Source organism: Myiozetetes cayanensis, unplaced genomic scaffold (genome assembly GCF_022539395.1).
Source record: "Myiozetetes cayanensis isolate MyiCay16 unplaced genomic scaffold, myiCay2020 scf22, whole genome shotgun sequence".
Lineage (NCBI taxonomy): Eukaryota > Metazoa > Chordata > Aves > Passeriformes > Tyrannidae > Myiozetetes > Myiozetetes cayanensis.
This window is the reverse complement of record NW_026087434.1, coordinates 9907703-9976434: the sequence shown is the minus strand read 5'-3', so window position 1 is coordinate 9976434 and position 68732 is coordinate 9907703. Positions and strand designations below refer to the sequence as shown.

The 68732-nt window shown below is 53.6% G+C and overlaps 2 protein-coding genes across 4 annotated transcripts in view; both read left to right on the top strand.

Annotated features, from left to right (window-relative positions):
* The window catches only part of PIK3R5 (phosphoinositide-3-kinase regulatory subunit 5), a 43133-nt gene extending 19423 nt beyond the window's left edge, over positions 1-23710 (top strand). Inside the window, exons 3-19 of the mRNA XM_050319510.1 lie at positions 5226-5326; positions 6715-6783; positions 7538-7676; positions 10030-10099; positions 11251-11425; positions 11950-12103; positions 12556-12639; positions 13773-14532; positions 14629-14776; positions 14866-14991; positions 15245-15370; positions 16139-16232; positions 17443-17519; positions 18707-18800; positions 20065-20147; positions 20323-20432; positions 21420-23710. Of these exons, the coding sequence (XP_050175467.1) occupies positions 5226-5326; positions 6715-6783; positions 7538-7676; positions 10030-10099; positions 11251-11425; positions 11950-12103; positions 12556-12639; positions 13773-14532; positions 14629-14776; positions 14866-14991; positions 15245-15370; positions 16139-16232; positions 17443-17519; positions 18707-18800; positions 20065-20147; positions 20323-20432; positions 21420-21561 (2552 nt within the window). The 3' untranslated portion in view covers positions 21562-23710. The remainder of the gene's footprint in view (positions 1-5225; positions 5327-6714; positions 6784-7537; positions 7677-10029; positions 10100-11250; positions 11426-11949; positions 12104-12555; positions 12640-13772; positions 14533-14628; positions 14777-14865; positions 14992-15244; positions 15371-16138; positions 16233-17442; positions 17520-18706; positions 18801-20064; positions 20148-20322; positions 20433-21419) is intronic.
* A 7835-nt stretch (positions 23711-31545) lies between these two features.
* On the top strand, positions 31546-67056 carry PIK3R6 (phosphoinositide-3-kinase regulatory subunit 6). Of its 3 annotated transcripts, none has more exons than XM_050319439.1 (20): positions 31546-31642; positions 44841-44970; positions 47394-47477; positions 48652-48743; positions 50744-50812; positions 51276-51408; positions 53199-53268; positions 54005-54188; positions 54937-55084; positions 56317-56403; positions 57010-57466; positions 58113-58212; positions 58663-58785; positions 59242-59352; positions 60757-60847; positions 61540-61610; positions 61845-61935; positions 62383-62453; positions 63448-63560; positions 64235-67056. In XM_050319439.1, the coding sequence occupies exons 2-20, from the start codon at positions 44958-44960 to the stop codon at positions 64389-64391; spliced, it is 2265 nt and encodes a 754-aa protein (XP_050175396.1). In that variant the 5' UTR covers positions 31546-31642; positions 44841-44957; the 3' UTR covers positions 64392-67056. The 3 variants fall into 3 exon arrangements, with proteins under 3 accessions (XP_050175396.1, XP_050175397.1, XP_050175395.1); XM_050319440.1 differs by lacking the exon at positions 31546-31642 and adding an exon at positions 37210-37280; XM_050319438.1 differs by lacking the exon at positions 31546-31642 and adding an exon at positions 39902-40193.
* Positions 67057-68732: the final 1676 nt, after the last annotated feature.

Sequence of the window (68732 nt, the reverse complement as noted above, 5' to 3'; positions counted from 1 at the left end):
GCGGCGGAGGGGAAATGCCACCCCCTGCACGAGGCCAGGAAGGAGCTACTCTGGGAGGAGGAGGAGGAAGAGGGCATCTCGGTGCAATTCTCAGAAAAGAAGTGGCAAAGCCTCATCCTTCCGAGGCCGCCCACGGGGCCGCTGCTGCCACTGGCACCGATAGCGATCAGAGCGCGAGCGGGTGCTGTGCCCAGGCTCCCTCCCGGCACAGGGGGCTCGTGCAGCCCCTGCCCAGCACCCCATCCCTGCTTGGAGGCTTTGCTGTGGTCTTTGCCCTCCCAAAGGGAGGTTTTTCTTTGGGTCTGTGTCCTGCTGGGCTCAGTGGAATCGCGCTGTGTTGGATGCTGGGATAAGCACGGCTTAGTCCTGCTTTTGCTGCAGCTCTGCCTGCTGCATCTCCCAGCTGGGGATGTGATGTGTTCTGGGCTGCCTGTGTCACTGGCAGATAAATCTGACTCATTTTCCATGTATTAAGTAAAAATAAATAGTGCTGGGTCACTGGTTCAGTGAAGCAAAACCAGATGCATGAGCATGAGGGCAGGGTGGATGTCAGCAGCTTTTAGCTGTGAGGCTTCTCACTGCCCTGCTGGGAGGTCTCCTGTGCCTCTTGAGACAAATTCTTTGGATTTAGGGGCTGGAAGGTGGAGTTCTGGTTTGTGCTGCCTATACAAAGGGCATCTATAATGCTGATCTGGACACCTCTGGAGCCATGGACTGCTCTCCTCTGAGGGGTTTGTGAGGGTGATTTTACTTCCCACTTCCTTCAGCCAAGAGGCTCCTTTCTGAGCTCTGCAAACCCTGCCTTGCCATGGGCTTGGGTGGGTGAGGTGAAGTGTTTCCCTCCAACATAGAACTTCCCAGACCTGGCACAGCTGGATAGCCTGGGGGTGATGGGGAACTCAGCTCCTGCTTGCAGCGATGGCCAGGAGCATCCTTGCACTCGCCCTGGGGACTCCCCAACCTTGCATCCTCCACACAGACTTGGGGCCTCCCTAGTGAGAAATGTTTTTTGGTAATTAAAAAGCAAGCGCAGAGTTCAGGGGAAAGCCTGGTTCAAGCTCCCCAGATGCCCTCTGTGCACATCTACCCTTGTCCACCCCGGGACAGGGAGGGTGCCCAGCATGGTCTGGTGCTGCTGGGTTTGAGCACACCTGGCACAGTGGGATGGACTGAGCTTGTCTTTGTGCTAGCACTGCTCTGGCCTGGTGTAAAACATCACTGCTGAGTTGTCCCTGTGGTGGTTGTGCCTGGCCCTTTGTGGTGAGACAATTCAGTGTTGCAGCAGAGCAGCAGTGTAACATCTGCTGGGGCGTGTTGAGGTGAGGGGTGGCTGCAAATAAACCTGTCTGGAAACCTTCTCACCTGGCTGCAGCCTCTCCCTGGCCTGGGAATAAACCAAGTGCTGCTCTGCAGTTCATGAAGTCCTTGAGTGCCACCACAGCCCCAGCTGTGTCCCACAGGGACACAGGACATCTGCAGAGGGACAGAGAGAGCTTCTTTCTGATGTTAAAGTTACCTTAGGCTTTTGTCCCTGTGCACATTAAGAACATCTCCCTCCCTGCCCAATAACCTTTCTGGTCTGGGTGCAGGGGATGTGGTTGCAGGGACTAACTCTGTTCTCAGAAAAGTGGGGAAGTGGATGATTGTGATCTCCACTATGAGAGAAGGGAAGGGAATTCCCACCAGGTCTGGATCCCTGTCCTGATGGTGCCGGACACTTCACTTTGCTGTGTGGTCTTTGTTTATTGTGTGCAGGATTTCCGAGCTGCATTTTGTGCTTGAGACTATTTTGGCAAGGGTACAGCTGTTATGGTGTGTCTCTGGTTAATGCAGCTGTGCCAGATTTAGGAGCTTGGGTTGTGGCAGCCTGCTGCTACCCCAGGGTAATCCCAGAGCCTTGCTATGTCCATGAGTTAAACAGAAATTTGATTATAGCAGTATCATTCAAATATACCTGATTGTATCATGGAGCTTCAGCTCATAGCTCCTGTGGAAGACCCAAAAATGGGAGAGAAGACCTCAGGTTCTGAATCACAGGATATGCTGTGTTGGAAAGGCACCACAAGGATTGAGTCCAACTCCTGGCCCTGCACAGGACACTCCAATAACCCCCCCCCATTCAAACCTTCCTGGAGCTCTGGCAGCCTTGGGGCTGTGCCCACTGCCCTGGGGAGCCTGTTCAGTGCCCAACCAGCCTCTGGGGAAAGAACCTTTTCCTAATACCCAGCCTGATCCTACCCAGACACAGCTCCAGCTGTCTCCTCTTATGTTAGTTCCTTTATGCTGTGTTTGTAAGATACCTCCATTGAGCCTTGCCCCTGCTCCCTGCCCATCCTCCCATCCTCCCCACAGTGGGTTTGCCCCAGTTTCCCCAGGGGAAGTAGCCCAGTGCCTCTCCCTCTGCCCCATTCAGCACAAATGACGCCGTGAGCCGCTGCCACCGCAGTTTCCTCCTCCCTCGCTGCAAGTGAGAGGAAGGAAAGAGCCCACGCCGTGCTGGGCTGTTGGTGTTTGTGGTTATGGTCGTGCAGGATGCGGTGTTCTCCTCACTGGGAGATGCTCCCCAACGAGATCAGCCCCACCACTGTCATGGGTCCTGCTCCCCATGCCCAGGCTTTGCCCTTGGCCGTGTAGCAGGACCAGGCTCTCACAGGTGAAAGAACCATGGAATGGTTTGGGTTGGGAGGGACCTTAAAGCTCTTCTCATTCCACCCCCTGCCACGGGCAGGGACACCTTCCACTAGCACAGGTTGCTCCAAGCCCCATCCAACCTGGCCTTGGACACTCCCAGGGATGGGGCAGCCACAGCTTCTCTGGGCAACCTGTGCCAGGGCCTCATCACCCTCACAGGGAAGAATTTCTTCCCAATATCCCACCTAACCCTGCCCTCTGGCAGTGGGAAGCCATTCCCTCTTGTCCTGTCACTCCAGGCCCTTGTCCAAAGTCCCTCTCCAGCTCTCTTGGAGCCCCTTTAGGCACTGGAAGGGGCTCTAAGATAAATTATCCTCCCAGCTGGAGCAGAATGGGTTTTTTCGAGGCACCACGTGAGCCCAGTGACTTCTTGTCGAGGTCAGCAAAGCTCCCGGCGGCTCTGACCACTTCTGCTGGACCAGTTGCTTACTTAGCTATCTCCCAGGTGCAGGAGCTCTCCCTGGAGGATGCCACACTCTGGGACACTACTGATTTATTTGGGCAACCTGCCAGAGTCATCCCAGGTGGATCCATGGCTTTGTGGCATCCGCTGGTTTATGGAAGTGACTCAAAGGAAAACTGGAGCATTGCTGAATTCCTGGGTCACTGTGACTGTTCCCTCACTGACAACATATCACAGGATCTTGGTGGGTGTCAGCAAACCCAGTAAGATACTGGGAGTAGCAGAGGCAAATTAGAAAGTGCATCTGAGCTGCTTGGAAACTTTCCAGGGGGATCTTTCTCCGCTGGAAAATGTTGATTCATTGAAAGTAAAAAGTTGTGTGGCAGCCCAGGGGCTTTCCCTGGGGGAAGTCTCCTGCCCTGTTAATTAATCTACAAGCCTGGCAGAAAGCCATAGAAATAGAGCATGTCCTGGTGAGCAAACACTTGTTCACAAGTCTGGTTTTGCAACCTCAGCACCAGTTTTGCTTGTCTTGACATTGGTCTTCTCCCACTGGGCCATGTCACCCTCTCCCCTGGTTTAAATTCCTCTTGCTTAGCACCTAGAAGGTGTGTAAAGGTATTTTTATGACGTGTCTGTGTTTCATGAATCTGTAGCCTCTGCAGTTGGGAATAATGTTTGAGGGCCAGACAGTGTGATCTGTAGGTTTGTGCTGAACTGCTGTCCCCTGCCAGCTCATGGCGTTCTCTTCCCCACTCTGGCTTGGGTTGGTGTTTACGTCCTGTGCTACTTCATAGACCGTGTGAGTGAAATCCATCTGATTTATATTTATTTTTCCTCTCTGATCTTTAGCACCTCTTCTCTGCAGTGAGAGATGCTCTGTTAATTTTGGTTTCTCTTTTGGGCTGAGACTGGGAGAGCCCCAGTTCCAGCCCCCCCTGAACTGTGCCGTGGGCTGCAGGTGAGCTGTGTAATGTCCACCTGCATCCCCTTCTGCCAAAAAAATCCATAGCAATGCAGGATGGGGGAGATGCTAAGATGGACCTTTCCCAGGTATTTATTGTGCAGTTTGCTTGAAGTTTCCCCGTAACTTTTCTCCCTGGGGCTGTGTGGGGTTCCCGGGTCCCTGGGAAGGAGGAGGAGGAGGAGGGGAGGAGGGGGTGCTGCTCCCTCCTTGCCCTGCAGCTCCTGGACTGCCCGCGGCCAGCAAGCACCGCCTCCTCCCCTGGGAAGTGGGGCCGGGATGAATGGGGACGCCTGGCAGCCTTCACACCGATCATTTCCTCTAAGGCCATCTGGGAGGTGGCCCTGACCGCTGAGGAGAACCTCGGGAAACACCTTGGGCCATTGTCACCACTCAGATCCCAGCAGATGTCTGGGGGGGGAAGGGGCTCGGGGGGTTTCAATTGGCTGGGGTGAAGGACCCACCATCCCTTTGCATGGCAATTCTCTTCTTTCACTCTGGCTAATCCTCTGGTGGGGTTTTAACAGATTTAATGAAAATTTGAAGGTGCCAAGAGATGGCTTAAATGCTGGACAGGCTTGACAGCAACCCAGATATGAGCTCTGCTGTGGTGCTGCTGTGTTGGTGCATCTCCAGGGCGTGGGGAAGCTGGGTGGCTGTGCTGCAGCTGGAGGGGATTGAATATCTGCTGACAGGAGGCTGAATTTGGCAGGATTTGAGTGAGTTTATAGTTGGGATTGTGCATCTGGTGTGTTTGATCCATGGGGCCGCAGGGCAAGGGGTCACACTGGTGGGTTGTCCGTGCCTGGGCAGAAGGAAGGTGGGTTCCACCCATGCCAGGCACATCCCTCTGGCCTCTGCACATGCATGGGGAAGGTCTGGCATGTCAACTACCCAGCTGGCACCTGGGCAGAGGCATCCAGCCAGCTGGATGTGTTGGGCTGTGAGGACACCAAGGTGCTCAGGTAGAAGCGGTGCTGCTTAGACAAGCTTCTTTTCTGTCTGAGGTTATGTCTGTCTGGAACAAGGGGGCGTGAGGTTTTCTCTTCTGCTGTAATCTGATGCCTGTGGTCAACACCTTCCTCCCTGACCCCTTCCCATTGTACATCCCTCCTGTGACCTTCTTGAATGGGGCTGTGAGTGACAGTGGCTCTGTGTCCCCCACAGCAGGGCTGTGCCTGAACTGCTGGAGCCTGCAGGAGCTGGTGAGCCGAGACGCCGGCAACTACCTCATCCTTGTGGAGAAGATCCTTGGCAAGACCAAAGAGGTGAGCTGGGAGGCCGTCAGGGAGGGCTGTGGGCTTTGAGACATTGTCAGCTCTGTGGCTTGCCCTAAGTGGAGCTTTGCTGAGCTTGCTGGGTGATTTTGGGTTGTGGTAAAGTATTGCCGGAGCACCAGGACTTGGGGTCAGGCGGTGCTGGGTCAGCAGGTACAGAACTCTGCTGGGAGTAATGCTGTGTGTCCCACATGAGAACTACAAGGAAAAAGCCCAGCTGTGGTATCTGTTCTTTGGGTAGCACTGCAGATCCACAGGGATGGGTTTTGACTTCCCCAAGTGCTGCTTGGGACACCATAGGGCTGCATGGATGGAGCCAGCCTTCCCCAGGCCTTCCCCAGCCATCAGCTGGGAGCTGCTAGTCCAGAGCAGAGCAAATTGAAAGTTTCCCATTGTTTTTGATGGAAACTTCTCTGTGTTCCTACCGGGCTTCCTGTGGAGCTGCGACACTGAGGGCCAGGGATGGGGTTTGCAGCCCAGCAGGTGACAGTGGGGTCAGGCACAGCAGGGAGGTGAAATGGCAGTGGGGCCAATCTGTTGACCTGCTGTGGTCCCATCATGTGCCAGAGAACCTCAAGGCATCGTTGGTTGAGCAGGGTCACCCCATGGCTGGGAAGGCCTTGGAGGAATCCCTTGATGTGGCAGGAAACAGTGACGTGTTTCCTAAATCCTCAGTACTGGGATTCATGTGATGGGGTAAATGCTGCCTTTCATTTTTTGGGGAAGAAAGGCTGCAGAGCTGATAGCAGTTAAGTTTAGCACAATTTGGTTAAATTAATTTACGTATTTTTGTAATGGTTGGAATTGATCTTGTTGCAGACAGTGGTTTATTAGGGTTTATTGTAAGGGTTTATTGCACTTTGTAATGTGCTCATGAACAAGGGGAGACTGTCTGCAAGGGTATCCTTGAGCTATCACTGTGTCCCTCGGTGAAATAGTTCTGTTGGGTGTTCCCTGGCAAAGCCTGGGATGGAAATACATGGATTTCACTGTGCTGCCCAGCTTTGCAAGCTGCTTGCAGGGGCTGGGCTGCCTCCTTGCCTCTCCTGGCTGCCTGCTTTGAGGCGCTTCCCTGGAATTTCATGGAACTGTGCAAGGACTGGGAACATCAAAGGGCTGGGAGCTTGGCCAGATCTGAGCAAAGGCAGAGCAGGAGGTTGTGCTTATCTGTCTGTCCCATTGGTGTGGATTAGTGGGGCTTTGGGGGTTGTTTTCCCGTCGGGATGAGGGAATTCGCTGGGCACTGTGATGTGGTGGTGCAGGTTGGGTGCTTGGCTTGCACCGCTGGGGAGTCCCCTGGTACCTCCAGGGATATTTTTGGGTGGTGCTCACACCAAACAGCCCAGCTCACCCTGCTGCCCTCGGGCTGTTCCCCACAGGTGCAGGAGAAGTGCGACTACGACCTGGTGATACCCCTGGCCCTGCTCTTCTACTCTGCTGTTCTCTACGTAAGTGCTGAGGCTGCTGCTTGGAGCCGGATCCCACCCTTGGGAAGGCCATGGAGCCACATGGAGGCAGTCACTGAAATAAGAGTGGTTTTGTCTGGAACACCACAGCCTGCTTTGATCAGTTCATCTCACAAAAAGATTCTGTACAAACCTGTAGGGATCAAGACCGTTGCACAAGCTGAGTGAAAAAAAAAAAAAAAAAATAAAAAGAGTTTCAGGATGTTTAAGCTATTTTTTAAAGGGTGGGCTAATCAGAAAGGGAGATGGACAATATCTCTATGCAGAGAAGGGAAACTTTTTCATTACCCTTTATACTTGTGCAAAATACATTGGCAGTGTGAATGAAAAGAAGGAGCGGGGCCTTCACAGGAAGTACTTTTTTTATGATTATTATTACTAGCACAATGCATTGTTATCCCAAGGAAATCATTGCTGCCAGATCCTGCAAAAGCACAGGCTGTAATGCAATTCATCTGTGTGTGTCTGGGGTGGTTAAAAAGGAATTTATATATAGGCTTTGGCACGTGAGCCACAGCCAGGAGGTTGGGAAGGTGCAGAGCAGAAGGAGCTTTCTTGGAGCTGTGCCCAGTGGGGATCCTTTGACCCTTCCTCGGGAGAAGATGGGGTGTCACAGGGTGAACCTCTGCTTTGCCTCTCCTCCTCCCACTTCCCGCCTAACCCCTGGAGGTTTTACACAGCACTTGTAGTTTGTGTCCTTGCTCCCTTTCTAACCGTGTCTCCCTGTTCCCTGTAGGCTCCTCACTTCCCGCCAGGCTCTGATCTGCTCCTGAAAGCTGCCAGTGTGTACCACAGCTTCCTGACCTGGCCTGTGCCCTACTGTGACATCTTCCGTGAGCTGCTCACCTTCATCAGCAATGAGCTGAGGGCCCCTGGTGAGCGTTCCTGCCCTGCTTCCCCAAAAAACACCCCCTGCCTGCACTGCCCATGTTTGCTCCCCGGGTGTTGCTGTCTCATTCCCCACTTGCTTCATGAATCCTGTGAGCATGGTACCCGCAGTTACCCTGGGCATCCCAAACCTCAGTTTTCCCAGGAGAGGTGAGGGCTCTGCCCTCCATCCTTGGCATGATATCACCTGGTGGTCCAGCACAGGGTGAGGCCAGACTCCCCTGGAGGAGCAGGGCAGGGTGATGGTTTTTGGTGGCTGCCAAGGTGGTGGGAACACCCTGGGGACTCCCAGCTCTGGCAATTAGCAAAATGGGTAACTATTTCCTGGCTGCCTTTCAGTCTGGTGGGTCTTTTCCATGGCAGAGCACGTGCTGGCTGCTCCCTCCCAGCCCTGGCCTTTTGTTTGAGATGCTCAGTGGTGCAACTGGGGTGATAACAGTGAGTCCATTCATCGGCATCAAGGTGGCTGGAGCCTCCGAGCCTGCCCTTGCGTGGAGATTTCCATAGGGCTGAGGGACTCCCTGGCTCGTTCTTTACAGCCCAGGCACTACCTTGTGATACAGCTCTGGCCACATCCAGCAGCAGCAGCAGTGCTCCCCTTAATTAAGGACTCCTCCTAGATGTCCTGTTGTTCCCAACGGAGCAGCTCTTCCAATTATTTCTAAAAGGCCCTTTTCCCTAATCTCCCGGGCTTTTGGTGGCTTTTGAAGAGCTGTTATCACACAGAGCAGATTCCAGCCCGTGTTTAATCCTGTGCAGGGCCATGGCAGCAAGACTGACTCTGAGGAGAGTTTGAGAGGCCTTGGAGGGGGGTGTGGGCTGGCGTTGGGGGTGTTCCCCACCCCCTCAGACTGGGAAGCTGCTTCAAAGAGCCCTGGTGAGGATGTGAAATGCAGGGTCTCTGTCATGGCAGCATCATCCTGTGAGATGGGAGCTTGTAGATGTAGGTGGGATGAAATGTGCTTTCAGTGGAACAAAAGCATGAAAAAACCCACCCAAATCCCTGAGCACTGTGAGCTCTGGAATGGCTGCCTTACCCCCAGCATAAATGGCCATGGCCACCAGCACAGATGTGAGGACACTCATCCCATGCTGCTGCAGCCGTGGGCTTCCCCAGCTCCTTCCTGGCCATTTATTGCTGTGATCCTGGTCAGGGCTGTTTCACACACTGCTGGAAAGCTCCAGAGCTGGGGAGGGGGCTGCTACACCCTGCTCTTGTGCCATCACCACCGTCACAGGTGCCCAGTGCTGTGTGAGCTGGGGACTTTGGTCCAAAACCTTTCCCCTCCTGTGAGCATGATGGATCCCCCACTCCTGCCAAGGATGCCATGTGGGAGGCAGTGGCTGCAGTGGCTGAGGAACCCAGTGCTGCTCCTCATTGTGGCCTCTCCCCTCAGCTGGAGCCAGAGCCAGCACCAGCAAGAGCGTGCCCTGTCCTGGTCAGCTGGCCAGGGCCTTGCAGGTTCTTACAGGCTTGTTGCACGGCCTCTGTGACCTGCTGCGAGGCTGAAGCAAAAGCTTTTTATTGAGATGAGGGTAAATATTAACTGAGAACAAGCTGTTGTCAATATTTGCCAAGAATGCAATAGCTTTGATCTGCTCACCGGGGCTGGTGCCCCTGCAAGAAGGGTGAACGCTGCTGTCATGGGGGGCCCTGTGTGATCAGCCTGAGCCCCCCCTGGGTGCTGCTCCCAGGCTGCTGAGCTGGGTTGGGATGTGGCTGCCTGCACTGATAAGGGGGCAGGATCTTGTTGATGCCATAAGATCTTTCCCAAGATGTGCCCCAATCCTACTGTTTGGGGGAGATGCTGGCTTTGCTGTTCCCACCCAGTGCAGATCCATCTGATGTCACCTGGTTTGGGTTCCCAATGGCATCCTGGGGATAATCCCAGGGAGGCATCCAGGGTTGTGGCTGCCCACACCAGCCTCTGCTGCTGGGGCCAGTCTGGGCTCCATCTCTGTGGGAGGGAAGGTGGCAGTGACCTCCTGTCCATAAGTGACATCAAGTGGTAAAAGCTGCTAAATATCCATGGAATTCCTATCCCACATTAGAAGTGGAGCAAAAGGGACTGAAGGTGGAGCAGTTCTCTGTCCCATCCTTACTTATTTTCCCATCACTCTGGGCTTTTACCCTTTACATCCCAAGCTTCCTTGCTCCTGGGCTGGTCCCTTTACACTGTGGCTGTGCCTTGTCTCTGTGAGGACTTTTGGTGGGGCCATTCCCATTCCAAGCAGCAACTCAGCCATGTCTGCACTACACTGGGAGGCAAAGTCAATGTGCTGCTGAGGCAGAACAGTCTGCAGTGGTTTCATTGCTCATGTCCTGTGCTCTCTCCCCAGGGATCACTTTCCAGAGGCTGGTGAGGACAGAGCAGGGGCTGCCTGTGAAGAACCACCAGAGTTCCACTGTGTGAGTGTGGCCATGGGCACTGCTGCTCCCCTCTGTGGCATCCCCACGGCCTGGCACTGAGCAGCATCTCAAAGGGGTCGTGGTGGGTGCTGGGGAGAAGGGCTGGATAGTTGGGCTGAGCTGTGGGAAGGGACAAGGAGAGTGGCTGTAGCATTTCCACAGCCATCGGACTGGGCCTGTGGGCTCCCCAGGCCAGTTATCCTGCAGGATTGCTTGACTCTAGGGCTGCAGATCTGGGTGACAACAACTGGGGAAGGCAAAGTTTCCTCCCCAGGGAGCTGCTAATCTCAGCACACATTGGAGAACAGCTGGGAAATGCTGTGATCTGTAGGTTTGGGAGCCACCACCCCAGCAGGGGTCAGAAGCAAGTCCATCCCAGTCCCAGTGCAGTGCTGAGTGAAAGCCTTGCAGCTCTGAGCACAAGTCAGACTTTGCTCCTTATTTGAGGGCTGAGCCTTTTTACCTACCACCTCATTTGTAAATAGGGAAAGGAGCCTGAGTGGTGTCTGCCATCCTGGCTCAGCCCCAGGGACAGTCCTTCAGGTACAGCCTCTCTGTGCAGGAGGAGTGTCCTCTTTTGGCTTGTCTGCTCATGCCATGCAGCCCTGGATCTGCACCCTTATCTCACCCAGCAGCACTGGGGTATTGGCTCTGTTTTCCTAAAGAGCCCTGAAAACCTGGCACAGGTCATAGAATCCTAAAATATCCTGTGTTGGAAAGGACCCACAAGGATCATCAAGTCCAGTCCTGAACTGTGGGCTTATTGTGCCCGTTGCCTGAGCTTTCTAGATCCAAGCACAGCCCAGCACGTCCTTAATTCAGAGCCCATTTTGCTCAGTGGACACTGAATGCTGTTGCCCGTGAACAGAAGTACATGCTGTCTGGGCTGCAGGTTTGGGAATTCAAAGCCTGTGGATGTTCATGTTGTGGTCTGGAGCAAAAATGCAGCTGAAGGATGTGGCTCTTCTCCTTAAAGCTTCTTCTCTGAGCTGCATCTTGCAGGAGGAAGGTGGTTCAGGGGCCTCTCTCATGTCCCACTTCATCCCATGTCCAGTTAGGGCAACTGGCTGCTGGGCTGGAGCCCTGTCTGGGCCTCACCAGCAGTCTCCAAGCCTGGCTGCCTGGCCTGACTGGTGTGCCCTTGTCCCCAGGACGGTGCTGCTGCTCAACCGCTCCGAGGTGCAGAGCGAGTTCCTCTCCATCGCCAAGAAGCTCAGTGCCAGTGAGCACCCCCAGCACGCCACACTCGTCCTGCTCCTCGGGCACCTCTACCAGGCCAACTTTGGCACCTGCTGTGACCTGGACAGCCTGCACCACCTCCTGAAGGTAGGCTGGGACAGCCCCGACTTTGGGGATGCCACTGAGAGTGGTTTCATGCAGTTGGCTGCTGGATTCCCTGAACAAAACAGCACATAATTGGCAAGAGAAAAGAAGTTTTGGTGACACTTCTTATAGGAAAAATACATGACTTTCACTTCTCAGGTCAGACCTGAGGTCTGCACTTGGGTTTTTTGAAGTGTGTGTGTGTGTGTGGGGTCACTTGCCTTTTACCCTGTTCCTCCCTTCTTCATCCCCAAGTGTAGAGAGGAAGGGTCCCTTGATTTGAAGTGCAGCAAAAGTGTTGGTTGACCAGAGAAAGACTTGGAGGAGAGGCAAAAAGCTGTGAAGAAAACCCCTTGGGTGTTTTCAAACAAGTTTTTATTTTCTTCGCTGAAGTTTTGGGGAACTCAAAAGGGAGTAGAGGGTGGTGGAGGGAGAGAATTACCCAGTCAGTGATCCTGCCCAAGGACCTGTGTGTTGCCTGAGTGGAGGAAACCCCTCAGTCTCTCACCTTGGCTCTGCTCCCCCAGTCCAAGACGCTGGAAGAGCTGTTGGAGATCTACTCCAGTGCCGCCGACGCGCAGGAGATCGCGGCCACCAGCAGCGACCCCGGGCTGGCCCGGGAGCGGCTCCAGGCTGTGCTCAGGGACATCGCTGGGGCTGCCTCCTTTCCTGCCATCACTGGTGAGAACCCGCCCCTGCCCCTCTTTTCTCCAGGGTTTGCTGCAGGCTCAGCCAGCCCCTGCAGCAGCACCAATGAGAATCTTGCACGAAGTTTCGACCGAGCAAAACAACTGCAACGAAAAAGCACCAACCCAGGTCCTGTTTGGTAACCACGCAATGAGCCAGAAAGGGTTTCATTAAAACAGCAACAAAACAAATTGTCCAGCCTGTAAGGCTGAGATGAAAACATTAAATCAGAAACTGCTGGTAGCTGTGATGTCTGACGGCTCTTAGGGGTGTGAAATGTCCCCTCGTCCCCTTTGCGTGTGACTGACATCACTGGTGTTCAGCATGACCTGGGCTGCCCAAAATGTGTGTGGGGGGTGGGTGGCATCTCCCACTGGCCAGGAGAGCTGGCAGAGGTGGTGTTGGGGGTCCTTGCAAATTAAGTCCTTTCCCTCCTCTCTTCCCAGGGGAGGCTCAGCCCCACAAGCTCCACACCATCCCCATCCCCACAGCTCGCTGCTACACGTACAGCTGGGACCAGGATAACTTTGGTAAGTGCAGGGGGTCCCCCCAGTCATCCCAGTGAGACCACAGCCCTCTGTTCCCCACTCCAGGGGTGGCTGAGCAGCGTTTCAGCTTGGCTGGGACTGCCACATCCAGCTGGGTGCATGATGGAGCTGATAACATATTGTTGGTGCCAGAGGGAGAAATGACCCCGTGGGTGCCAGTGTCCCCTGGATGGGACAGGATGTGGGTGACAGCTTGGGTGTGGTACCTGCTGTGATCCCAAGCAAAGCCCTTGTCCAAGCAGAGGGCACAGTACACTGGTGGCCCCAAATCAAGTTTTTCCAGAGACAAATCATGCAGGGCCTAATCTCCTGGGCAGGATTGTGCCTTGCATTAAGCTGGAATAGATTCATCACTCCCAAGTCCATGGGAACATTGGCAGGACAAGACCTTGTTTGGTAGGAAGCTCCTCTGCAAGGAGGAAACCTTACTTGTGCCCTGGAAATAATTATTGCTGGAAAAAACCGACTACACTGGGATACTGAGACTTTATGGGGTTGAGCCAGGTCAGACATGACAACTCTTCCCCCCTCAGCAGGATGGCCAAGGATTGGGTGCCTTTGCTTTGCTCTCAGCCCGGCCACAGCAGTTTTGGAGGGGAAGCAGTGGGTTCCCCTTCTGCCAAGCTGGTCTCTCCAGCTTCCCTATTCCTGGAAGACCTTGTGTGTTCCTGTGAATGTTCAGTGTTCATTGCCTGCTGGCCCCAGCAGGCTGGAGCAGAGCTCTGGCTCAGGCTTTGCAGTAAGTCCAGCCTTGCCAGGAAGCCACAGTGGGTCAGTTTGGGGTTTGATCAGCCGAGTACCTGGCTTTCCTCCTGCCCTTTGGTTAAACCTGGATCAGATTTGAGAGCATTGTGGAAGCTGTATAGGAAGGAAGCAGAACCCAAACAGGGTTCTCTCTTGGGGAGAGAAATATGTTTTGTTTTGCATTGCAACTGAGCACTTCATGAAAATCTGAAAACATTCAGGTGGAGGTTTCCAGCTCCTTGTTTGAAGCCATTCAGGATAGAGGAGAATACTGGCCGTGATGTAGTGGTGGTGTTGTCTGGGCCCATCACATCTGCAGTGGTTCTGCTGGAGCCCAGGGTGGACGTGATCTCCCTCTGGTTGCCTTTCAGATATCCTCAATGACATCCTCAGCAAGGAGTGCAGCGTTGTTGAGCCCATGGCCTCGGAGAACGAGGAGGAGGATGAAGAGGAGGAGGAGGAGGATGTGGAAACCGATGGCTGCTCCCCCGAGCGGGACTCGCTGCTTTCCCCCCTCTGTGCCATTTCCAGTGACTCCGTGTACTCTGTGCTGTCAGAGGAGGGATCTAAGCCCTCGCGAATGTCCCTCTTCACCTCCTCCAAGGACTCCATCTCGGAGCTGACGGTGGTCTCCAGGAAGTCCCTGAAGTCGTTCGTCTCCAGCCTGAAGGACTGCATGGACAGCGGGTACGCAGAGGACAGCGACGAGAGCTCCCTGGACGTGGTGGGGAGGACGGAGCTGAAGGCGGAGAAGGCCCACCACAAGTACAGGCAAACGCTGACCAACAAGATCTACAAACTGTTCAAGAGCAAAAGCCAGCTGGTGCTGCGGAGGGAGCTGAAGGAGTGCGGGGACACGGGGTCGCTGTCACTGCCGCTGCGCCGTGCCGAGAGCCTGTGCGCCTCGCGGGCCCGGCTGCGCATCCCGGCGCGCTCCCGGCGCGCTCATTCACTGCCCCAGCATGTGCTGAGCCAGCGCCTGCCCGCCCCGCTGGCCCCACAGCACCTCAGCCTGCCCCGGCGCCCCTTCCTCAGCTACGACGAGGACAACAAGGTGTCCACCCTGCGCGTCGTGGTGTTCGGCTCCGACCGCATCTCGGGGAAGGTGGCCCGAGCCTACAGCAACCTCAGGTGAGCCGGGAGGAGCGGGGTCTGACCGCAGGGACCTGGCCCTGCCGGGACATCCCGCGCTGCTCTGCTCACCCGGCCCTCTCCGCCTTCTCCCAGGCTCAAGGAGAGCACCTGCCCCTCACTGACAAGGTACTTCAAGCTGCAGTTTTTCTACGTCCCCGTGAAGAGGAGCTGCTTGGCTCCCTCGACCCCCCTGCTGCACCATCCCTCCCCATGCCTGGGGGACCCACAGCTCCGGGCACAGGTAGGTGTCCCTGCGGTACCAGGGCTGGCAGGGCAGGCTGAGGGGAGCCTGGGGGACCCTCAGAGTGACCCCAGTGTGTGTGGTTTCAGGATCCCACCTCTGCTGGGATGGAGAGCAGCACCAACGACATCTCCCACTACATCGGCATGTTGGACCCATGGTACGAGCGCAACGTCCTTGGGCTGATGAACCTGCCCATGGACGTCCTGTGTCAGGTGCGTGTGTGCCAGCTGGTAGGGCTCATCTTCCTTCCCCGAGGAACTGGGGACCTGATCAGAGAAACTTCTGCTTAGCACTGGGCCACCACGATCCTCTGCAAGAGCCTGTGCTACATGGACACAGGATGGAGTTGGGGGGTTCCTGGTGGTCAGAAGGAGGGTTTCTGTCCCCGGGGGGGTGGGATGGACAGTTCTGGTTGTAGGTACCTCATATACCCCATCATGTTGCTGACTTATTCTCCCACCACAGTCTACCAAGCCGGAGGCTGAGCCCCAGGAGGACTCCCAGGAGCAGCTGCCCATCCTGGCAGACATGATCCTCTACTATTGCCGCTTCGCCACACGCCCCGTCCTGCTGCAGCTCTACCAGACAGAGGTAGGCAAAGGGCCTTCAGCCCCATCTTCTGAGAGGAAAGTGAGGGTCTTCTGCCTGTGCCACCAGGTTGGGACCTGCCTGTGAAGCGATGTGTGTCACAGCCACCACGTTCTGGCGAGGCAGGGCTCGGACCCCGACTGTCCCTGTTGCTTTGCTGATGCTCCTGGAGCAGGGATTGAGGGCATGCAGGTCCTGCCCAGACAATCCTGTAGTCATACAAGCAGTTTTCCATCAAAATTCCTTTCCTCGTGACACAAATCGATGCCTGTCAGTGCTGGCAGGTTATTCACATTGCTGGAAGTCTCTCCAGCGCTCTGCTTCCCAAACCAAGCCCCTCCATGAACCTGTTTTCCAAACCCACTGTGGGGAAGGTTGAATATGGGGCTACAACAACTGTTTTGGTGCTGTGGCTCGGGACCAGATGCAGTGGGGATGTGATGAGCGGAGCTGCTGCTTTTCATGGGATTTGTGTTCCCAAAGGAATACCCAGATTCATCATGGAGTTTCTTTCCAATAGGCTGTGGAGTTTTCTTTAAGTGAAGATTAGGGGTTTGTGTTGTTTGACTTGCTGGTGGTCTGTTAGAGCAGCCTGAAGAACAGCTAAAGACAAGTGTCACCCAGAGCAGCTGTTGAAAGGTGTGTTTTGAGAACAGGAAAGGATTTTCCCAAACTGACCTGTTTTCCGTGGAAAGGAGTTAGAAGGATGAACGCTGCCTGGCACAGGCTGGGTGGTCTCACCACCACATCTTCACTCTTCTGCCCTGGCAGCTCACCTTCATCGGGGGAGAAAAGATGACCGAAGTCTTCATCCACTCCCTCGAGCTGGGCCACTCAGCAGCCACACGGGCCATCAAGGCATCAGGTCTGTCGCTGCTGCACCCACCCACCCACCCACTGTGGGGGGCTGCAAACCACGGGGCTGGGAGGTGAAGGGAAAGAGGGGCTGGAGGGAGTGTGGGCTGCGAGACATGTCTGACACAGCCTGAGCAAAGGTTCAGACAGCTCTCTGCTAGTTTGGAAGAGAAATATCCTAATTCTTGCATTCCTCTTCAGGTGTGGCAATGCCTTCTTGTTTTTGCTGCTGTTAACTCTAAAATGGATTTACAATGAAACAGCTTCAAGCCCATTTCCTTCCCTTCATCAGCACCTGGTCATACGCAGCTTTACATCTTTTCTTTTTGCTGCTGTTTGTGCTTTCTCCAGGAATGCCATTTATAAACCCCTATTTCTGTTTCCATAGTTTACTGGGCAAAGCAAGGTTTGTGGGTGTGTGCTTGGAGCCTTCCTGAATGTACATTTATGTTAGGAATTTGTAAAATTAACAGTGTTAGAGAGAAGGAGCAATGGCAGGAGCATCTGCCTGCAGCGTGGTCTCCAGCTCTGGTGCAGTGCAGCTCACACAGACCTCCCGTGGCCAACCCGCAAAACTGCACCTAAACACACTGCTTCAGCCTTTAACCAGCTGCTTTTCTGCAATCTCGCCTTGTCCTTCTCACCAGAGCTCATAAAATATCCCCCACGTGAAGTGTCACCACTCCACTCCCCCAAAATACAGGCTTGGCCAAGACCTCTTCCCACTAACTCGTGAAACCACCAATCCCGACTCTGATGGTTTTTCCCTTGGGTTGTGTGACAAAACACCACATCTGCAAAAAATTATCTGGAAGGGGCGGGAGGGTGAAGTTAGGAAGTGTTGGGCACAGTATTTCAAGGCTAATTTAATGTGGGCAGAAATATGCCTGGAAAAACAGGAGCCGGGTTAGCAATGTGGCCTTTTATTGCTTTGTGTTTTCCCTGGAGCGCTGACCCCTCTGCACCAGCTTAGCCAGCGCCTCTTTCAGTTCTGCAGAGCAGCTTGTGGTGCTTTGTGTTGGAATTCCTGCACTGGATTAATTGCTTTCTGGCAGCTTTGAAGCCACCTTTTCTCTTTTTTTGTCTTTTTGCTCCACAGCCAGGTTCAGCAAACCATTTCCCCCCCTTTCTGTAGGTACTGATTATGCTGCTGTATCAGTAGCCAGTGAAGGATGTGGATAAAAAGCCACTGTGTGACATTTGCTCCTTGTTTTGTGCAGGTCCAGGCAGCAAAAGGCTGGGCATAGATGGAGACAGGGAAGCAATCCCATTAACACTACAGATTGCCTACAGCAAGGTGAGTGTGTGGGACTCACACAAATGGGGCAGAAACCACCTCTGTGCTGGGCAGGCAAGTCTCATCTGGGGGCTGAGAGAGGCAGGGCTGACAGTCTGCTGGAGGAGCTCGAATCCAAGCCAAATTCAAGCTAATTGTCTATTTAGTGGCTAATTGGAGGTGGCTTTCCACTCCTGTTCAGCCCAGTAAAATGGAATGTGTAGCCATCTTCCACAGGCTCTCTGTTCTCAGTGCCACTTCACACAGGTAGCAATCTTGTGGTGGGCACAGCAGTATTCCTGTTTTATTGGTTCCTCTGCAGTCATTCAGTGGTTTTGCCTGGGCAATTTTTTTTGTGAATCCAAGGTTAAATGAATTTTAATGCCTACACAAACCCTGTGCAGCTCTAAGTGAATCCAGATGTGAGCCAGCCCACACAGATGGTGTGGGGTGGGAGGTGGGGTGACGTCAGCCTGGAGTGTGGCATTTGTGGTGGCATCACAACAACCCCACATAACGCTCTGGGCTGGGGGCAGAGTGGTTGGAAAGCTGCCAATGGGAAAGGACCTGGTACTGGTGACAGGGGCTGAACATGAGCCCAGGTGGCCAAAAAGGCCAATGGCACCTGGCTTGTACCAGCCATGGGGTGTCCCAGGCCCAGGGCAGGGACTGTCCCTGTGCTGGCCCTGCTGAGGCACCTCCAGTGCTGGGGCAGCTCTGGCCCCTCAGACAGGAGAGACACTGAGGGGCTGGAGCGTGGGCAGGGAAGGGAACGGAGCTGGGAAGGGGCTGGAGCAGCAGGAGGGGCTGAGGGAGCTGGGGGGGCTCAGCCTGGAGAAAAGGAGGCTCAGGGGGGACCTTCTGGCTCTGCAATCCCTGACAGGAGGGGGGAGCCAGGGTGGGGTCGGGCTCTGCTCCCAGGGAACAGGGACAGGACAAAAGGAAATGCACCATGGGAAGTTCAGATTGGATCTTAGGAAATATTTCTCCACCAAAAGGGTTGTCAAGCCCTGGCACAGGCTGCTTAAGGCAGTGTTTGAATCACCATCCCCTGGGGTACTTAAGAGACGTGTAGACGTGGTGCTTAAGGACATGGTTTAGTGGTGGAATCGGCACTGTCATATTTAGGGACTTACTGATCTTAAAGGCCTTTTTCATGCTAAATGACTCTGTGATTCTCTCTCCTGGGTTCTGCTCGGTCCCTGCAGACAGCTGTCAGTGGAAGAAGTCACTGGAATGATGTTGAGAAGGTCTGCACATCTGTCAACCTCAGCAAAGCCTGCAAGAAGTATGAAGAACTTGGTGAGTAGAGCTGGCTGTGCCTAGGGACTGGTGGAGTGAGAGGACAGTGTGGATCTTCTGGCTGGGGCAAATGGGGGCTGTGTGAACGCAGGAGATAATGGGAGGTGCCTGGTGTTCCCTAGTCCTTGGCTGTCCTTAGCACCACATCAGGGACAAAGGGAATTTTGTGTCAGGTTTCCAGTTAATAAAGCTTTGAGCCCTTTAAAAGCACCGAGACTTTTAGTCCCTGTGTGTATTCAGAAGCAATAGAATCACAGAATGTCTCACACCATGTGCCTGAGAACATTGTCCAAATGCTTCTTGAACTCAGACAGGCTTGGTGCTGTGACCACTGCCCTAGGGAACCTGTTCCAGTGCTCAACCACCCTTTGGGTGAAAAACCTTCTCCTGAGATCCAACCTGAATCTCCTCTGCCTCAGCTCCAGCTGTTTCCTCGAGTCCCCTCACTGGTCACGACAGTGATCTGTTTGTTCTTGCTCAAGAACTGCTGGTTTGGCATTCAGACATCCAATTCTGAATGAACTGAGGGATTTTAGTTCCTTTTTCCTTGTGTGCTTTGTTCCTGGCAGCTGTGTGGTTTGTGAACAGAACAGTCAGGGCAAACGGGTGATCTACCAAATAGGAGACATCCCCTACATCCTCCATGGAGCTCCACCTAAACCTCTGTCCCTCCTGTCCTCCTCTTGCTGCCCCATCCATGAAGCCATGCAGACAACTCTGGGAGAAAAACCAGCAGGAATTAGTTTCTCACCTCCTCTGTACTTCGAGTTGGTTGTCTCTGCCCTAGTTCAGGAGCTTCACCTGTGCTGCCAGGGCTGTGGGTTTGCATCAGGGGGTGTCCTCAGCTCCACTCTGAGGAGAAATTTCACAGATCTCCCTCCTTCCAAGAGAAATCTGGTCCCCTGGATGATCTCCATTGGTTTTCACATTCAGCAGTTTGACCACAGGATGTCACTGTGATTCCAGGCATGAAGAAGCATCTCCAAGTGGACATGCTGGGAGAGTTAAAATTTCCTCATGATGATGGGGCAATGTTTTTTCTCCTCTTTGGGTCCCAAGATAGTTAAATATTCTCTTCCCCCCTGTGTCCCTGTTGCTTGCTTTCCCTGTGGATTAGCCTGAGGGAAGGAAAGCTGGAACTGTTCTGCATTTCCCCCAGCAATGGGGGGACTGACCCTGGGGTGCTTTGAGGGGGGGAGGGACCACTTGGGTTCTCACCAGTGGTCCAGAAGCCCCAACTGATTGCAGTTCTGTTTTGTTACAGCCTCGAAGACAGAGTGCCTCAACTTAACCATGACAGAGGTGGTCAAAAGGCAAAACTCCAAGTCCAGAAAAAGTTTCAATCAGGTAACTCTAATCATGGTGCTTTTACATGTGGTAAGGTGAGGTTGGCCTGACCCAGCTGGGAGGGAAGCAGGGCTGGAGAGAGCAGCTCCTTGGGGGATCTGTTTGCCTTAGGGGTGCCCAGGGGAATGCACTGAGCCCAGCAGCTCCCTCACTCCAGCTCTCCTTCTCTCAGCAGATCAGTGTGTCCCAGATAAAAGTAGACAAGGTCCAGGTTATTGGTGTCCAGTCCTCCTTTGCTGTGTGCCTGGACCAGGATGAGCAGAAGATCCTGCAGAGTGTAACCAGGTAGGAACTGAAATGGGGCCAACTGGGATGGTGCATCCTGTGTCCAGGGCTTGCCTGTGAGGTGTGGGGGGATGAGGTCCTGAGCACCCTGGTGGGTCTGTGCCAGGTGCCCAAGCTGGGTGATGCAGCCCCAAGCTCTGCAGGGCAGCTGAGCTCAGCTGGGATGGGTGGTGCTGCTCAGATCTCAGCAGGAGTTTACCTTCCTGAAGGCCCCAGTCAACTCTTCAATCCCAAAGACAGCTCTTTCAGCAAGATCCATCATGAGCCAGAGGCCATGTGAGATAAATGAGGTGTTTTAAGAGCACTGGGCACATGAGCAGAGCCTTCAACTTCTGAACCTCATTTGGGTCCTTCCCTGCCTTTGGCATCCTTGCTGCAGAAGGAATCCATGATCTTCATGGGAGAGTCTGGGATAGAGCAGGAATTGTCCACTGGACTGTTCATCTCTGTCGTCCCATCAGGGCACCCAAGTGGCTCCCCAGGTGGTGAAATTTGAAATCTCAGTGTAGACAACATGCTTCCATGAACACAAGAGGTCAGACCAGTTGATGGACAGACATTGTAATTTCTCTCTCAGACTGAGCAGAACTCTGCAAGGTTATGCTGCCTCTAACAGAAAAATATTGGGAATCTCATGTCTTAAATAACCCCAAAGAGAAGTGTTTCTCTCTAAAGTGTTTATTGTGAAACTCAGGGGATAGTGGAGTTCAGTGCATGAAATGGTAAAGGAGCTCCTTCCATCTCCCCAAAACTTCTGGGGTGCAAAAGCTGTTTTTCCAATGAGTTTCAGAAAATACTCTTTATGAATGGTTCTGCTCTTGGTCCCAGTCTGAGCCAGCTGAAAGGCTGATTCCTGTTTGGTTTTAGATATTCCTACTGCACCTGAGGAACACCAGGGTATACTTAGAATATCCTATATTAGCAGAATATCCTATTCTATAATATTAGAGTATACTTAGAGGTTGGTTTCTCTTTGTTCCCCTGCAGGTGTGAGATCTCTGTGTGCTACAAACCCAGGGACAGTGATCCCTTTGCACTCAGAGGGTCCCCTCTGCCTGCCCAGGACCCCTCTGAGTTCCACTCTCTCCTGTGTTTACCCATTGCCACCTTCAGTGGAGCACTGCCTTGAAGACCCCTGTGTCCTTCCAGACCAGACTCCCATCCCACAGCAATCCAGGCTCAGGAAGAGGAAGCTGATTGTCCTGCTTTGGACACCCAGCCATGCTCGTCCAAGACATCCTGGAGCTGAAGGCTGGTGGCTGAGCTGCTCCTGGCCTGAGCTTAGCCCTCCCTTGGGAAATGGGAATGCTGGTGGTGTGCTCTGGTATCTCTCAGGGTTCCTCAGCAAGGGGAGGAAAGTGGTTTCCTTGAGATCTCCACCTGGCAACACCTGGGTGAAGAGGGCAAGGCAAGGACGGGGATTTTCCTGCCAGCAAGTGGTGCTGTGGCTGTGTTTGACAGTGACTGCAAGGCCAGTGGGATATGGGGTGGGGGAAGTGAACTCATGGGGGGATATTTTGGCAAGTGAATGTCCTTGGCTGAGTGGAGGTAGGTGTCCTCAATGTGTGTGGAGCTACAGATCACCCAGCCAATGTCATTTCACCTGTGACAGGTCAAGGATGCTCAGGGCAGTTCTTTGGGGATGGGATGGGCTTTCTCAAGGTTTCCTTTAAATTCTGGAGGTTGGGTGTCTTGCAGACAAGCAGAGCAACCCAGCAAGCCCCCAGCATGGGCTGTAAACTGCTGTGTGTCCCAGTGAATCGAGTGCCATAGGCCATTCCAGGGCAGGACAGCACGTTGTGTATCCATGTATTTAATGGACATCCAGGACCTGCAGGAGAGAGTTTCCAGTTTCTGCAGAATTTCAGCATTCACCCATGAGTATTCCCTGTTCAGCCCCTGGTCTTGCTTCCTGCTCCCCAGCACTGTTTGCTGGAGACACTCCAGAGGCTGAATCCTCAAGAGCTGCTTGAAATACATCAGGAACTGTGCTGAACTCAGGGAGGGAGGGAAGTGCTGGGGAAACCACTAGGATTGCCTTGAGCTCACCTGAAGAGGCACCTTTGATAGAGAAAGACCCAGCACCAGAACCTTTATGACACTTGCAAGGGACAATAGGATTTGAGATCCCTCTCCCTGGCAAGACTCATTCCTCCCTCTTCCTTCTCTCTGCAAGGCTGTAGGTACAGAAAGGTGCAATATTTGGGGGTATTTAGAGGTATTCTGACCCAATGAGCAAAAAAAATAAGACTGGGAAAGCTTTTCCAGGTTTCTTAGCCCTCCAGCTGTTTCTTGGTAGTTTTTGGGGATTGTGGTCCTTGCTGGCTCTGGTGTCCTCAGCAGTTGAGTGTAACTTCTGCCAGTGGCCAGAGAGGAGCAAATACGAGACATGAACACAATCCTGAGGCCTCTGTGCTCCATCCTTCCACCTGAATCAACCACCCCAAGGATGGTGTTGCCTTGGGAACTCTAAGAAAAGACCCTCATGTGGGCTGAAGGATCCATTGAACATGAACACTGAACAGCTCTGGCTCCACCAGGATGCAGAGCCAGCTTAGACTCCTAGCAAGGACCCACCTTCCCCTGCCATGCACCAACCCCAGGAGCACCCATCTCTTCCTGCATGGAGCAGTGTCCATCCCTCGCTCTCAGCACAGGCTTGGCAGGTCATGCTGGGCTGTCTCCTCCCCCACAGGCTGCCTGCAGGGTGATGCAGGACCACTGAGGTCACTGCTGTGCACTTCTCTACGTCACTATTTGAAGTTCATAAGGCTCAAGGGATCAGAAACAGATTGGAATGGCTCTTGGAATAAGTTTTCTTCACCGACTTTTCATTTCCCAGACAGGTTTGTGTGTGTTTTCTCCAATGGGGCTGAAATTTGACAGCTGGTTATTGTTGTCCAATATTTTAAAATAGCACCTTATCCTGTCAAAACATTGCTGTTTGTGATCCTGATATCTGGCTAAATATATCCCTGCCACTGGTATGATATCAACCACTCTGCTTTCAGCTGGCCCTCCAGGAATACTGGAGAAGAGAATTTCCATCCCATAGAGGAAAAACAAGCACAGACTCTAAGGACTCGTAATCCTGGCCAAGGTTTTGACCTCTGATGCTTTCTGGAAAGGAAAGAATTACAGGGTTCTTTCAGGTCACCCTTGTACATATGTGCAGCCTCACCAAATCTGTGTAAAGTCTGTGCTGATCTGTAAAATACTGTTCAAAGAACTTTTAAAGTGATTGTAAAATATTAAATGTTGATTTATTTCGAGTACAAGTTTGGGTCAAGTAATTCCTGAGCAGGGGGGAGGCAGGGGAGGAACCTCCACGAGGAGAACACACGGGTCCTGCACTGAGGAGCTGCTCTAGGAGCAGGAAAAAGCTTAGAAAAGCCATTCTAGTCATGAGCTCGGTCCCAGAGGAGACCCCTGGAGGTTAATTGAGCTGCTTCTGTTCTGTGAGTGACAATGCAGGGTTTGGGTGTTGTAAATCCCAAATTGGCTTCATGCTGGATTAAGGAGAAAAGAAACGAGCAGAGCTCGTGGGTGCAAGGTGAGATCTGTGTGTGCCCTTCCCTTCCTGGAACCTCTGTGACCTTTGCTGCCCTGATTTGCTCCTGGGGCCAGGGACAAGGTCCAGCCTGGGGAGACAGCAGAGCTCTGGGATGAAGGGTCCCTGCTTGGGGTCAGCAGGGGTTTGCCCAGCAGCTGGATATTACAGAATGTGCTGAGAGTGGGGCAATTCTGACTTGGAAATCCCTTCTGCTTCTTTGGGGGTGCAGGTTGGCAGCTGGAGCTGCTGCTAGTGAAAGTGCTCTGAAATATGAAGTGACACTTGGAAAATTGAACTCTCTCCAGTGTCACCTTCTCCTGTGGATATTCAAGGAAAGAGGCTTAGTTGGTAGGTGTGAGGGCCAGTGTGTCATGACCAAATAAACAACATGGGAAAAGTCATTTGAGCTCAGACAAGCCAAAAACCAGGTGAGAATAATTTCTGTTAATCACTTTTTTATGGCTTAGCTATCTTTTTTTTTTTTTTTTCCCACTCTGATTAAACAATAACAAAAAGTGTATTTTAACTGAAAAGAAAAGGTCTTTTGAAAAGGCAAAGAAGGCAAATTTTCCAAGCTGGAATAATTATCTGCTATTGTTTGTTCTCAACAGCAAAAACACCCCTAAAGCACAAATTTCCCCCCGTCTCTGTTCTGTTCTTTTATAGAGGTAAGTGGAAAGAGGAACATGAATGATTAAATCCAAAGCAGTAATAAAGTACTTTGTTCTAAAAATGTAGATATCAAGAAGTTTGGGATCAGGGTCCAAGTCTGATCCCTGAAGTCCTGCATAGCTGAGGGGAAGTGGCAGTTTCAGGTGCCCTGCTCTGTCAGGGCTTGTCATCCCACAGCCACCTCAGCTGGACTGGGCAGAGCTGGAATGTTCTAGTGCACGAGGTGAAGAAGAACATGAGGCAGTGCTCATCCAGAGAAGGGGTTCTTAAGTGGCCACCCATGATCTGGTGGTTAATTAGAAATACAGAATTAATTACCATCAAAAGACAGGAATGAGATTGCATGTCCGTGGGCTTGTGCAGCTCAGCACTGCTGACCCCCTCCATGTGTTGGTTGGAATTGTGGGGCAAACCTTCCTCTTGTACTTCTGTTTCCTGGCAGACACACGTGCAGTTCCACGGGTGTCATTTCTGGGTGTCCCACAGCGAGAGACCAGCAGATGGGGGGATGACACCAGGTGTGGAAGCCCAGAAAGACCTGGGGTTTTGTGGACCCGAATTAGGTTGAATTAAGACCTGAATTATTTCCATGTCAGAGGTGCTCATCTGCTCTCTCAGCTGTAGCAAGAGGTAGCAGAGAGCACAGTCAGCTTCCCAGCAGTGCTCAGTCCCTGCAATCCATTACAGGACTGGGATTAATGTGCCTGGGATGTCTCCTGGGTCACGAGAGCCCCATAGCATCATCCTTTCTGTCTCTGTGCTGCCTGTCTGCTCCCACCCCTGCAGCTCAAATTTCTTTCAGGGAGGGGCACCTGGGGCCAGCTCAGGTCCTGCTGGCAGCGAGCCCCGAGCTGGGCTCCTTGCCTGAGTCACTGATGGGCCAGCCTGGCCACGGTGCCCAAATTCACCTTTGCTCAGGACTAAACAGGAGTGAAGCTGGACTAGTGGAACTTTCCTGGGCTCCAGGCATCTCTTCACCTCTCCTGGCGGTGCCTCTGCTCCACTGCCCTTGTCTTAATGGTGCTAATCAATGATCGATTAAAAGATAATAAGGCTCCCTGTGCCTGCATGAGGAACAGAGTTTTCCTGGCAGAGAAAAGTCATGGGAGAGCAGTAATGGTGTGCTAATGATGCAAAGTTGCATAATTACCAGTCTGTTCCGATGCCTGTCTGGCTGTGAGTCGGTGCAGAAAGATGACTGCATGAGGAATGGGGGGCTCTTCTGTGCCAATCCCCAACTCACCTCCTTCCAGTATTCTCTATGCCCTCAGAATCCCCTCTCCCCTCCACAGGCACCTTCACTGCAGCACTCACAGAAAGACATGCAAAGGTTAAGGGGTTGCAGAGTACGTCCTAAAACTGAAATCCGAGTCAAAGCAAGCATGGAAAATATTCTGTGGTATTTACCCATCTCTGGGATAACCTGGACTTGGGTCTGGCTGCATAAAACTCTCTGGGCAGCAATGGGCCAGTGCAATGCTGTGTGTTTAGCTGGTGTTTCCAGCCACAGGGAGGGCCTGGAGCAGGGTGGCTCAGTCAGATGAACACTCTTTGTCCTCCCAAGGGTAAGTCCTGCTTCTGGCTGTGGCTCCTCTTGCATCAGGGCTCCTGTGTGACCGCTCTGAGGCCAAAGCCACGGCGTGGCTGTGACCGGGGAGAGTGCAAACATGATGTCCAGCGGTGATGAGGTGTGGATGGGCTTGGGCTGCCTTTGTGTGCTGCTGATTGCAGTGTCTTTCCTGTGAAATGCAGGTTGAGATGTTGCCCCTGTAACTAGAAATGTGGGGAGGGTCTGTCAGGTTGCCCAGGACCTGTGTCCTCCAGGGAGGGTCTGCTGGGAGATCCCTGCTTTGGAACTCAGCGAGGGGCTCCCTCCTGCAGTCACTTTTGGGAATAGGTGGAGAAGACTGGAGAAGGCTGATGACAAAGGATGTTGCAGGACACATTCGGGGTAGGCAGGGTGAGCAGGCAGGGCAGCACGAGCAGCTCGATGGTCCCCTCCTGGGCATGCACTGGGGACTGGTTTCTGAGTCCAGCCCTGTCCCGGGCTTCTCCAAAGAAGCAAACCTTGAGATTCAGAAACAACCTTCCCCTTTCTCTGCCTTGGAAGCTTAATCAGCATTTCAAAAGCACTGCTGTGTTCATCCTGAACAACAACTGTAGAAACAGCTTCTCCACTCAGCTTATCAGCTCAGCGCGTGCTGCAGCGACTGTGATTAAACTGAGCTGTTTCCTGTTGCACTTTATCTCTGGCAGAACCGATAAGCTCGAGAAATTGATCCCTTTCCAAAACTGTCACCTCGGTACCCACGGGAGAGCCGTAAATTCTGGCAAGAAGATCCTGGGGGTGTGAGCAGCAGGCACATAACCCTTGGTGTACATGCATGCAGCACTTCAGATTCTGGGTAAAAAGCAATCTGTCCCCATCTCAAGTGGCTGATTTCTTCCTCAGCACTGGCCAGTCACTGACAACCCCTGTGAGCACAGACGTGCCCAGCTCATCAGCACGAGGCAGTTCCAGCACCCACCACGGCACTGGATCCCTTTCCTCCAGGTGCCTCAAAGTTTCCTGCTCACAAGTGGGTAACCTGTGATTCATTAACCTGTAGGTAAGAACCTGCACCTCTTTGTGCTGGTACCTGTACCAAAATATCAGTTAAATGATATTTTCCACCTTTGCAGGACAAAACAAGACTTGAACAGTCTGTGGTTTATTATTATTATTATTATCTTTTGCTGCTACTCTCTCCTTATTACGATTTTTTCCAAGAGAAATAAAAAGAGTTGGAGATGACTCAGTTTAGAGAAATGAAAAAGGCAATTTAAATACCATCAAACTGGCTGTTTGCTTGGCTTTCCCTCTACCCAAATCGTCTATATTTGCTGCAGCCTGAATAAAAATAGAACTGGGCTGAATGCCAGGGTGGAAAATAGAGATGCAGCATCAAAATATTGCTTGGATTGTGACCTGTTCCCTTATAAATCGTAAGGAAATCATCCGTAGACCCACGTGCTGGGGGTTTGGACATGTGACAGGAGGAGGTTTCCCTGCAGGATGGGAGTGGAGCTCAAACAGCTCCGCTTTCTTTGCCCGAATACCTTTGCTTCCCTCAGCACTCAGATGACCCGGGAGGTATGTTATTAAAGCAGCCACGTAATGACGGAAAATCGAAGCAGGGACAAGTAAAGCATCCATGAATAGAAACCAGGGCAGGAGGAGAGTTGTCCAGAGCTCCCCTTTCACGGGGAGGGTGTGGAGCAGTGGCCAAAATAGGAACGGAACGTCAGTGCTGCGATGGGGAGGAGAAACAGCCCCGTCTCCGCCGGGCCCGCTCGATGCCAGGGCTGGCACTGCCACCGTCGCTCTGCCAGCCCTGTCGGTGCCAGAGCCAAGAGAGGGGCTGTGAGGGGCCGGGCTGTGACCACCGGGAGGGACCCAGCCCTGGTGAGTCGGCTGCTGGCCTGGGTGGGGAGCTGCTGCTGCCGGCACGAGGTCAGGACACGGCGGGATCTCAGGAGCACAGAGAGCTGCGCGCTGCTCCCGCGGCAGGAAAACCCCTTTCTGGGGCAGCAAGTTCCTCTCCAGGCTGGAAACCTCATCTCCTGAACTGGTGCTTCAGGTGAGTCTTTTCTGTTTCACAGAATCACGGAATGGTTTGGGTTGGGAGGGACCTAAAAAGTTGTCTCATCCCACCCCCTGCCATGGGCAGGGACACCTTCCACCAGCCCAGGTTGCTCCAAGCTCTGTCCAACCTGGCCTTGGACACTTCCAGGGATGGGGCAGCCACAGCTGCTCTGGGCAACCTGTGCCAGTGTCTCACCACACTCACAGTCAAAAATTCTTTCCTAATATCTCATCTAAATCTGCCCTCCTTCAGCTTAAAACCATTCTCCCTTGTCCTCTCCCTCCCTTGTCTCCAGTCCCTCTTCAGCTCTCCTGGAGCCCTTTCAGGCACTGGAAGAGGCTCTCAGGTCTCCCCAGAGCCTTCTCTTCTCCAGGCTGAACATCCCCAGCTCTCTCAGCCTGGCTCCAGAGCGGAGGGGCTCCAGCCCTCGGAGTATCAGGAGATCGTTTCAGGGGACAGACTTTTTCCACTTGAGAGATATTCAGACAGCTTTAAAACTCTTGTGTACCCCTCTCATGCACAGAAACGAAGAAGAAAGGCTCCCACAATAACTTTAAATCACAGAGGACAGCGTTTGCAGGGAGAAAGAGATATTTTGCCACACAAGTGATTCTTTCTGTACTTAATTTTGATTCTTTTCTACGTTTTTTAGTCTCCTGAATGACGCCTTTGTTTGAGCAGGGTTATACCTGGCTCTTCCTCTCTCAGTGGTCAGAAGTGTGATGTTACCTGGGGTGATTTGGCAGTTCCCTGTCCTGTTCTCAGGCTGCCTCTCAGCTGTGTTTCAGTTTTTTAATGACATCAGCTGCAGAAAACATGGAGAACCAACCCCTTCCTCCCCCTTCCATGTGTTGCTACAAGAGAATGTGGCCCTGCCCCAGGAGGGCTGATGCTGCTGCTCTGACTGGAGATGTGTGTATGGAAAAGGCAGAGGGGGAAGGTCTCCAGAAGGACCCTTTAGCTAAATGAATGTTTGGGTTGGGATCCCAAAGCCGCTGGCAGTGAGGGAGGTGCTGGATGTGTGCTGTGGGGATGGTCCAAGCAAGGTCTGTGGCCTCCTCCTTCCATAGCTGTGCACCAGGAGAGAGTCCAATTCTAGTGAAAATAAGGGGAATGGTGAAGGCTTGGGGCCTGCAGTGACTGGCTGAGAGGGGAGGAGTGAAAATATCCAGCAGCATGTGGGAGATCCCGGCCTTGAAAAATGCCTGTGAAGCCTCAGCAAAGCAAGAGCACATCTGGTAAGGGGGAGCCGTGTACCAGAGCCACTCTTTCCCCCTCCTTTGCAACACTGTGGGGCTCTTACCCCCATTCCTGTGAGTGCATTGGCTTTCCTCTGGCATTTGCATTTGCATGGGGAACGGGAGAGCAAGGCAACTTCTGCAGGTGGCCAGAGCTCCTGCACGCTGGGTAACTCCTGCAGAGGAAGGACAGACAAACACGGTGTGAGGATGGATGGATAGGCACGGGACAATTGAGGAGTGATGCCCAAAATCAGCCAGGGCATGTTGAAGGCGCTAATTCTGAGTCTAGCAGGGACAAAGCTTTGCAAACAGGACTCCATGTGTACATCCCACAGCCACAGTGGCCGGGCTCTGCCGGCTCTGCAGCGGTTCTGTCCCGGCGCCAGGACACGTGTGTGTGTGTGTGTCCTTCATGAATGGGAGCGACTGTGAATGAAAACAAGACAGGGGAAACGAGGATGTTATCGTGTGCTGGTGTGTGCTGCTGTTGTTGTTTCCCTGGAGCCTTCCTGCCCGCGGGGCGGCTGCTGGGGTGGGCGGGGGAAGGGGATGGGAATGGGGATGGGAATGGGGATGCTGCTCCGAGCGGTAACTTGGCACCGGTGCAGGCAGTGGGAATTGAATGCGAGTAACGCTGACAGTCAGTTTAACTGCCTCCTCCTGCCTTTCTCTCCAATCAGGAAGGAAGCAGATTATTTTTAAATCTGGGGCCCAGGTATGTAACTATACCTAATGCTTTTTCTCATGTAGAAGAAGATGGGAAGTGATGCAGCATCAGCTGCAGTTCCCACGCTCCCTCCATAAGTGCTTTCTTCCCCCAAATCACCTACCCCAGCAAAACTCAGCACTTCAAACCCTGCTCTGGGTAAGAGCTGGGGCGAGGAGCTGACCTAGCAGGTCCCTGGCCACAAAGGGGGATGGTCCTGGTGGTGGCAGTCACTGGCCAGAGGGGTTGGCCCATGCATTGGTCTGTCCTAGAGCACTTTGTGCAGCAGAACATGGGGCACACACACACTTGTGTTCCAACAGCTCTCTGGGATGACAGGGCTGGCAGGCTCACCCCAGCCCTGCACCCACATCCCATAGGGATCAACATTTACCTCCTGCTTTGGGCTGTCTGCTGTATCCATGCATTCCTCCCGTATGCCAGCCTGGGCTCATGCCAGCACATTCCAGTCTTAACTGATCACCAGGACACCGACAGACCTCAGCAGCCCTGAGCAGCCTCACCCAGGGCCCTGTTTGGACTCATCCCGGGAGCTGCACTCCTGTCCCTGAGTCACAAGTGGTGACAACGTTACACCCTGCTGAGCACAGCCAGACCTGCTCCAGCCAACACCTCTGTCACTGCAAAGCCAGACTTCTCCAAGAACACGCTCCAGAAGGGGCTGGGCATCTTCAGCCCAGGCTACATCCCGGAGCTGGCAGCAGGCAGGGGCTGCTGGGGCAGCCGCAGGGGCTGGCACTGAGCAAAGGCCGATGTGCCCGAGATGCTCCGGGCGGGAGGCGCTGGCACAGGCACAGAACTCTGTGCCTGGAACGGGGAGCTGGAAAAGCGTCCTCTCGGACCGACTCCTCCTCGTCTCTCGCGGCAACGCTGTTTATTCCAAGGTCCTGGGCGTGCAGCTGGGAGGCGGCAGCGCCGGATTTGCCCCGGCATGGGGTGGTCGGCGGCACTGAGGGGGCTGTGCGGGCGCCAGGGCTCACCACGGCTGTCCCGGGACAGGTTGGTCCCAGAGCAGCCCGACCTGCACGGCTGGTTTGTGGGGATTAGAGGCAGGGCAGGACTGAGCCCTCTGTCGCCCGCTCCTGCACGTCCGGAGAGCGCCGGGCGAGCGCGACCTGCGCGGGGACAGATTTCTCCTTGGGGGACTTCTGTGTGAAAGAGGAAGTTGTCTTGAAATAACTCGTCGCTTCCCTTTCTGCTGTGCAGACTTTGAAGTGGCTGCAGAGCTCAGCAGCCGCCCCGGCGCTCTGCCGGCCCCCGCCGCCCTCCCCACCGGGCAGAGCAGCCCCTGCCATGACCCCCCCAGGACCCTCCCGTGCCCCCCGCGCTGGACGGGACCTCTGGAGTGTGTGTGACTCGCTGGGGTCCCGGTGCCTGCCCTGAAGAAGCAGGTAAGAGTTCCGGGGGGACACACGGGTCTGTGCACGGGGATTGTGTTGCTCATCCTCTGCCTTTTCCCCCTGTTCCCTTGAGCAGCACTTGCCGCTCTGCTGGTCCCCTGTAACTGGGGAATGCTTTATGCCTTAGAGGTTGGTGGTGTGTGCATGAGTGCTGCATCCCGGTGGATCAAAGAACCTGGAAAGGCACGGACAGGGGCAGATTGATTCCTGTTCTCAGGAAGAATTAGGGGAGGGGGCACCGATAGTACTGGAGATGAGGAATGTGCTGCTTCTCTGTAGGAAAGGGATATCTGTGCAAGCTTCCCCCGCTGCACCCTGTCAGAGAGCAGGATCCCGGGGGGAAATGGGATTTGCTCTGGAGCCTGCCCCAGGGAAGAGTGTGGGGATTTTGCTGCCTGAGCCCCGGAGAAGATAAGGGTAGTTTTGATGTTGTTACTGCTCTGGCCATCGTTCCAGGCCCCCGGGCACTCACTGCTCACTCATTCCCTGCACAGACAGCCCAGATGGGTGAGTGAGTTACATCACTGACTTGGGGCTGGTTCAGCACTAGCTCATGCTTGTTCATTTTGCTGTGTGTGAAACAACTCCCAGCTGCAGAGAACGGAGTCACATGCCCAGCGCCTCTCCCGGCCGTCACTCGGGGGCTCCTCCATCCCAGCTCCTTGTCCCGTAGCGCGGGCAGTGCTCGTGTACCCAGCTGGGGGGAGCCTGTGCTCGGGATTTTGGCGTGGTGCACACTCCAGAGCAGGCTGTTTGTGCAGTGGTGTGGCTGCCCAACTTCCCCTCCCCTTGGCCTGGTGCCTCAGCTGTCCCCTGGGGCCCCGAGCGCCGCAGCAGTGACGGAGCAATAAAGAGCGATGGCAGCGGCGATAACGGGGAGAGAGCAGAGCCCCGTCCAGAAAGGAAGCAAAAAGCTGCAAAAAAATGTAGATGAGCCAACTCTGTGCAACAGGCACGATTTAGTCCTCCTCCCCTGAGTGCTTTCCTCTGTGCCCTCTGTCTGTACCAGAGGCACTGAGCCATTGCACGCTGCCTGCTCCCCGGGATATTCTTGACTCCTACAGGAGCTCTCCCAGTGTCTGTGCACCTCAGCAGAACTTTTTCTTTCTGTTTCATGACCAAGGCTGAACACAGAAACAAATTCATCTGGGCTTCAAGGGCTGATTTGTCACCTCTGAGTATTACACAAACTTTTAGGTGTGTACTTGTTTGGTACTGGGGATTTACAGTCAGTATGTGGCTCCCAAGGCTTTCCCAAAGTTTCCAGCAGAGTTCCTCTGTTGGCAGCCCAAATTCACAAGACATTGATTCAGCCTTTATAGCTAAAGGTACATCCTATATCTGTAGTGGAAGGAAATATAGATCAATCTGGTGAAATCCATGAGCAGCCTGTGCTCTGTCACATGAAGCTGTTCAAGCCCACAGCTTTCTCCCAAATGTTAATTTGACCTGAGGAAATAGTCTGAGCCCTCAAAACCTCCAGCTGTTCTGACAAGACCTGGGCCTTTGCAGGGCTCTGTCCTGGAGCCTCTCCCTGCTGGCCCTGAGATGGGACTCCAGTGCACAGGGCTGGCTTGACAGCAGGTATTGGGGGGCTGCTGCAATATAAGCTCTGATGGTGTTTCTACCTTAAAATAATTTGCTGTATATCTGGGGGTTTAGCCCTGCTTCCTAAAGAAACAGAACTGTGAGGCATCACTATCTGTTGCCTGTCCATATTCCTGGCTGGCCTCAAACCAGATGGGGAGCAGACTTCTTGGCCCTGAGTGAGATGGCTCAGGGCAACTACCACTGTTTTTACAGGAGTGTCCTGGACCAAGTGTTCAGGTTGTTCTGTGACAGGAACACTGCTTTCCTTTTTGCCTCAAAAATAAGATAATCTCTGCTCGTGGAGGAGCTGTGGGGAAGGAGACTGGCCACTGTTCCCCATTGCTAGACACCACCTGCACATCCCCACTGGAGCAGCTTCCATGTTCTCTTTTTGGGTTCTGACGTTTTCCCCCTGGGATCCTGTGAGCTGTCTCAGAGCTGTCCTGCTTGGACATGGTCTCACTCCACAGGATCTCGCTGTACAACCTGTGTGTGGCCCCTTTGGCAGGGGTTGCCCTGTGCACCATCTCACTGGTGCCTTCAGAACTGCCCCCTCCCCATCACCTTGTGATATGTGGGGTGGGCACAGCTGCACTTATGACAGGCCATAATCACCCTTTATCAGTGGCAGCTGCCTGTTGGGGTGTAGGCTGGAGCAGCACCACTCCCCAGCACCCAAACTCTCATTTTCACTTGGAGCTCCTCTGCTCTGAGTGCCTGGGAGAGCTCTGACCCAAGAGAACTCTCACTGTAGTTGTGCCCAGCCTTCCTAATGCTGACACATCTCCTACTCAGCCGTGGGGGCTCTCAGGAGTTGCTTTCCCAGTTTCTTTCTTGCTTGGTGAGCTTTGCTGGTGTTAATGGCTGTTCTGAAGGCAGATGCTGTGTTGGCTGAGTCACGCCTTTCTGTTTTGAGGTGTGACATGCTTTGAAGACAGCACCGTTCATCAGACGTGATTTGGGCAGGAGCTCTCCGAGGGAGCTGCTGTCATGAGTGATCTGTGCTGGGATGGGTTTTGCTTGGGAGTGAATCTCTGCTGTGCTTCTCGGGGCCAGACTGGAGTTACAGGGGTGCTCATGGTCCTACTGAAAGCTGAGGTTTCTGTTGTTGTCTGTACCATGCAATCAAATCTCATTATTGACCTTGCCCTCCTGGTACAACACTATATACCCATCCCTTCCTTGCTAATCTTCTCTGTGCTCTGGGTTAGCCCTGTCAGCAGCTGTCACATCATTCTGTCCCCACTGCCAAGAGAGCACCACCAGCCTGCTTATCTGCTGACAGCAGGGGTAGGTGCCACACACAGCTTGCTGTGGTCACTCTGACTCTGGTCACCCTCCTTATGTGACCCCCAAGCCCATGGGCAATCACTTTGTGCCCTCCCTGAGTCCCAGTGGCCTCCTGTCCACTGTCAGACAGGTGTGGCCACCTCAGTGCAGCTTCCAGCAGAGGTTGGTGAAGCTCCTCCACTGGAGAGAACAGTTCTGTGTCCCTGTACAGAGCTGGGCACTGAGACACCGTCACATCATCCGGGGACAAAGGGCTTAAACCATAAAAAGTGCTGGATTCACCACTGGATACAGGTACCCCCTTGGAGGTCCCTTGAGGTTTGGTGGCCAGGTTGGATCTGTGGCCAGGTGAAGCAGGCTGGTACCTGTGTGTCACCACTGGCCACACTCTCAGAGTTTGCAAGGAACAGCCCCTGATGCTGCAGCACCAGCCCTGCCACGCTCAGGGTCTCCTGCAGCTGTGGGGGAGCTGCTGACTCTGCAGCAAAAAATCCTGAGCACACCCCCAGACTGATGTTTCTGAAACCCCAAATTCCTTTGTGAGAGTAAACCAAGATGACCAGAGGGATGGAGCACCTCTCCTGCAAGGAAAGGCTGAGGGAATTGAGTTTGTTCAGCCTGGAGAAGAGAAGCTTTGGGGTGATCTAATTGCAGTCTGTTGGTACCTGAAGGGAGCCAACAAGAAAGATGGAGAGGGACTATTTCCAAGGGTCTGGAGTGACAGGACAAGGGGAATGTCTTCAAACTGAAAGAGAGTAGGTTTAGATGGGATATTAGGAAAAAATTCCTTACTGTGAGGGCTGTGAGGCCCTGGCACAAGTTGCCTGAAGAAGCTGTGGTTGCCCCATTCCTGGAAGTGTTCAAGACCATGTTGGATGGGGCTTGGAGCAACCTGGCCTAGTGGAAGGTGCCCCTGCCCGCAGCAGGGTGTGGAAAGAGACAACCTTTAAGGTCCCTTCCAACCCAAACCATTCCATGGTTCTATAAGGATTTGCTGTTACTCAGAACTGTTCTCTCCCAGCTGGTGACACACAGCATGTCTAAGTGCAGGGACTGTCCCACCAGTGGCTCTGCTGGTGAAAGTCCCGTATGAGGGAGGTATTGCTCAGGGAGTGGGTCTGTGTGGAGGCAGGGAATGGCTCTGCCATCCAACAGCCTCTTCCACCCCAAGAAAGCAGCCAGCTCCCCTTCTGGCCTCTCCCAGGCTGGCCACATTTGGGAGCCTGAGCTCTGCCTGCTTTTACTTCCCCCCTCAGTTGGGCAGCTCGGGGCTGTTTGTGCTCACAAACCTGGCAGTGGTTTTCAAATCACAGGTATTTTTTCCCTCTGATTGTTTTTTTTCCAAAGCCAGTTCTGGGAATGGAAAGAGATGCTAAATCTAAAAAGCTGATGTTTCCGGAAAACTCGTTTCTTTCCTTAGAAAGAATGAAATGTGACGTTGGCAAGGAAGTCTCCAAAGGGTCGTTAATGTCCAGGAAGCTGCTCCACTTCCACGCCAGCTTTAGCAAAGGGCTCTGGGGCTCATTCAGTCCTGATGGGCTGATGAATATCTGCTGCAATATGAGCTGCAAAGGTGTTTCATTAGTGAAATGGCTCCAAAATTCATCCTTTATTTCTCTCCCTCCATGGGCAGGAGTCTCCTGGCAGGGCCACATCTTGCCAGAGCAACCAGCAGGAAAGCGGCACCGCAAAGAGATGATGGAAAGCAGAGTCTGAGCTCAAGATGCTTTTCCTTGGCAGCAAGAGCCCAAGGGAGAGCATCTGGTTTCATGTCAGAGCTGTCTGAAACCACAGGCCCTGCCAGGTTTTGAGCTAAATCTGAAAATCAGACCAGAAGGGGGGCTCTGAGCTGGGCCACGGCACACGTGGTCCTTCCACCTCCTTTGCTGGTCCCCTCTGCTCGTGCACTGTGTCTGAATGGGGACAGAAGGGAGACAGGTGATCTTTCTGTGGGGTTTGAGTTTCAGAACCAAAGCTTTGCTTAGTTTTCATTTGAACTGAGACCCCTGGGCAGCTGATGGAAGGGGAGGTGGAGCAGACCTTGCCCTTGGTGTTCATCCTTGGCCAAGGCTCAGGCCCTCAGGGGAGCCTGGAGCTGCTGTTGCTGGACAATAAGGAGGGCTGCAGGCTGGAAAGCTGCATTTGTCTTGCTTTCCTACCTGAGCTGTGCAGCTGGGCTGGAGGTCGGGATCAGGGCCAGAAATAGCATTTGCTCCACTGGCAGATGGACACGGTTTAAGAGGAGGGTGCAAACAGGATGTCAGACCTACCTCTGATGGGCTCCCCTGCAGCATCAGCCTGTCCTGCTGCAGGGATTGATTCTGGCTCCACGGGCGTTCTGGGAGCTGCCAGCCACAGTTCTGAGCAGCCCAGAGGATGCACTGCCACAGCCTCAGGTTCAGCAGGGGGAAGCAGCTCACACATCCCCCCTTGGCTCCCAGCTGATACCTGTGCTCCAGTCAGTGCTGCCAGATCCAGAGGGAAGCTCAGGCTGGGTGTCCACTGCTGAGCTGTGTAACGTTAGACAGAGCTTCTGATGTGCTACTTTCATAACCAGTCTCACCCCAGGGCAATGCAGGGGGAGGGCAGGCACGTGGGGGTGGTGAATTCTGCACTGCTCCACGGGACATCTGTCGCCCCATGACGAAACGCTGATCTCGTGTGTGTCCCCTGAGGCTGAGCACTCTCCGCCTCTCCCTTCAGGATGTTCCAGCACCAAACAGCTCGCTCCTCGCTGACAATGGTATTGGTACGATCCTTCCTCGCACCGGGAGCCAACCAGGGTGTCTGCTGCGGGTTGGGAAGAGTTGGGATCGGGGCAGTTACTGGCGGTGGGATGGGGGAGAGGGAGGAGCACGGCCAGGGGAGCAGCTTTCCACGCTCCGTGCCCGTGCAAGGCGCCGGCTTTTCTTTTCGAGCGCTTGTAGTGGGGCTGATAAACAACCACAGGAAACCTTAGATGTGCCCGTGTAGTGAATTTGTAACTAAACACAGGGCTGCGGGAGGCGGGGAGAGCCTGGCTTTGGAGCGGGACTAAATATAACTCAAAGAAAGCAAACGTGTGCGCTCCACGGGCTGGGACTGCCCTGCTGTGTCACTGCTGTCCTCGGGTAAAGACGGCACAGGGGACATCTCCCAGGGCTGGCTGTGGTCAGCAGAGCTCCAGGTAATGGCACTGAGGATCCAAGGCAGGGTGTGCCTGGACACGCTGGAGAACGGGGCAGGACAGTGCAGCCAAGCTTCCCAAGGGAGCCTGCTGTTTGCTGCTAACCCTGCTTGCAACGCCAAGAGATTTGGGTGTAGGTTTTCTTTCGTGGCTTCAGATATTTCTGAATCACTGAGTCTGTGTCTCACGTGCTTCGCTTAGTCTAGGGGGGTTGGTTTTTGGTGATTTCTGCAGCTTTTGATAACCCAAGAGACAGAGCAGCACGTTTTCTTGAGGGGTTGTGCTTCCCCTCGTTGATTGCCTGCAGGGGACAGCCTGAGTCACTTCCCTCCACTGAGAACGATGGGTTGAAGGGACTCACCTGGATGGACACCTGTGTTGGACTTTCAGTCTCACCCCAGTGGCCTCACAAAGGGCTGAGCTTCAACTCCTGCCGTGGAGCTGAGAGAGAAACACCCTTTTCTTGGGACAGGGATGTGCTTTCCTGCAGGGGGAGGCTGTGCCTGGCTGTGCTTGTTGTGTCAGCAGAACAGAGCAGGGGGAGGAGGTGGGCTGCTGGAGGGCTGGGACGTGGTCCAGGTGGCCTCTTAGGTCTCAGCTCTGGTGCTGGTCAGGCTGGATTAGCCTGCAACCTGTGAAGGCTTTTGGGTGTTTGCTGGCAGTGCGTTGGCAGCTCTTCCAAAAATCCCCCCTCCCTGTGGGTGGGGAAGCTGTGGCTGTGCCATGCCTGGCTTTGTCTGTCTCTGCCTGGGCTGCAGCTGCTCAGGGGTGCTGGGAGGCACGTGGTGAGCCCTGCCTGGGGTAGGAGATGGGTCTACATAGTCCTGAGCCTGATCCAGGGACCTTTGGGACTGCAGGGGATGGAGTCTGACTCCACTAAGGGTGCTAGCCCATGATATATTTAAAGCAACCTAACAAGGGTTGAGTGAACATGGATCCTCCTTCAGGGAGGTCAAGAAGCCCCGTTTGGTTCTTTGTGCAGTGGAGACTGATGATCCTGCAGGGGCCAGTGATCTGCTGTCTGTGCAACCTGGTGGTGCCCACCCAGCCACAGACAGGACCCTCCAGACACATCCAAAAAACCAAGAGGTTAATGTGTCATCTGCTGAGACCCACCTCATCACAGGGTCTTTGGTGTCTGCCCTGCCAATGACAGAAAGGAGATTGGTGTGGTGTCCCCGCCATTTCTCCTGGTTGTGAGGACAGGGGAGGGGACAACCCTGGAGGAAGGTGACTATTTCTTTGTGCACACCTGAGCCAGAGCAAACGCAGACCCTCTGCTTAGGAGGAAAGAGGTTCAGTGGGACAAGCAGGGGAGGATGGAGAGGTGAGGAGAGAGGCAGATGCTGGAATATCCCAGCCCTGGTGACATCACCCTGAAAGGGGACAGCACTTCATCTTGTATTATCTCAGATGAAACAGAGCAGGAAACTGCTCCAATACAATAATAATTAAAAAACCCTGTTTCAAATAACTGCTCCCCATGTCTGGGTCCCCATGGACTGCTGCCCTGCAGAGGAGGGGCCTGAGGAGGGACTGGTGCTCAGCTGGTCCTGCTCACACTGTCCCCAGCCCCCTGGCAGCTTGGAAAAGGAGGATGAGGCTGCAAAGCCCTTCCATCCATAGGTTTATCCACCAGTTTCCAGGGTAATTTCAATGCAAAGTTCTTCATTTTTAAGAATATAACCAGATGGTTCCCATAACTGCCCCAAACTCTTGGGGAAGGTGGCTTTTGAGTCACTAAGGCTTTTGTTCACTACAAATCTCATAGTTATTGAAACCTGGAGGGAGAAATGTGACTTCTCTCCCTTCCCTTTTAATTTTTTTTCCCTGCAAATGGAATAAAATCCAGCTGATGGCATGGGTATTTTAAGAATTGCACAGAGGAAGTGGAGATTTGCAGCTCTGCAAAGTAGTGGGATGAATGCAGAGAAGTCTCTGGTCTTGCTGAGCTGGCAGACAGCAAAATAACCAGTTATGGGATGAAATGTGTCTGCTGCAGGGAAGGGAAGAGATCCAAGTGGGGAGGAGGGGGCCAGAAAGCAGAGAAACCCTCCCGGGTGTGATCAGGGAACCGAGAGGCTGCTGCCTCTTGCCGGCACTTTTGCAGGGCTTTGTTTTACACCCCGCGCCGCCCAATTTCCCCTCAGCTCATCCACCACCGCCCCAGGGGCGTGTGAGGGCTGGGACCGTGAGCCTTCCTGTGCGGGGGTACAAGGCTGTGGTCGCTGCTCAGCTCTGGCACGGGCACGAGGAGCAGGAGCGAGCCCCGGGTTCGGCAGCATCGTGTGCGGGCTCCGGGGCGGCACCGCAGGGATCTCTGCGGGGATCGGTGGGAAGCGCTGCGTCCACATCTCACCTGCTGCACTCAGCTGGGCCTGACCTGCCGCTGCCTCCTCCCTCCTCCACCTCCTCCTCCTCTCAATGTGCCCGCCGGGAAGGGTCCGTGCCCTGAAAGGAGCGGTGTTCCTGGGAGCTGGAAGGTCACACGGGAAGGTGAGTGCAGCCCGGATCCCAACTGCTTTGGGACAGGGTCTTTCCCTTGGTTCCAGGGCCAGGCTGGAGGGGTCCTGCCCCAGCCTTCTGGGCAGGGGTTCCCAGGTGAAAGGTCTGAGTTAGTCCACAAGGACCAGTGCAGGTTCCATCCCTGGAAATGGGGACAATTCTCCTTACTTTTGCCAGGGATCAGTCATTTCAGGAGAGGTGTGGAAGGCAGAGAGGGCTGTCTGTAATGGGGGGTTCTGATGTCTGGTGCTCCCCTTCCTCTGGGTCGGCAGCAAGTCTTGTCTGCTGCATTGGGATCTTGGGATGAGGCACAGTTGATGCTGAAGATCTGGTCCCAGGGACTCAGTGAAGTCCCCTTGGCTGAGTGTCCCTGCATAAGACCCCAGGGCAGCAGTTCTAACCTGAGAGAGGGGGACCTGGTGTGCCTGGATCCATGGATGAGCCAGGGGCGCTGCAGTGCAGTTCAGACACTTCTCTGTACCTGCCATCCATCCCCACACAGCTCCTGAGCAAGCCCTGGGCATGGGGGGGCTCGTCTGGCACGAGAGGGGTCAGGGCTCAGTGGCACAGGGGTGTCTGTAACCAGGCTCTTTAGCTCCGTGGTCTGTGACCAAAACAGGTGGCAACAGCAAAGGATCCATCGGGAAGGGACTCGTCCCTGAAGGCAGAGGATGCAGGGACATCTGTCTCTGTCTTCTCCAGGGAAGGAGTTGTCAAAGCATCACAGTACCACATTCCAGTGTGTCGTGCCTTGTGTTCCAGGGGATTTATGGCAGCTGTGTCCTGGGAACAGTGGGGCAGGCAGGCAGGCACACAGGGTGGGAGTGGGGATCTATCCCATCTCAGCAAGCCAAGAAACCTCCTGGTGCAGTGATAGGGATCCTGCCACACCCCAGGTTTCTGGGTGTCAGTGGGTGACATCTCCCAGGGCTTTGACACCAGCTCTGTGGTCTCCATGTTGTGTGTGTCTGCAGCTCCACATATCCTCTGCTAAAATGGATTTTCACCCAAATCAGCAGCTCTAAGTGTGTCTTGGAGCTCCAGAGGGTTGTTGTGTCCCTGCAGTGGCATGTGGCTTTTAGGTCATGTTCAAGGAACGCCCCCTGCCAGGTGATGGGCTTCATCCCCCATGGTCAGCCTTCCCAGAGGGGCCTAGGTTGGGTCTTTGCTCCCTGACACTCTCTGCTCAGCACAAGAGGTGCCAAGATCAGGTCATTTGACATGCACCAGCCTGGCTTCATTAATGTCACCCCAAAACTCCCCAGGCACCTTGGCTGGGGAGCAGCCTCCATGTCCACAGGAAGCAACAGTTGGGAAGGGCTCTGCACAAAGGCAGAATTTAGTCCTTGGCTACAGAACAGGCTCTTGCAGCTTCAGGTTCTTCCCCTCCATGTGACTGGTGTTGAATTTGTGTTGGGTTGACTGCAGGGCCAGTGGCTGTTGGGAAATCCTGGTGAAGCCTGGGAGGGAAGGGCAGGCAGCCCTCCCTGTTGTGGCTGGGGAGGGGAAATGTGATCCTGCTGTCCAAACTGCTCCAAACTGGGGTTGATGTGGTCTAGCCCTTCCCATCCTTACCCCCTCCTCCTCCTTTTGGTAGCCCTGGTACCCTCACCCTTGGGAGCAAAGCAGGCAGAAAACAGCCCCAGTGAAAAGGGGTGATTTTCTGCTCATTTGGGTTCCTGTGCCAGGCCAAGTGAGAAGCAGTGGCTGGAACCTGGCAGGAATCAGACCGACCCCAGTCTTCCTCACCAGCCTGTTTCTACGTATGTCCTTTCATGGCTTTTCTCATGGCACTTACCCATTCTCCTACAGACAGTGTGACTGGACTCTGAACATGGCAGGCGACCAGTTCTTGTCATTTTATGTTGAATTTTGTTAGGAGACCCAAGCACTCAGAGTGAGCGTGTGGACCGTGGATTCAGTCTCAGCTGCTCTTTGCTGAGAGTGAGGAAAACGAGCACTTTTTAAGCAGACAGGTGAAGAGAGAACCAAAGTTTCTCGGGCAGGAGGAGCTCGCACTGATCTGGTCCTGTCGAGCCCTTTGCTAAATTTGGAAACCGAGCGTTTGCCACGCAGGTCTCACGTTTGGCCAGCGGCTCGCCTCCCACGCGCGGGCAGGTAGGATGCGGATGTGGAAAACCACGGCCACATTTAGCACGGGCTGTTTCCTGCGGCAGGCAGGGGCAGAGGGGCCCGAGCGCAGCCCCGGCTCCCCCGCTCGGCCCGGGGGCTTTGGGTCTCCCGCGGCTCCGGGGAGCGCAGAGCCTTCCCCAGCAGGACATTGAACCGGCAGTGCCACCCTCTGTGTGGCATTTGGGGCTCTTTATGCAGGCAAGGGATCAGGACAACCATTGCCTCTCCTTCTGTAGCCGGTGGTTCGGGGTGGGGTGATCTGCAAGGTTTGAAATGAGGAGGTTTAATTGATGTTCTTCTCCTCTGGCATACCAGGGGGCACATCCCCGCTGTGCCTGCAGAGGCAGAGCCCCGTTTGCCCCAGACACACTTCTGGTGCTCGGTGTGGGCTGTCAGTGCTGTGGTCGGTGGTGGCCGGGGTGTGAGGGCACCCTTCCCGTGCTCACTGCTCTGCTCAGCATCTCCAGGAAACCAGCTGGTGCCTGAGCTGGGCAGTGTGGGTGCCAAAGGGAAGGCAGGTGAGTCTGTCACACACAGGAACAGCCTGTGGGCAGCATCAGCGTGGGGTGCAGAGGGAGAAACGGTTTCCTGACCTTAATAGATACCCTCTGCCCTGCTCTGCATCTCTGCTGCCCCCCAGCACGGTCACCCTGGGGGAAAGGGCACATCCATCACTGCAGCAGTACCCATGTGCCACAGAGATGCCATTCTGAGCTATCAGGCATCAAGCTGAGCTGGATAAGACTTAGTATCTGCTCCCTGCTCACAGCCCTGGACCAGGCTGCCTGCCAGCTGTGCAGGCAGAGGCAGGGACGTGGCTATAACAAGCCCCTGGCCTGCAGATGGACCCCTGTCATGAGGCATGGCTGGGAGCTGCCCCCGTGGTGCTGCTTGGCAGGCAGTGGAAATCCTCCAGAGTGGCTCAGTGCCAGACCCTTTATCCAGCCCCAGGGTCAGGAATAGAGGCCACAAGGGGCTGGGATGGGTTCTGAAGACTTCACGGGCTGCAGGAAATGTTTAAAGGGCTTCTGGAAGCTGCTGTGAGCAGGATGCTCTCGGGGCTTGAGTAGTGTGTGGCCATGGCACTCCCCCACGTGCCCAGCCACCTCTGCCTGCAGCTGCAGAGCTGTTGGATTTGGTGATGGATATTTGCAGATTTAGGAACTACCTGGGTCGAGTTAGGTTTTAAGCCTACAAACTAAACAGAGCAGATCCTAAATGGAGCAAAGACAAATGTGGGCTGACGGTCTGACTGTGCTCAGAGGGATTCTGAGGGCCAATGGCACTGCAGAGTTGTTGATGCCTGTGCTGCTTTGGGGCGTGATGGAGGTGGGCTCCCTGTTACCAGCCATAAATGTGGGTGTGTCAGGGAAATCATGGAATTCAGAGCTATGGCCTGGTTTTGGTGGGTTTTTTTTCCCCACTCCTAAAAGCAAGAAGAGAAGATAAAACCTGCAGGCTGGAAGAGCCTCAATCTAGAGATGCTGGAAGTGGTGTTGCAGCTCCTCTGGCTGTAAATACAGGCACCACAGTCCTGTGGCTGTTGCTGTGCCCTTGGATGGGGAGATGGGAGAGGGACATTCACAGGGGGAGATGCTGCTTCTCTCTGGGCACTGGGGGGCAGGACCACGAGGTGCCATGAGGACCCAGCTGTGGGTACATGGCTGCAGCTGAGCATCTCTGAGGGGATGTTTTGCACAGAAGATCCCGGTGTCTCCTCTGCTCCCCCATGGCTGCACTGTGCTGGCTCCACAGCCTGATTGTAGCTGTGTCACAGGCAAATCTCCCTTCCTTCCTCCTCAGCTCTTAGGCTTATTTATTTTTTTCCTTTCTTAGGAGAGAACAATACTGGAGGGCAAGGGAAGCTGTCTGGCTCCAGGCTGGCTTCCCTCTGCAGTGTAACTGTCCCCTGAGCTTTCCTCGGAGTTTCTTTCTCTGGGATGCTGGATCAGGACGGCAGTGGATCAGCATTAAGCATAAAAAAATCATGGAAATTCAGGCTTTTTTTTTGGTTGTTTCTTTTCTTTTCTTTTCTTTTCTTTTCTTTTCTTTTCTTTTCTTTTCTTTTCTTTTCTTTTCTTTTCTTTTCTTTTCTTTTCTTTTCTTTTCTTTTCTTTTCTTTTCTTTTCTTTTCTTTTCTTCTCTTCTCTTCTCTTCTCTTCTCTTCTCTTCTCTTCTCTTCTCTTCTCTTCTCTTCTCTTCTCTTCTCTTCTCTTCTCTTCTCTTCTCTTCTCTTCTCTTCTCTTCTCTTCTCTTCTCTTCTCTTCTCTTCTCTTCTCTTTTCTCTTCTCTTCTCCTATTTTTTTTTTTCTATTTAGACTTTGCTTTTCAGACTCGGTTCACCTTAAATTGAACATTTCTTCCTAGATCCTGGGGAGGGCGAGCTTTCCGATCCTGCCCTTCTCAGCGATGCTGATGCTCATCCCTGGGGGATCTCCTTGCTGTGGGAGCCTGACCCTGATCTCCAAACCCAGCCTGAGCCACCTGTGCCCTGATTTTTTACAGGCCAGCCCCTGGGCCTGAGGCCATGCCCAAGTGGAGTGAGGAGCAGCTCTGCACTCGCCCAACCACAGACACCCCACGGCCACCGGGCCCACGCTGGGCTGCACCCCCAGCTCGGCCATGGACAGCACAGGTGGGTGATGCTGAGCCACTGCTGAAACATTTTATTTCATTTCTGAGCCACTCCTGTTTGTTGCTGGTAGGTTGAGCCTGTTTTTAGATCAAAGCTCCTCTTGTTTGTGTTGGAACAATCTCTTTGACGCTCTGCTCCCTGTGAAGAAACCTCCGAGTATCTTGGCTGAGGTTGCTTTGATTTAGAAGGAGAGGACAGTATTTATATCAATGCCCAGGAAAAGCTTCCCCTGGTAATCACAAACATACACAAATGAAAAGAGCAGGAAATCTCAAATAGTCCATTAATGCATAACCCCTGAGTGCAAACCCAATAAACAGAACAGTGAAACTGAGGAGCTTCACAAAATCACCGCAGAGAAAAAAAAAAAGGAAGGAAGATACAAGTTTCCAAGACATTTACCTAAATGACACTTCCAAAATGAGGCAAATCCCTTGTCAAAGGACAATTTTGCACTGGAGTTTTTCCCTGTGTGGGCACCATGACATGAACTGTGCTCCCCTTGGGCACACACAGAGCTTCATCAGCACGTGTGAATAATTGTGACCCTGAGTGTGGCTGTTTCCTGAAGTCTGGATTGAATGAATCCTCCCTACAAGAATCCTTTAGGGATGCACTCCCCTGGGGTCGCTAGATAGGAGAACTGTTTTGGCTGTTGGGGTGTACTCAGGAATAGGCCATCCCAAATATTTTAAATTTTGCACAGGAAATCCCAACAATCCCACCCTGTCCCTGAGAGTGTTGTCCAAATACTCCTTGAGCTCTGGTGGCCTTGGTGCTGTGCCCACTGCCCTGGGGAGCCTGGGAGATGCTCCTGCTGGTCTGAACCTTCACCTGAGCTGTAAAATCCCCCCAGTATTTTCCTGGTTTCCGTCCTGTAGCTGCCAACCACCAGCTCCCAACACACCTCCCCAGTCACTGTTCCTCATCAAGCCCAAAGCCTGTTCCACCAACTCCACCCTCTCCTTCAGGAGCCAAGGGAGAAGGTTGGGAGGCTGTGGTCCTTGAGGACAGCTCTGGATCTTGTAGTGAACTCAATGCCCTTCTGCTCTTGCTCTGATGTCAGGGAAAAAGGAAATGTGGCAGCAGAAGGTGTGGAGGGAATGAGAAAATACAGCAGTAAAACCAGGCAGGAAATGTGGTGGTAATGACACCAATCCCAAAAGACAATCCCATGTGGATGAGACAACTCTGACCACCTACAAACACCTGAAGTCCCTGGAAGTGTTTAAGCCCAGGTTGAAAGGGGCTTGGAGAAACCTGGGCTAGTGGAAGGTGTGGAAGGTGGAAGGTGTCCCTGCCCATGGCAGGGAGTGGAACAAGATGATCTTTAAGGTCCTCTCCAACTGAAACCATCCTGGGATTCTGTGATCCTCCCCCGGACCAGGCCATGTTCTGGCTGCTCCAACCTGAAATTTCCTACAGCAGAAGAACATCACCTAAAAATATCCAACTTTATATAAGACTTTTTTTTTTTCATTACGAAGAAATAAGAATCCTTTTTCCAGTGGGGAAGGAGCAGCCCAGGGTAAGGAGGGACAGAAAGGCAGAAGCATGGGGGGGTACAGGGACCTTGCAGCCTTCCTGTCCTTTACCCACGTGCTGATTTTTGTGCAAGGCCAGTCAGCTGTCACCTAGTGAGCTCCTGCTCACGAGCCCTCAGCCCACTGAGAGTCATGGCCCAAACTGGGGCTGAGGTTGTAGAACTTATTTTTGGCCCAGAGCAGGATGCAGTTTGGTTTTGATGAGTACAAAGTGTATGTGGTGGTTACCAGGCAGAAGCATCGACCCAGAGTACCCCTCTGGGGAAGCAGAAGGTGCTCCAGGCCCAGGGGTGGGTGGTTGCATGCCAGGGAGAGGCTGTGAGGGCTCACAGGTGAAGGCAGGAGGGGACACACCAGCCTGGTGGCTCTGCCTGTGTTTCCCATGAGGGGTGAGCAGACCTTGTTGCAGGAGTGCTCCTTGCGATGGGCATGAGGTTGAGGCTGAATCCGTGCAGTGCCAAAATGCAGAGGTGTTTCTGCTCGTTCCTGGTGCCAAGTTGTGGTTTAATTTTGTTAGTTTCTATATTTAATGTGTGATTTTTTTATCGAGCAGGGGGAGAGGAAGGCTCTGCAGAGCTCGTGTGTGAGCATTCTTCTGCAAAGCTTCTCTACCACCACGTCCCTGCAGGAGCCCTCTGCATTCCAGCAGGGCTCCAGGGACCACCAGTGCATGGGCTGGCATTCCCACCCAGCTCCAGCAGCTCTGCTGTGTTTCCATAGAGGTTCATTCAGGATTGAAACCTGCTGAGACAGCCACCCTGAGGGCTGCGGGGAGGGGGCAGTCCCTGTGCTCACCCAAACCGGTGCCTCCTGCCCCAGGGTTGTCCCGGTCTCCCAGGGGTGCTGTCCTGGCTGTTCACGCCCTCTTTGTCCCCGCAGAGGTGGAGTCAGACATCCTGCGCCGGGTCCGGACGCTGCTGCGAGAGCTGGACGGGCACCACCCGGCCTGCCAGTGTGACCGAGGTGAGACACACCCCCTCCTTGCTGGGGCTTGCTTGGCCCCAACACCCCCTGCTCCCCTCTCCCAGGCAGTGCCAGGGTGGGGGGACACGGTGGCTTCCCCTCCCTGGCGCTGCTCTGCCCTCCCCAAGCTGCTCTTGGAGGTGCCAAATCTTTGCTGAGCTCCTGGTGACCCTGGGATCAGCTCAGCTGCTAACACATGGTCCCTCATGGGCCATTCACTTAAAAGTTGGACTCAGTGACCCTTGTGGGTCCCTTCCATCTCAGAATAACATCCTGTGACACTGTTGTTCTGTGACCAGCCATTTTCATCATCCTCTGCATGGCTTTTACATCCTTCCCACCCTACACTCGCCCAGAGGGTCCAGCATTAAGCTGGGACATAAATGCAGAGGTCTCAGATCCAACACTGACTCCTGGCACATCCCTGTCCAACTCACTCAGCCCCTCGGAGCTGGAGTTTTCCCTGTCTCTCTCCATGGGGATGTTGTTTTGCCATGCACTGCTCAGCTCCTCACTGAAGAGCCACTTGATTTCTCTGTGTTATGGATTTGGAGAATGAAACTCTACCCGAGACAGCCACTGGACGGTCACAGCCATAGGAAACCTAATTAATTTTGAAAAATCGATTTTTCTTGGAGCACGTGGAATATTTTACAGTTAATGAAGTTTGATTTTGTCTGGAATGAGCCTTGACATCCTCAGGACTGAGATGCTTTGCGGTCCTTGCTCTGAGTGCTGTTGGCAGGCAGTGTTCAGGTGCTGTGTGCTGGGGACCAGCAGGAACCCAAATTCCTCGTGACAGGCTGGGAAAGCAGGCAGTGATGCACAGAGCAACAGAGGCAACGGGAAACAAACCTCATGTCCATTGCCCTGCCTTGTTCTTCTCCACTCCCCACAGTCCTGGGGACCTTTGTCCAAAGGTTTCCCAGTACTGGAGATACAACAACACTTCAGTGCTGCATCCAGAGCCAGGGCAGCAGCCTGGCTTGTCCCTTGCAGAGGGACAATGACTGAAGCAGAGGGAAGACAAATCTGGTTTAGCTCTGATAGTGCAGCATCCCCGTGGGTGTTTCTTGCATCAACAGTGCCCAGGTCTCCTGATTCCTCTGTGGAACACCCTGATCCCTCACTGCTCTGCTTGGCAACCTGACCTTTCCCGGCTTTCACTTCTCAGGGATGCTGCGATGGACCCTGCATAAAAAAATCGACCAGAATCCCAGTAACAGCTCTGTCCTGGTCAGGATCCTGGTGAAGGAGCTGGAAAGGGTAAGTGCCACCACAGAGATGTCCCCTGAGTGCCGGGCTTGGCCCCTCCATGGCACATGCCCTGCTGGGTGGGCAGAGGGATGGGGACTCAGCTCCACCTCAGACAGGAGTTTTTAGGGGCCTTGAGCCCGGGTGGGGACTGTGGGTCAGCACAGAGTGGAAAACCCTGGGGGACAGCAGGGCAGAGCTGTAGCTTGTCCCCAGCTGATGACTGCAGGGGCCAGGGTTTGTCCCAGAAGTGACAGTGTGCCGTGGGCAGAGCCAGGAACCTCCCCAGGCTCCTCAATGTCACGGCAGCCAAGCCCTCACAGTTTGCAAATAGTGATCAACACCTCCAACCACCCCAAATCTCCCTCATCCCACCCCACCAGCTGTGGTTACAGGTAGAGTGGAAAATACTCCTCTACATCACCCACTGTGATGAAACACCCTACCCAGTGTCCTGTCCTGGGAGCACAGGTGGAAACCTGTGATGGGTTTTTGGTTTCATTGATTTCTTGTGTCCTTTTCTGGTCTTGTATAAACCTTCAGCACCCTCAGCATCCTGGTGTGACCTGGTTTGTGGTTTGCTGAGGTGTCATGTGTAGAAGAAGCATCTTTTCTGTCTTATGAGCCTGCCTCATTTTACCCAGTGCCCTCATTCTGGTGCAGGGAGGATCAGCCCCTGTTCTGCTCCTCATCCTCCTTCTCCCCCTCCTCACCCCACTGATGAGCCCACACTCTGTGCACAAACCTCCCTGTACCATTTTCTCAGCATTTTTACTAATTTCTCCTTCTGATCTGGGAGGATGGAGCAGCCCTGCTGAGGCTGCCGCCTCCCTCCCTCAACACGTGCCACACACACGGGCCATGCCAGCCCAGTGCAGATCACTGTGCACACATCCAGCAGTTATTCCCAATCCCAGATTTCTGCCTTCTAGCAGCTCTGAGGCCACTTGCAGGCTGACTGTCTCATGCTGTGGCAGTTTAGCTTCCATCAGTGCCTCGGGAAGGCATTTTATCCAGCAGCTTCTGCAAATCCAGATAGACAGGAACACCCACATCACCCTTGGCTGTGGATACAGGGATTTTCCCCGGGGATTTGAGGGCTGCTTTCTCTGCTAAAGCCATGGCAGTTCTCCTCATAGGTATTATCACTCTGCTACTCTTATCTTTCCTTGCCCAGCAGGGGTGTCAGTGCTCCTGGTTTGTAATTCCCTTCATCTCCCTGAAGCTCTTCCTGGAAATCTGTGACACTTGTTTGGGTTTTATTATTTTTTCACTCCTCTGGTGCTGCAGCAGCTCTGAGCCATCAGTACCAACCATAGATGATAATTTAGCAATTTCATGCTTGAGTTCCTCCAGGGCAAATATCAACTGGTCTCAGCAATTCAGCGTTATTCATTTCATTGATCATTTCTAAAGCTTTGCTGCCATCACTTCCATTTAACTCAGATCCATCAGCCCTGAAGAAAGGTGCTAGAAATATCTTTGGAGTGGAAATACCTTTCCCAAGTTTATCCCTGAGCATTCCTGTTGCTGGAGCTGTTGTTAGAGCCAGACCAGGCTGCAGGGAGGGGCTGGAGCTGTGTCAGCTGGAACATCCATCTGGTTTCCCATGGGCCAGGATGGGGATGCAAGAACAGCTCTCCTCCCTGTTCACTCTGGTCCCACACCCACCAAATGTAAGACAGACTTCTCCCAGAGGTTTTGGTTTCCCACATGAGCTTCTGCAACAGAAAGGAGGAGGTCAGAGAAACTTCCGCTCTCCTTCTCCCACCGTGGCTGTGCTGTCCATGCACCCTCCAGGGACATCTTGCCCACCCTAAAAGCCTGTGGGGGGATCCCAAACCTCACCTTGACCCAGGAATCATCCCACCTAAGCCAGGGAGAATACCTTGTGTGTCTGAGCTGCTGAGAGACAGAACCCAGCACATCCTGGGGGCTCTGGGGGCTCATTCCCAGGGCTGGTGCCCAGCCCAGGATCCTGCAGGTATCAACTGTTCCTTCTGCTTCCACAGGCAGAGCGGGGTGACTTCAGGCATTACATCATCCCCTTGCTGCACACCCTGATGTACACCTTGATCAAGGTAACCTACCTGGGGGCTTGCTGGGGCAAGAGCCAGGGGAAATCAGAAGCCACAGGAGGGGCCACTTGAAGTCACTCAGGACCTGTTCCTGTGCTGGAATAACCCAGTACCTGCCCAGCAAAGCCCTGGGACTGCCATGGGTGGACTCAGTTGGGTGTTTCCCAGGGTGCTGTTTGGTGGTTGAGACTCTGTCACCTGTGACCCACACAGGAGTGACAGGTCCTTCCAGCTGACACACTTTGTTGGAGGTGTTTAGGTGCCTGGTGGTGCAGGAAGCCACAACCTGTTAAAAAAAGTGCCCACATCCTTCAGTGGTTATTGCTGGAGATTTTCCAGACATTTGTAAGGCCTGATTCTGCTTCATTTTGCACTGAAATCCATATTGAATTTGGGTAGCTCTGGGGTCTGTGGGGAGAGCAGCATTAGGGATCCCTGCCCGTGGCATCTCCTTATGTCTCCCCAGGCTCCCTGCATCTCTGAGGAGCTCTGTGGCAGAGTCTACGACTTCTGCAAGAAGCTGCTGACCCTGCCCAAGCCCTTCTGCACCATTGGGCTGGACTATGCCACCAGGCTGAAGGTGGAGAGGGCAGCACCAGGTAGGAGGGTCTGTCCCTGAGTGGCACCGGGCACGGCTGGGCCCTCGAGGCAACGGGACTGGGGTGTCATGAAGCAAAACAACTCTACCCCAGCCAAAACCAGCTCGTGGGGGCTCTGGGGGATTTCCATACCTGAGCTGGCCTTTACCCAGTGCAGTGAGCCATGGCAGGGAGATGGCCAAATGCTTGGGGGTCTTGGGCGTGCATTGGGGTGGGAGGGTTCCCCTCTCCTGACCTCAGGCTACTGAGCCTTGAGACAACTTGGGGGTCATCCTGCTGTCAGTTCAGGCACACCAGAGTCAAGGTCAGCCCATCTAAGGCCAGCTATATATATAAAAATATAGAGATATAGATATAGATACAGATCCACACCTTCTGCATTATGAGGAGTGGCTGAAGGCACTTGGTGTGTTCAGCTGGAGAAGAGGAGACTGAGGGGAGACCTCCCTGCAGTTCCAACTGCCTGGGCAGGGGCAGAGGAGGGGCAGGACTGAGCTCTGCTCTGGGGGGACCAGGGACAGCCCCCAGGGAATGGCTGGAGCTGTGTCAGGGCAGGCTCAGGGTGGATCTCAGCAAAAGGTTCTTCCCCCAGAGGGTGGTTGGGCACTGAACAGGCTCCCCAGGGCAGTGGGCACAGCCCCAAGGCTGCCAGAGCTGCAGGAGGGTTTGGATGATGCTCTGGGGCACAGGGGGTGACTCTTGGGGATGGGCCTGTGCAGGGCTGAGGGTTGGACTGGATGATCCTTGTGGGTCCCTTCCAGCTCAGCACATTCTATGATTCTGTTTGGGAAACAGGATGTTTCTGCTCCCAGCCTGGGCATCTCAGTGTGTTTTGTGGAGGTCTCTTTTTTGCAAAGTGAATTCTCCATCTGAGATTGAGACTGCCCAGCATGGGCTGTCCCTCCAGTACCTGTGCATCAGGTTGTAGACACTAAAATGCCACAAGTGTCTACAGAGAACATTCCCTTCTACAAAGCAAGCTAAAGGACAACTTTGTTTCCCTTTTTCTCCACTGTTGCTTTTTTAAAGTTCTTCTTCTTACAGTTTTCTTTAATAAGATTCTTTAAAAGTAACCCTTTAGAACAGTGCAGGGTCCAGATACCCTGTGAAGGCAAGGTAAAACATGAGAAATCTGGTGGGAAATTAAAAAATGCCATATTAGGTATTCTCAGCTCATCCCCATCACCCCAACCACCCTTCCCCAGTACTGCTTTGTCTGGAGCTCCAATGTCCACCTTTATCTCACCTGATTTCTGGTAAAGGAATGATTCAGTGTGGAGAGATGGGGATCTCCAGTGGGGCTTCCCTTAGACCACCACAAGGTTCCCAAGATGATTGTAGCTGAGCAATGCCAGGTGGGTGTATCTTCCCCTCCCCAGAGCTGGGTGAGGGTAAAATACATCTCTCCTAATTCAGAATCTCGTTGTGCTCTTCATATCCCCCCAGACACTGTTCCCCCATGTGGCCCTGGGGAGGGAGGCCAGGAGTAGGGCTCTTCCTCCTGCTTCCTCCCAAGCTCATAATCCACTAAACAAAGGAAGGGAAACACAGGAAAGGATCCCTGAATAGAAGGGGTTTTCTTTTTATGTAGCATGACCTATCTTTGCCTTTGACTATTTTTAACTCTGGGCCTGATTCTTGGCTCGTTTACATCTTCTCCCCAGCAATGGAACTTGGCAGACCCAGCACCAGCCTCTAAACCTGGGAGTAGCACTGAGCTGCTCCAAGGGGTTGTGTTATTTCTCATTATTTCTCTGACTCCCATGTGTTTATCTCCTTGCACTTGCCAGGTACCTTGTACCAAAGAATGGTCATTTCTGAACAAAGCCTCAAAAGCGACCCGTACCCTTACCAGGAAAAGTGAGTGGTGCCTCGTTGAATGTGTTGATACTTTTATTTTGCAGTCTTTTAGTGAAATCTGTCATTTTCCAGTGCTCTAAATTAATCTTGGATAGAACAGACAATCTGGACCTCACCTCTGGGGCAGTACGTGGTCTTGGGGGATACAATTTGGTGGCACCCAGTACCTTGCCAAAATGAGCTTTGCTGTGGGAGGAGCATATTCCTCTTGTGTGTCCCAATTTATTTCTGTGGTCCTGGGAGGCAGGGAGCTTCCCTTTGTGGGGAGACAGGATGGAGAAGGGAAATATCAACAGCAACACTTTTTTCTCTACATGGAATAAGGGAGACATGAGTTACTCAGTCTACAACTTCTTCATGAGGGGCAGAGGAGGGGCAGGACTGAGCTCTGCTCTGGGGGGACCAGGGACAGCCCCCAGGGAATGGCTGGAGCTGTGTCAGGGCAGGCTCAGGGTGGATCTCAGCAAAAGGTTCTTCCCCCAGAGGCTGGTTGGGCACTGAACAGGCTCCCCAGGGCAGTGGGCACAGCCCCAAGGCTGCCAGAGCTGCAGGAGGGTTTGGATGATGCTCTGGGGCACAGGGTGGGACTCTTGGGGATGGGGCTGTGCAGGGCCAGGAGTTGGACTCGATCATCCTTGTGGGAACTCAGCATATCCTGGGACTCTCTGATGTCATTAACAGGGAATCCTCTCCTCTCCTCTCCCTCTCTTTTTCCCCACCCTCCTGCCCCACACAGGATTTTCATCTTTGCTGACCCAGAGCTGCTCCCTGAAGCCATCTGCAATGCTCTGCTCACCGACACAGAGGCAGCTCAGGTGTCCCAGAGCCCCCGGGCCTGCATGTGCCACGTTATCACCCACGCCGTGCAGGCGGCCCTGGGCGAGGGCTGCGACCTCGGCAGCCTGAGGGGCAAACTCCAGGTAACAGCAGTACCTCTGCAGCTCCACAGATGGTTTTCCAATGGTCCTACTCCCGTTGGGCACCTTGAAGAAGAAAAGGGTGTTTTGGCAAGTGGAGGGATTGGCGTCACCCCACTCCTCTCTGCTGCTCTCCATCCCTGGTAGCCCCAGTGTCATTCTCAGAGCTGGTGTAAAACTAAAAGAGTCTTCAAATATAGAAAACAGGTTTTAGAAACAGCCAGAGGTTTTGAATCTTCAGTTTGAGTTGTCAGTTTTGCCCAGCAGAGCAAGGCTCTGCCACTGAAACCCAGCTCCTCTGTGAGCCCCTGGGCACTGCAGAAACATCTCACTGGAACTGTTTCAATTATTTTTCTCCAAAGCCTCCTTGGAGGAGCTGTGGGGCCACAGGAACACAAATGCCTGGTTCAGAAAGGCACCTTTGGAGGGGCTCTCAGCAATTTCCACTCCAAGGACGCCTTTCTGTGTCTGCTGTCCCCATTTCCTCAGAGTCATTTGAAGTGCCAGCACTGCTGCTGACTCCCCAGGGGACACAGTGTCCATCAGCTGCAAACCTGCCAGAAAAACAAGCTTTAGGCAGACAGCACAGCCAGCCTTCTCTGGGCACACAAGAGGTCCTTTGTGTCCTGTGCTATGAAACAATATTTTCAGGACTCATTTACCCTCTTTCTGCCCCCCCTCCCACGGCCCTGCCCGTGGAGCATCCCTCCTTTTCACACCTCGGGGTGCTAACAGCTGCTTCCCACGGCAGGATATGCCCACGAGCGAGGTGGAGCACTGGTTCCAGCAGGTGGTGGTGGCCGTGGAGTGTGCAGCAAGCGAGGGGAGCACAGCCCGAGGCCAGCACACAGCCAGGCTGGAGGAGATCTACAGGGCCCTCCTCAGCTCCTCGCAAACAGGTGAGCTCCAGCCAGCCATTCCCGGTGGGATAGAGGAGCAGCTGGCAGGCCCTTGCCTCCCTGCTGTGCCTCTGCCATGCCCTCCCACAGGTGTCCATCCCCACCTTCCCTCTGCCTCTGCTTTAGCAGAGGTCCTTACAAGTGACCTGATGGAAAACTGGCAGTGGAAGGCAGATTTGTCACCTGAGGAAAGGGACTGTGGCAATCTCTGCTCCTGATTCATCTGTCTCTGTTGTTTGCAAAGGGTGTCAGAGATGGCAGCTGGGGGAGATTGGACAGGCTCTGTGGTGCTCTGCTGGTGCAGGGAACATCCTGCCATGGCCTGGACAGGGGGAACGCTGTGCACCCCTCCCTGAAACCTCCTTGTACTGATGTACAAAGTTTCCCAGAGAAGCTGTGGCTGCCCCATCCCTGGAAGTGTCCAAGGCCAGGTTGGACAGGGCTTGGAGCAACCCGGGCTAGCAGAAGGTGTCCCTGCCCATTGGAGGGGCTTGGAACTGGATGATCTTTAAAGTTCTTCCAATCCAAACCACCTGTGGTGTGGTGGACTGTGGCACTGCCATCTCCTCCCATCCCTGGCAGTGCTCTTTTCCAGCCTGGTGCCACTGGGGCTACACAGATTACAACAAAGGTCTCCAGTCATTGCAGCTCTTCACACAAATCTCGGGCCAGCCAGAGGGAAATGGGGGTCATGGTTCCTCTCCTGGCTACTCCCTGCATTCCAACCCCCTCCCTAAAAATAACTGGAGACTGTCCCAGTGCAAGATATGGGGAAGAACAGCCAGTGGTACAGGGAGAGGAGTGGGACCATTTCCACCTTTTGGAGGCAGTGAGCTATTAAAATGTGTCACTGCTTTTCCCAGAGCCATAATGGGTTAAAAAGAGATGGTGGTGGTGGTGGGACCAGAGTTCTCCCCTGTGAAGAATGTTTGATTTATTCTGCAACCCCTCTTCTCTTTGCAAAGCAAGGTCCTTCACTTGCCCGTGTTTCACCTCCCTATTTTCATTCCTCCCTTCCACACACAGTGTAGGTATCTTCTTACAGCTGATTTGTGAGAGCAGAGGCCTGTGATTACAGCCTCACATCTGGCCAGAATTGGTTGCCCAGGGTGGGAGAGCCCCTGGGGCTCAGCAGAGACTCTCTTAGCCAGCATCTGGTGCTCAGCACTGGGGGGGTTCATGAAGCTGTGTGGGGAAAATGCTCCTGTGTGTTACAACCTTGTTTCCCCTAGGAAATGTTCCCGTGGGAGGGCTGCAGGACACCCCTCTGCCCAACCCCACCATCAGCTTTCACCTCTGGACAGAAGAAAACCAGCTCTGTGAGTGCCCCAGGGGGGCTGTGGGGAACTGGGGTGGTGCCTGAGGGTGGGGATCCTCTGCAAAACATGTCATTTTAGCCCTGACTCCTGAGCAGTGAGTTTTGTAACCATCATCCAAGGGCCCAGCTTGTGGAGATTTGTGCTGACTGCACCAGCCTTTCTTCTTGTGGGCTGCTGATCAGGGGACTAGGGGTGTGATGGGCCAAAGGAGATGAGAGGAACAGGCTGCAACAGGATGTGTCCAGAGTGCCTGATTTTGTTGTGGATGCCCCATCCCTGGAAGTGTTCAAGGCCAGGCTGAATGGAGATCTGAGCAACCTGGTCTAGTGAAAGGTTCCCTGCCCATGGCAGGGCTTTGGAATGAGATGGTCTTCAAGGTCACTTCCAACCCAAACCATTCTATGAGCCTAAAATTCTATGATTTGAGTGATACCGAGCTCTCTTCATGGTGAAATGTGAAATGGGATTGAAAGACAGACTCCCCTTGGGCCCACTGGTGGAGATACTTGCTTTACAGTTTGCCTGAGAAGAGAGAAGCAGGGGCAGGGCAAGGGCTCAGCCTGGACTTGGTTGGGTTTCCCTCCCCAAGCTCCTCTCTGCCCGCAGGGAAGGAGCTGGTGCTGTTCATCCGCCCGCTGTCGCAGAGCTGCGAGCCCGACTGCCTCGGCCAGGACCTGGACAGCTTCGAGATCCAGGACATCATCTCAGACTGTGAATGCTGCGAGCAGACCCGCTTCTCTGTCCTCTCCACCGACAGTGGGATTGAGCGAGACCTGCCCGTGGCAGCGGAGGAGCCCTTGGCCCCCTGCAGTGCCGAAACGGAGCAATCCCGGCTCCACAGGAGGGGCGGCATCAAAAAAAAGCCATCACCGCTGGAGAGCGTGGCCTTCCTGCAGGCTGGCTGCAGCAGTCCCGGGGTGAAACCCTCGGTGAAGCTGCAGAAGAGATCAGGAGCCCCTCAGGATGCTGCAGCCCCGCTGCAGAGGCTGCACACTGCCCGCATCGTGCTGCTGGGGGACGACCGCATCCTGGGCCGCCTGGCCCAGGCCTACCACTCTCTGAGGTCAGTGGTGGCCACAGCCTCCTGGGCTCTGGGGGCTTGGGGATGGGCAGGACACAGTGGGGGCTGTGCTCCTCAGCCTTTTGAAGCAGCCAGGATGGCTGGGGATGGGGTTGGGCTCCAGTGGCACCTGGAACATGATGGGACTCTGGTGTTTGGCACTCACTGGCTGCATGGCATCATTTGGCTCTGTCGGCCCAAACGATGCACAGAGCAAGTTCCTCCCTCTGTCCATGGAGTTAATAAAGAATAATAAAAGATGTTTTCCTATGGAAAAGGGAAAAATTCTAAAGAAAAGCTGTTTTCCAGCTGGCTCTTCCCAGCTGGTTCACCTGGGCCAGGAGAGCAGCGTGGGGTGGGTCTAGGCTGTGGTGCAGGCAGCAGCCTGGGGGGCAGAGCTGGGTGCAGAGGGACCACCAGTCCAAGAAAAAAATTCTGTCTCTGGCTCCCCATCATCTCCCCATGCTCAGTGAGGGAACCCAGGGGCATTACTGCCATCCTGTCACACGGGGCAAAGGGAGGTACACGAGGAGGGCACACGCTCCTGTTGCAGGGCATCTGCAATCTCCTGGCACTGCCCAGCCTTGGCCAAGGGCCATGTTCTTCCCTCTTCCCCTCGGGACACAAGTGTTTGTTTTTCCATTTCAAGGAAACGGGAAACGCGGCGGGTTTTCCTGACTCCCAGGCTGAACCTGCAGTTCTACTACATCCCGGTGGTGGCAGGGCAGCCAAACACCTCGGCTGCCGTGGTGAGTCTGAGCGTGGCAGCTCCGGGTGCTGCTGCCAACTGCCAGCAATGGTGACGGTGTTTTTGGAGGGAGAGCGGGGAGGGGATACAGGAATTCCCATCCGTTCACGTCCTGTTCCCAGGACAAGGAGGGTGGGAGCCAAGTCAGGGGGGCTGGGCTCTGTTTGCAGGCTGGTTTTGGGGACCCATCAGCTCCACAGACATTCAGGTTGCTCCAGCCTCCTTGATGTGTGGCACTTCATTCAGCCCTGCTTCTATGACCCACCTATAGGAGGACTGATGATGTTTAGCAAAGGGCTTGTGCTTTTACCACCTCCTAAATGCTTAGGGGAAGCAGTTGCTGCTCACTGAGGGCTTTACCATCTTCTCTGGTCCAAGCAGGGAAGGGCAGAGCTCCCTCTGGCTTCTCTGTGGCTCCTGGTATATCCTCTGAGCTGTGTTTCTCCCACAGGACCACCCTTCCAGCGGCCACGAGGAGCTGTGTGAGGTGGCCGGGTACCTGGGCAGAGCCGACCCATGGTATGAGAGCAACATCAACACCTTGTGCCACATGATTCCCAAGCTGGCCACCATGGTACGAGGAAAACCTTCCCACCTCCCCAGGCCCATCTCCCAAATGCAACTGAGGATGAGGCTGTGTCCCTGCAGGGCCCCAGACAGAGCTTTCCTCCTGCAAACCCTCCCCTGGGCGCTGCAGCTGGAAGGTGTCTGTGGCTGACACTGCCCCAGCCCACCAGCCCCGTTTGCTGTGGTGGGGTTTTTTGGCCAAGGGACAGGAAATGGCAGATTTCAAGAAAGAAATACCCCTGAAATACCCCTGGCTCTCATTTCCTGGCAGTTTGAGCTGTCGTTGGCAGCCCACAGGAAAGGCTGTCAGGGGGGCACAGCCTTGGCTTCTCCCATCCGCCTTGAGCACTACAGAGCGACAGCTCATCACTCACTGTTTGTCTGGGAAGGTGTGAGGGTTTGTGGCAGGGTTTTTGAGAAGTGACCGTGGCTGATCCACGATGTGATTTGCCCCCCTGCCCAGCCTCCCTCGCCGAGCAAACACCTCGTGACCGATCTCTTCATCACCGACGTCATCGCCTACTACGTCCGCATGGGCGTCCAGCCCGTCTGCTTCCAGGTCTATGCCGTGAAGGTGGGTGTCACATCTCCTGAGCCTTCACATGGCCCTGCAAGGGCTTGTGGAGCTGTGCAGAGTCAGCAGGGCCAAGGGGCTTCCAGCAGATGTGAGCCAGGATCCCTGTGCCCCCCAGCCTGTCCCCTCCTTGCCAGGCTCCCAGGTCCAGTGACTCGGTGTAGCACAGCTCAGCTGGAGTCAGTGATCCTGGAAAGGCTATTTCAGGATCACACAGGTCAGAAAAGTGAGCCTTGAAGGGACACAGATTACCTGCTCTGCTGGATTTGGGGTTGCTCAGGAGCCCTGGTATCTCCTGCTTCTTGTCCTGTGAGGAAACAGGACTTTTCTGAGCAGCTTTGCCAAAACCTCTCTGTGTCTCACAGGGGCTTTGCAGGGTTTCCTGAAACACCCTTTTAATTTATTTCCTCTCAGCTTTTCTCTGAAGGTGAGTGAGACCTGGCAACTGATATGAGAGCCAAGACAAAGTGTCTTCAGGCACGTAACATCAGTGCACTGCTCTGCTCCTCTGGCAGTTTTCCCCCTTCAAAGCTTAGGCTGGCACTGATGCACAGATCTCCTTTTAATCTACTTGTAGCCACTGTGGCAACAGCACAGGAGCAGCCTTTGAATGAGCAAACTGGCACATCCAAAGAGCTGGAAGAGCTTTGGTAATTCCTGGTGGAGCATGAGTAGGACTTGAACTAATAACATGTACCCTGTAAAGACTTGGAGCACCTGGTCCTCAGCTTGTGTGGCTGGGGATTTTGATTTTTTGGTGAATTTTTATTCCACTCATTTCTCCTCCAAGGCAAAACCCAACAGCAACTGAGAGAGTGGGTGATTCAAGCAGGGGAAGAGGAACTGAGTCCAGATGTGGTTTTCAGATAGACAAACTAATCTCTTGCCATGCAGGGTGTGATGCTGCTTCATCTGGAAACACTTGACCCTGTTTTGCCTTTTTGATTAAGACCAGGCTGTTCCCCTTTGGCTGCTGAAAGCTTCCTAGAAGTGTGAGTCAAGTCCCACAGGAGCTGGATGTAGGGCTAGGAGAGGTTCTCCAGAACCTTCTCTTCGCATTTTGCTCAGTACAAGACCACAAAAAGGAAATAATTCATAGGGCTGTAACGACCCGATGAATTAAGTTACCAGATAGAAATTAGGTACCTTGAAGCTCAGCCAACGTCTCAGTCAGGCCTGGGCAGCTGCTTCCTGTGGCCAGGGGGTGGGTGGCTGGGAGCTGACTCATCGTGAGTGCACAGTGACATCCAGCGGCAGGGGACACCAGGGCCAAGGTCTGCCGTGCTCCTGGGCTTCAGGAAGCAGAGCCAAAGCAGTTCTCCCCATCCCAGAGGTGCCCTGGCTGCCACGATGAGGCCACAGGTGACTGAGGAGATGTTCTTAAGAGATTTTCCTCTCTTTCAGATTTTCTTCAACGACCCGGCGCAGGAGCCGGCTGAGGACGTGTTCCTCACGGAGCTGTGCACCCAGGGGCAGGACAGCATCTCCCACAGAGGTGTGTGTGTCCCACCAGGCTGAGCCCTGCAGCAGGGGCTGTCACCCTGGGTAGGGGCCCTGCCCTCTCCAGACCCCACTCACCCTGTCCCTCAGCCTGCAGCAGCCAAGGCCACATTATGGGACAAAGCAGGAGGCTGCCCTAAACACCTCCATCTCCCTCTCAGGCTAAATGAGCCTGAAACCAGGCTAAATGAGAGACCTCGTGGTCACCTGGCTCCTGGCCTCAACCACCTTTTGTAAACTGGCCTTGGGTTGGCTTCAGGACCCTCCAGAGTTGGATCAGCACCCTAATTTTGTTGAGGAAATAAGCTGGGCTTTACAGCCATCCCCTTTGCCAGGGGTTTTCCCTATTACAAATCCAGCTTCCTCGAGGTGCCAGTTATGGGACAAGAGTGCTTGAAGGCTGGGCCATTACAGGAGGCACATCCAGCCCTTCCATCAGTGCTCCGTGGTGTCCAATCTGATGGATATTTGCCACTGAGGCTGGGCACAGACCCTCGAGTGAGTCCATCTCACTGGGCCAGCTGAGTGAACAGAGCCCCAGCTCCTGTAGGCAAGGAGAGAAGGGCTGATGTGCCAGATCACTCTGGGATGGAGGGGGTGGCTCATCCCATGGAAGGACTCCTCTCTGCTCACCACAGATAGGTGGGATGAGTAAAACCTCAATCCCACTCGGTTCCCTCCTTGCAGAGCTAAGCGTGACCAAGAAGAAAACAACCCTGGATGGCCCTGGCATAGATCTCACAGTAACATACAGAAAGGTAAGCAGGGCTCTCAGCAGCCCAAAATGTCTCTGCTCACAGGGATTCCCCAGCATGGCACAGATCTCCTAAAAGTAGGACTCTGACTCTCCTTCTTTCCTCTGGAATTGAGCTCCAGGAGAGGACAGAGAGGTTGTGGTGAGCTTTAAAAGCCTGGTAGCTAACCCTGTGTTTGTGAAAACCTGCCCCAGACCTCTCCATGTCCAGGGGGAACCAACAGAGCTTTGCCTGCAGGTTGTGGTGAGCGACCGAGAGAAGGAGCTGGACATCTCCCTGCGCTCCACAGGCCTGGTGATGAAAGCCATCCCTTCTCAGGAGGCTGAAGGTGGGTTCTTCCTGCTTGGAACCATGTGAGGAGGGTTTGCTGAGTTTTCAGGTTCTCAGTAGGGTAAATCTGTCCACAGCCCTTAGTGCCAGTTGTGCCTGGGCTGTGGGGTTGAATCAGTGATGGGCAAATATTGGTGTCACCACAGTCTGGTGGTGTGTTTGTTTTCTCATGAGTGATGTGTCTGAGGCTCAGACATGATCTAAGCTTGGCAGCATCTTCCTTTTTCTCCAGCAATCCTGTTTCACCTTGCCCTGTGAGCTTCCCACTCTGAGCATGATTCTACACGAATCCCTAGCCCGTGGAGCTTGCTAGAGTCCTCCCTTTCTGCTGTCCTGTGTGTCCCACAGGCAGTGCACCCAAATGTGGGGGATGGCACCAGTCCTACTGCAAGCTGAGCTGAGATCCTGCCATGAGCCTAAGATTAACACCCTGCTTCTGTTGCAGACCTGGAGTGTCTGAATGTGACCATCACTGAAATCATCAGGACCAGCAACTTGTCAGGAAAGTCATTCTCAGTAAGTACCTGTGGGATCCTCACGGCCCTGGAGGGGTTTGGTCACTGCCTGGAAATCCCTTACAACAGCAGTGAAAGGGGAAACACTGTGGGGAGGAGAAGGCTTTGGGACCAGCCTGCTTAGAGAGCATTCTGAAGTTACTTTCCATGTAAAAGTCCAGGTTTTTGAGCCAAAGCCCCTGCTGGTCAATGCCACACAGAATCCTGTCACAGGAGACCCTGAATGACTGTGTCCACAGGGACAAAGCAGAGAAATAAAGCTTAGCCCCAGTTCTCATGGCTCCACTTGGGTGCAGGAGAGGATCTGTAGTTTTGCTACCAACTCCATTTGCTCCACACCTTCAACTGCTGACCCTGCATGTTATCCCCCACAGAGATCCCAAAAAATAATTTAACAAAGCACAAACTTGAAGCAGGAAATTCAGTTAATCTATTTACCAGCTCAGAAAGGTGGAGATGTAAGAGAAGGGACCAAAATCTTGGCCTTCTGTCCTTTTTGTTTTGCATGAGAGTTCAGATAGACCCCAGAGGTGTTGTTGCCCCATGGGAACCTGTCCCTGCAGTTTGGGTGGCATTAAGTGTTGGTGTGCATTGGTCATTCAGGCCCTGCAGTCTCCAGTCTCTCAGCTGGTGTTTTTAAGTAGGCAGCACAGTCTTGCTAATTTTCACCTGGTTTTTGGAAACAGCAAGGTGCTGCAGCCCACACTGCCCACAGAGGTACCCCACAGCTGTGGAGAACAGACCATGCCCCACATCAGACATTACAAACCTTGCAGCCTCTGCAAGCATTGGAAAGCCTGCCCTTACAAAACTTGACCAGGTTGTGATGGCAGGAAAAGGATTTGCCTTGTGTCACATCTGAGATTAAAAAATAAAACCAGAGGAATGTACTCATCCATCCTGTTCATACTCAGCACCCACACACCACCCATTATCAAGCAGCCAAGGGAGGGGAGGGACACACTCACTGGGCTCCTCCTCCTCTCTCCATCCAGGCTGTGGCAAACAGGTTGAAAACACGAAATATCACGATCAGGAGCACAGAGCAGAGACCCTTCACGGTGCACCTGGACAAGGACAGCAGAAGAACCTACAGGAACGTGATCAGGTGAGAGTGCCACGTGTGCCAGGCTCTGCCCATCTCCCTGGTGGCCCTGCATCCTTCCTGGGAGGGCTGTTTCCCACGGAGCCCTAGTCCTCATCCTCATGCAGGACAAAAGACCTTCTCCAGGGAACGCAGGGCAGAGTGGTGCTTTGTGCTTTTGGGTGATGGTGAGAGAAACAAAATGGTTTTTCATTGTACATAAGGTGCTGTCATTAAGACAGTAGAATAGGTACCTGCAGGGACAAACAGATCCTGGATGTCCTGAATTGTCTCATGAGGCTGATGCTCTCTCCACTGACTGTACCTCTCACCAGGGAGCCTCAAGGGGTAGAGAATCCAGCCCTGTGAAAATAGCAGGGATTAATGTGCCTATAGAAGTTGCAGTGACACATGATGTGTTGGAAACAAGCAGGTGGTTCAAGGTCTGAATAAACTGAATTCCCAAGAATCAGACTGGGCCAGGCTATGGATACCAGTGGTGTGGTCAAAATGGCAAACATCAACTCATCTTTCCAGCCAAACACAGTTGAATAAAAGCATAAAAGCAGCTGCACATTTGAGTGTGACCATCCTACCTCAGCAGTCAGTGGAGAGACCTGATGTTTGGTCTGGGATGAGGTTCTGGCCCTTAAGGGCAGATCTGTACATGAAGTAAATGAGTTCTTGTGCTCTTGCAGCCTGGAAGTGTCTCCTTGCCTAGAGCCCAGCTACTGCTTGCAAAAGACAAGGACCATGAAATTCAGCCCTCACGAAACAGAGGACGTGGGGCTCGTGAAATACATGCCCAAGTCTCTGCTCCTGCCTATCAACACGTTTGCAGGCGTCATGCAGTGAGGAAAGTGAGTGGAAGCTGCTGTAGGAGATGTTTCACTGCGTCATCACAGAGGACATGGAAAAGGAGAACGCACTAAAAGGCACCAGTGGAGATTTTACAATGGCAATGGTGTGAAAAGCTGCGAGAGCAGAGGGTGGATGGGGCTCAGCCACGCCCTGCTGGGTGACAGTGTGACCACGGCTAACAGCCCCCTGCCAAGGGGCAGGGTCTTGCTGCAGAACTGAGTTTTAACCTTTTGCACAAGTCAGGGGAAGCCTCTGAGCTTCTTCATTTCAGGAGGACTGGGGGGAAAGCCTGGCTGAGGTGGTGGTGCTCGCTGTGCTGTGCATCCCAGGGGGTTGCTGGCAGTAATATTTAGTGGGGTGGTGTCTCCCAGCCCAGCATGGGATCAGGGCCTGACTGTCGGGTTCTGCACAGCAAACTCTTCATTCTGGCACAGGGTGATGTATTTGGGCAAACCAGCAATTACTGCCCTGACTGATTTAGGAAAGCCTGACCACAGTGGGTGGAGAATGTGTGTTCACTGCTGCTTCTCTGGAAGTCAGTGGAAAACCTGCTGTTGCTTCAAAGGGGCTGCATGGCATAACAATGAATGGTGTGAAACAGGGACATGGGAAATCTGGTGCAATATCTGGCAGCAAGGAACAGGGCAAGAACTGCTCATGCTGCCCAGGAAGTGCTGTGGGACATGCTTGGCTCTGCTCAGAGACCTTCACTGAGCAGGTATGGAGGCTGCACAGCAGCTCTTGGACATCTGAGCTGTCCCTTGGAGTCCACCTGGGATTTCACTGTCATTTCACTCTACAACCTCTCTGCATCTTGTCTGGAACCTCACGAGTGCTGGGTGCATCCCTCCAGTTGTACATCCTGGGAACAACCCCCTCCAGTCCCAGCAGGACTGGAGCTCTCCCATGAGGTCAACCAGCAGCGTCTCAGTGTCCCACCCTGCCTTGCAGTCCTGTGCCTGCTGTGTTGTGCAGAGGAGTTTGGGGTTGATGGATGGGCAGGATGCCTGAAAGACTTCTTTGTTCCTTTCTCCTGCTGCTCCCATGGTGCAGAAACCCTCCCCTGGTGTGCAGATGGGCCAGGCTGAGCAGCGACAGCCCAGCTCCTGCTCCCACCAGGCTGGGAGTGACGCAGTGTTCAGGAGGATCCTGGAGGAGGACCTTGTCTTCATTCCAGGTTTTGGCTGACTGAAATAATGGATGAAATACTGTGTGTGTTTATTGACTTTCTGAATGTGAGCTGTGGTTTCTGGAGTCCAGAGAGTCCCCTCTAAATTCCCACTGGAGGAATTTCAGGGCATTCCTTCTATGACACTATAATTTCTTTATTCTCTTGGCTCCCAAAAACTCGTTACCTGGGCTGCCTTCACTCAGGGGTACTTGCTTGGATCACCAGCCCAAAGAAAGTGTCCTTTAGCTTTGTATGTGTACATAACAGCTCTTCCATCTCTGGCTGACACTGCTGGGGAATCCCTGGAGCCAGCTCCATGCTCCAGGGTGATGCCAACCAGCTGCAGTGGCACTGGAAAATCCTTATTTCACCCCAATAGATGGGGCAAATCCACCCCTCTGGCCTGTCTGTGCCAGGTCTGCCCAGCTCTGGGGAGCTGCACCTCTGGAAAGTCACTTCTGTTTAACCACCTACACCTGGAACAAGGAGCCCACCCCCAGATCACCCAGTCTGGGGGTCTGGAGAGGAGTTTCCCTTCAGCAGAACTGCTCTGAGCTTGTGGGTTGCCTTGGCTGGTTAGGCCCCATGGAAATCTTACCTCTATTTCTTACCACATGCATCAGGGTTCAGGGGTTCAGCCCTCCCTGGTCCCTCTCTCTGCCAGCAAGCAAAGCATTCCTGCTCCTGTCACCTGGCACAGCAGGCACTGCCCCTTCCTGTTCCCAACTAAAGGTTGATTTGCTCTCACTTTGAGTGTCTCGTGCCACCCAAAACAATTGCTGAAACACACTCCTGGGGGCACAGCAGCTCCAGAGCTGTCAGCAGGTGACAGGTTACTTAGCAGTGTAAAAAGCCACCAGGCCCCAAGAAATATTTAATCCTGAACCTGCACCAACAGTTGAAAGATCACGCTGGGCAACAGCAGAATGACCATTTCCAAAGGAAGCTACCTTGGAATGCTGGAAGATGTAGCCCCTTGATCCTGGCAGAGCCAAGCACAGTCCTCAAGCCTTCATGTCCCCCACAGGAGTGCCAAGGCTGCAAGGTCTCAGCAACAGCATCTGCTCCTTCAGAACTGTTTTGCACCTCACAAATCAAAAATTGTTGATGCTCACCTGTGCCAGACTTGGGCAGGAAACATTCTGGCCCTGAGGGAAGTTGAAGGTAGACAGGAGGCTCACAAACAAGTCAGGAACAGCCTGTTTGCACCAGCTGTTCTTCTGTGTGAGCTGGGATAATATGGGGCTTGAGTGACCAGTGGCTCTGCACACATTTGCCTCTTTGGGGGGGGTTGTGCACCCCAGCACACAAGAAAAATGCTTAAAAAGCCACAAAAAATCTGGGTTGGAGTGTGGTGTGTGGCATTCAGAGTTTACTTTGTATAGTTGTAAATGATGTAGATGGAGTATAAATTATTTGTATATATAAGAATGATCTGTATCAGAAAGTGCAATCCTTTTAACGCCAGATAAAAGAAATTAGGTGAAAAAAAAACTCCAGCAGAAACTGTCCATTTGGTTGTGGTTTTATGTTTCCCTCTGCCTGGGGTGGGTGGGGAATGAGCTGGTAAGACCAGAAAGTCACCAGTGTCCTTTGGCCCTCTTGGCTGGTGTCTCCTCCCCACCATGGGGCTCCAGGTTGTGTTACAGAGAGAGAGACTTCATGACCAAAGAGCTCATTTGTGGAAGGGATGGGCAGAAATGGCTGAATTGTAGAAATCTAGAAGCAGAGCTCTGTGACTATAACCTCCCTGTTGGCTGCCCCTTGATCCCCCCCTGTGCTGAGACACTCTGTCCCCACAGTCTGTTCCACTCACAGTCTGTCACTTCAACTCATTCCCTTAGTGGGGCTCGTCACCTGAGGGTGGGAAAGGGGTGAACCATTGGCTTTCTGCAAGGATCCCCTAAAGCCCACTGACCCTACTGACCACAGGAACTGCTCATCAGTTGAGCAGAAACAGCTCCCAAACTTGTGCTAATGAATCAGCACAGTTGTGAGAAGAAGAATTCCATAGGTTGTTTCATTTACTCCTGGAGACCACAGGCAGCAAATGCAGATCCCAGAGCAGCCATAGCACAGGGACAGTGTTCAGGTGTACCCTGTACCCAAAAGTTGCTGGCTTTGGAGCAGATTCATCTTCTGTACCAGGTCAAAAAGCTGGAGGAACATGGCAAGTGTTCCCTTGGTTGAATGGCACCCTCAAGGGGTGAGGGTGGGCACGACTGCCTGGAGACTGGGAGAGCACAGAAACCTGAGTGCAGGGTGCATTCAGAAATAGCAGAGCCTGGAGACACAAATCCTCCTGGCACAGCTGTGTGAGGGGTTTTACCTGGCAGGATTCCTCACCTCATTGGAGACTCCCAGCCCTTCAAAGTCCCTGCTGAATACCTTTATTTACATGGTTATCATAGAATGGTTTGGGTTGGAAAGAACCTTAAACATCATCTTGTTCCATGGGCAGGGACACCTTTCACTAGCCCAGGTTGCTTCAACCTGACCTTGGACACATCTAGGGATGGGGCAGCCACAGCTTCTCTGGGCAGCCTGTGCCAGGGCCTCCCCACTCTCACAGGAAACAATTTCTTCCCAATATCCCATCTAACCCTGCCCTCTGTGAGTTTGAAGCCATTCCCCCTTGTCCTGTCACTCCAGGCTCTTATAAATAATCTCTCTCCATCTTTCCTGTCAACTCCTTCAGGAGGCCACAGTGAGGTCACCCCGAAGCCACCTCTTCTCCAGGCTGAACACTCCCAGTTCTCTCAGACTTTCCTCCCAGCAGAGCTGCTCCATCCCTCTGATCGTCTTGGTGCCTCCTCTGGACTATATCCTGCTTAGTTTTGTTACATCCAAATGCCTTCTCCAGTCCTCCCTGTGACCCCCAGTTTGGGAGCTCTGCATTCTGGACAACCTCCTTCTTCCATGACCTCTCCTGAACCAGTGCCTCAGGCACCCTGGGAACACCCAAATCTGTAAATTATTAAACACTTTGTGAAAAAAATGAATACGAATCACCTGTTTTCCAGGGAGCTCTACCAAAATTAGAGAGGCAGAATGAAGCCAGTGGTATGAAATCCTGGTAAGGATCAGTTTTACATATAATAAAAATTCATCTCCCACCAGCTCCACGTGAAAAGTTACGGATTGATGGAGGGGGAGGACACTGT

Excerpts from the sequence above, each read along its gene's own strand:
- PIK3R6 (XM_050319439.1), top strand. Across the intron at positions 51,409-53,198 it reads GGTGGAGAGGGCAGCACCAG|GTACCTTGTACCAAAGAATG; the intron begins GTAGGAGGGTCT and ends TGCACTTGCCAG. Across the intron at positions 61,611-61,844 it reads TCACAGTAACATACAGAAAG|GTTGTGGTGAGCGACCGAGA; the intron begins GTAAGCAGGGCT and ends CTTTGCCTGCAG.